We start from the raw sequence: 71,027 nt of genomic DNA on the forward strand, positions 1-71,027 counted from the left end.
TGAGAGGGTCTACCGTACCGCACCGCACCGCACCAGACTGTTCCTTCTTCTGTTTCCATTTTCGGTTTCCATTGCAGACCCCTGAATCCGTTTCAGGATTATCCTTCGCATCATCCGATTTCGGGATTTCATCCTCTAACGTTGCAGGAACATTCAATTCAGTCACTCGAAAAAACCAGCAAGCTCAAATGCTGGCGACAAATTACGGCTTTAATATTTTTATACAGTTTTATTACTATTTTATACTTTAAAATTTAAATCTGCCAAGTCCGAAGATAAAATTTGACAAACGCTGAAACTATTTATTTTCAAAGACAAAATAATAATTTGATGGTAAAAATATAAAAATATTTTATTCTGGGAACTGAGGATTGGATAATATTGCGAGTGCGCTCTTGTATTGTGAGCTTGTAATATTTTTGTTTTTTTTTTCATGCATCATCTTATTAAACCGTTCTCATTTATTTAACTCACAAATAATAAAAATTTACCACTAATTTAAAAAGTTTTTCTGGCCAATCACTAATTTAAAAAGTTATCCTCATGCTTGGGAAGATATCTTATCTTTTTAAATTTATTATTTAACAAACAAGATAGGGAAAAAGACAGAAAAATGCACCTCCAACTCTAAAAGCCCAGAAACGTCCGCCCAATTCCACAAATCCCATTTTGGTACCATGAGACCAAATTGGGATTATTATGTGAAAGGAAAAGACCACATTGCCCTTCATTTTAAATATTATTTTTAAAATATCACAGCCCCTACTGGCTGACCGGTCACCGGACCTCCGGCAGCGGCGGTCACCGAAGCTCCAGCGGTCGGAATTTTTTTTTTTGAAAATTTTTACAACTTCAATATAACGGTTAACAACTTTTGTAATGCTATTAACAACTTCAGTATAGCAATTAACAACAGCTTTTCTGGAAAATTCAACAAACTCCGACGACCGAAAACAATTATTTTGAAAATTTTTACAACTTTATATAACCGTTAACAACTTTTGTAATGTCATTCACAACTTCAATATAGCAATTAACAACAGCTTTTCTGAGAAATTCAACAAACTCCGGCGACCGGAAACAATTTTTTTGAAAATTTTTACAACTTCAGTACAGCGGTTAACAACTTTTGTAACCCTATTAACAACTTCAGTATAGCGGTTAACAACAACAAACTCAAGCGACCGGAAACAATTTTTTTGAAAATTTTTACAACTTCAATATAACGGTTAACAACTTTTGTAAGCCTATTAACAACTTCAGTATAGTGGTTAACAACAGGTTTTTGAGTTTGTTAAAGGCATTACTGAAGTTATAAAAAAGCCACTTTTTGAATTTTTCGAAAAAATTGTTGTTAACTGCTATATCAAAATTGTTAACCGTTATATTGGAGTTGTAAAAATTTTCAAAAAAACGTAATTGTTAACGTTATACTGAAGTTGAAAATTTTTACAACTCCAATATAACGGTTAACAATTTTATAATGCTATTAACAACTTCAATATAGCAATTAACAACAAGTTTTCTAGGAATTCAACAAACTCCAACGACCGGAAATAATTTTTTTAAAAATTTTTACAACTTCAATATAGCGGTTAACAACTTTTGTAAGCCTATTAACAACTTCAGTATAGCGGTTAACAACAGGTTTTTGAGTTTGTTAAAGGCATTACTGAAGTTATAAAAATGTCACTTTTTGAATTTAAAAACTTGTTGTTAACTGCTATATCAAAGTTGTTAACCGTTATATTGGAGTTGTAAAAATTTTCAAAAAAACATAATTGTTAACGTTATACTGAAGTTGAAAATTTTTACAACTCCAATATAACGGTTAAAAACTTTTATAATGCCATTCACAACTTCAATATAGCAATTAACAACAGCTTTTCTGGGAAATTCAACAAACTCCAGCGACCGGAAACAATTTTTTTGAAAATTTTTACAACTTCAATATAGCGGTTAACAACTTTTGTAAGCCTATTAACAACTTCAGTATAGCGGTTAACAACAGGTTTTTGAGTTTGTTAAAGGCATTACTGAAGTTATAAAAATGTCACGTTTTGAATTTAAAAACTTGTTGTTAACTGCTATATCAAAGTTGTTAACCGTTATATTGGAGTTGTAAAAATTTTCAAAAAAAACGTAATTGTGAACGTTATACTGAAGTTGAAAATTTTTACAACTCCAATATAACCGTTAACAACTTTATAATGCCATTCACAACTTCAATATAGCAATTAACAACAGCTTTTATGGGAAATTCAACAAACTCCGGTGACCGGAAACAATTTTTTTGAAAATTTTTACAACTTCAGTATAACGGTTAACAACTTTTGTAACCCTATCAACAACTTCAGTATAGCGGTTAACAACTTCAGTATAGCGGTTGAAAAAACCTGTTGTTAACCGCTATACTGAAGTTGTAAAAATTTTCAAAAAATTGTTTCCGGTCACCGGAGTTTGTTGAATTTCCCAGAAAAGCTGTTGTTAATTGCTATATTGAAGTTGTGAATGGCATTACAAAAGTTGTTAACGGTTATATTGGAGTTGTAAAAATTTTCAAAATAATTGTTTCCAGTCGCCGGAGTTTGTTGAATTTCCCAGAAAAGCTGTTGTTAATTGCTATACTAAAGTTGTTAATAGCATTACAAAAGTTGTTAACCGTTATATTGAAGTTGTAAAAATTTTCAAAAAAAAATTTCCGACCGCCGGAGCTCCGGTGACCAATTGTCGGCTGGTCGCCGGAGCTCCGGTGACCGCCGCTGCCGGAGCTCCGGTGACCGGCCGGCCAGTTGGGGCTGTGATATTTTAAAAATAATATTTAAAATGAAGGGCAATGTGGTCTTTTTCTTTCACATAATAATCCCAATTTGGTCTCATGGTACCAAAATGGGATTTGTGGAATTGGGCGGACGTTTCTGGGCTTTTGGAGTTGGAGGTGCATTTTTCTGTCTTTTTCCCAACAAGATAATGTACTACTACTATAATATACACATTTATAAAGGAAATCGCCTTCCTAATCCAACCTAAGATCCTAGCCTAAAATTGCATTCAAAAGCTATCAAAGTCAAATATGTGTGGGGACGGCCATACTCGCTTCTTAAATACTACCTCCGGTCCTAATTATAAGACCCAGTTGACTAATTTGAGAAGATTAAGGAAGTAAGTTAAGTTAGTTATTTGTAATAAATAAGTGTTGTTATTTCTAAAATATCCTTACTAATTAAATATATTGGTTATAACTATCATTATTAGAAGGATTATCTTGAAAAAAAATGTACAAATATGATAGATAAAATGGATTGGGGTCTTATAATTAGGACCAAACTAAAAGTCAAACGGGATCTTATATTAAAGATCGGAGGTAGTAGAATAGTACTACTAATATAATGATGATTTGTAATTATTTTTTGAAAGAATTACAATAAGATCCCAAACAAGAAAAACAATTAAAAAACAAGTCCCAGAGGTTGTCATTCTCACTATAAAACTTGTCATTATAAGCTGTTAAGGTTGTTATTAAAACTTTTTAGTAATTATTTATCTTTTATAGGACTTGATTGTAATTCTCTCTTGTTTTTCTCTCTCTTAGTTTTACATCTCACATATAATTTCTTGATTAAAAAATTTGTATTTATCAATAGAAAGATAAAAAGATATACGGACCGCTACACCAATACAAACAAGCTCGAATAGGAAAACCGTCGCAGCAGCGGGCTTCTCTTTCGCGCCACACAGGCTCAGGTTTCCCTCTCTCTTCAACCTCTCGCTCTCTCCTTTCATCCTTTTCCCTAGATTTTCCACTCTTTCAGTTAACACCTATTTCAGCTTTTTTGTTTGTTTGTTTGGTCTTCTCTTTTGAACTTCTATCTTATTTCCATTCATCTTTCTTCCCGCACATTTTTCTGCTTCGGCAATCCAGACATGTTTGTTTACTTTATTCGGGTTCCTTATATGAACATATGTAGCTGGATTTTCGGGCGTTTTCTGCTCGTTAATTGCTCAAATCTTTTTCTGGATTTCACTCACTTTGTATGCGTTACACTTTATTCCCCCCCAGCTGCAATCCTTGGTTGCAATATGTAGTCGTGGCAGTACCCGTACAAAATTCCATTTGGTTGCAATATGTAGTCATAGCCAGCAATTCAACAATTTTGGTCTCTGATTTGTTCTAACCATTTGGATTGTTTAATGGGGCTACCTTGTGATGATAGTTGTTTTTATTATTATTACTGTACCTTTTTATTTCCATTTATTTTGATGGGAGAGAAATTTCCCTTTAACTAATTTCGAAACCGGAAATTTATTTCGCAAACGGATGATAGGCTAAATGCAGTTTAGGGCTTTGCTGCAGCCACTGAAAAGAGGATTTTAGGTTGCCCATTGTTGCTGGTATTTTCATGAGCTTAGCTTGGGTCACTAACGTTCACCTTGAATTTTATAATCCATTATGAATAGACCATAGAGGAATTGGAGCTGGAGAGAGAATATGGTTCGCATTAAGTAACATGTAAAACGAAGATAGTTTCATTTTATGAAGCAAGGGCAAACAAAAGCACATTTACTTGTAAGAGTGTTTGACACTTGTATGAATCACGACACAACACATAAACAGTACTTAACACCTTACAGTTTGTTGTGTCTCTTGCGTTAATGCCAATACTACCTAGCGCTTTTCTTTTACTATTTCTAGCTGCATTTAAGGACGGAACATTTTGCCACACTTCAAGAAAACTAAAATTCATGCTCCGTGCCAATTATTAATCTGATTTTTTTTGACCTGTGAAATCTATCAGTCATAATAATGTAGTGAGAAATAATCCTAACAAGGGTGAATTAGGCCCGTTAATTGATGAACCTAAAAAAAAAAAAAATTATTATTATTTTGCCTGAGGGACAATGCATGGAAAGTGAAGTAGCTTTGGTTTTTGGACTTAGAAGCATCCGTATTTCTTCCTAGCACAATTAAATTATTGGTCCATATGAGCTGACCCAGTTCTTTATCTCGTTCTATAGACATTACTATTAGATTCAACAAGCGGTTGACAATTTAGGCGGCTGCTAAGTTCATATGCTACTTGAGTTTGATGGAGACTGAAGAATCCAACAGATGTGCTACCCCCTGCCAAACTTTGATAACTCAAGATGTCTGTAAACACGCTAAGAACCATGCCAACTAAATTCTCCTATTTGCAGTCTGCTCATATTTACTATATTTTGTCGTTGCCATCTTGTTTGCTGACAGGAAGCTTTGGATAAATCTTTTCCACCACATTGGTCTACTCCCATACAGGTCTAACCAGTATACTAGTTGAATCAAGATATATTAGTATTATTGATTATTGATACTTTATTTCTTATGTATACCGAAAGAGCTAAAGCTCTGAAGTCTTAATCACTTTTAAATAGGAATACCACAATTCCGGGTCTACTGCAACACCTTTTGTGAATTCATATACAGCCGAATTCTCCCTTCATCCTAGCATTTGGACAAATCAGGTAGTATATATGTATATTCGCACTTCTTAGAGCATGTTGCTTGCTCTTCCTAGTAGATTGGAAACTCACGTCCTTTATTTTTGTTTGGTTTTGTTGTCTTTTCTTACAGAAATACGGCATAGCACTTCAATATGAAACTCAGCATAATAACAGGAGTCTCTCCAGTCGTCTTGTTGCATCTAATGTAATCATGAAAACGTTCACTGTACTCCAATTGTTTTCTAAGCATTTATTGGCACTTCCTTTTCTCCTATGGGGTGGGGTAGTATTAGGAATTATAATGGACTCAGTCTACATTCTTTCTGATTGTTACCCCCCCCCCCCAAAAAAAAAAAAAAGAGAGCGAGTGTATTTGTCCATTATCATGTATTCATTTATTCATGCATATCAAATGCCTTTGCATTTTCATCAGGGTGCGGTCTTGACAGTTTCAGAAAGAGAACAATGTATTTCCAATGAGAAGGAAATTGATTCAAGGACATTATGCGATGAGAGCTTACAGCTTGGAAGTATCATTCCTAGGAAATCAAGGGAAAGTGGTAATGGGTCTTCAATGCCCGACAGTGCAAGAGATAGACCGTCGTGTGTGTCGTCAGATGAAGGCCATGGCATTGATGACACTAACAGCAATGTGTGAAGATCTCCACTGAGTTTCTATTCTTGTTGAAATTGACTAATTCTTTGCTTGTATAGTTTGACATTGTTAGTATCTTCTCATGAGATGGTCCAATTCAGTCCCTTCTACTGCAGGAATATTTTATTAAGAAGCAGCGAAGCAATTCGATGCTTGCTAATGGTATGTTTGGAGTTCATATATTTCTATTTGTCAGAGAGATAGAATATCCATAGTCTGATGGTTCATTTCTTGAGTAGGTGATGCTGCTGAGAAGGAGGCTACTGATACTGAAAACTGGAATCCTGATCATGTGAATAGAGATTCTGCATTGGAGGCTGTTGCCGTTAATTCTGCTGAACTGAAGGCCAACTTGCGAAGCAATGTAACTGAGGCTAAGCCCCAACTTTCTAAGCTGGTACTATAAACTTTTCTTTTTGTCCATATCACTCCTTAGTGGCTTTTATAACTACCCTTTCCAGGGTAGACCGTATTTGGTGGATTTACTCAAACGCAGAGAAAATCAAATGAGAAGCCTGGCCAACTGTCACTTTCAACTGCCTACTGCACCAGTACTCACTATTTGAGTACAAACTGAGATGATTTGTTTACGGATTGTCATCTCACTTCCAATCACAAGGCTTGTATACAAGGATTAGCTGCATGTTTAGTGTTAAACATAGAGAGAGAACATAGTTAAGAATACTGAATCTGAACTCCTGTATCAGATGCGTATGATGCTGCACAGAGTAAGGATTGAGAATTGAGATTAATTCATTATTTTTTTCCTCTAGGAAAAAAAATTATCTTCACTTCTGTGAAGGAAAATCTGAAGTAAATATTTAGTCAGGGCATCTATAGTTTATAGTGTAATTAATTCAACTATTTGAATAATATCCTTGATGGGGATGCATCTGCATTCTGCAGCGTTAACTGCCCTGTTATGTTTTTCTGCTTACGGTGCAAATGATCTTCAAAGTAGTTATTTTGGTTCACCTTCTCTAATTTTTCATGTGTTATTTTGATATGGATCTCTCTCGGTGTGCTTCATTCCTCGTTATTTATGAGCATTGGTATGTTATTATCATTGTAAAATTAGTGTTCTGGCTATTGAGACTGCACTGATAATTACTCATGATTAAATTCTTGAGATCCCGTTTGGTACGAAGCATTGAAAATGAGGGATAGGGCTGGGATTGCAATTGAAAAAAACCATTAAAAAAGTCTTTAGAATGAGTAATTATTTGTTATATGGGATTAGGCAAACCCATGGAAGTAAGATTGGGAAATACACCTTTCTCCCGTAGTATTTCTCAACCCACATACATGGGTTTGTCTAATCCCATATAATAAGTAATGTCTCATGCTAAACACTATTTTTTCAATCTCAATTCCAATCCTTATCCCTTATTTTCAATGCTTCGTACCAAACGGTACCCAAGGTTCCTCCGGTCAGTTCCTCTTTGCACTGTTGCTGTTTCCTACTAGGCTGCATCTCTTTCTGTAGGAAGAGGACGAAATAAGAAGAGAAAGAAAAAGACAGTTAAACAGGGAATCAGCGCGAAGATCAAGAATACGCAAGCAGGTATGCATATATTTGATGTATGTGAAATATTGCTCGAAGTGGTTTTATTTTCTCCCCATAGCCCAACATTTACAATATTTGTATTATGGTAGTCCTGCTTGTCTTCCACACATAAACTGGTTCTGCCAATTTTTATAGCATTCACAAGTGATCAAAAGGCATGTTATTTTAGTTTCCTTTATTGATGATCGAACTTCTAGCCATAGTAATGAAAAATTATGAGCACTCAACAAGGCTGCAGAAGCCTTCCCCCCCCCCCCCCCCCCAAGCAAGAGGGAGCTAATAATGTATTAAAACATTTATGTAATTGAACTCCATGCATGTGTTTAGAACTGCCGGCACCGTTTTTCTTTTTCAAGCAAGAGGGAGCTAATAATGTATTAAAACAGCTAAGGACATCTATTGTGGCCACTGTAGAATTATTGTTGTTGTTATATAAGTAGCAGTTTTTACAAAAAGCATTGTATTTTTTTAATGTTGGTCCATCGTTTGATGCTTTACTTATTTGTTTTTTCTCAAAAACTTGCAGCAAGAACTTGAAGAACTACAAAATACTGTGGACAATCTTATCCGCGAAAATTCCGCACTGAAGCGAAAGCTAATGAGACTTTCCGAGGATTGTATGGAGCTCTCTGGTTCAAACGACTCCATTGAGGTTTGTCATTTAAACTCTAGCTGTCATTTACCATTTTCAAATTATTAAAGTAGTTTATAGTCATGTCAAATAACCAAGGTTCACTTCTCTCTGCATCACTTTCTTCTTGTAAAACAAATCTAATCTTGAATGCAATTTGAAATTACGATTATCTCTAGATAAATTGAGATTCTCACTTGAGAAGTCATTTGGCTGTTTCATCTCTTTGTTTTTGTTTTTTTTTTTTCGGTGGGGGGTATATTGCCCTGTATAAAAGTATTGCAATATTAAAATCCTCGTATTTGGTGTAACAACTTGAAGTTACTATAGAAAAGACACACTGATATTTTGCAGACCCGGATAAAGGTAAAGGTACTGGGGGTGTAAAATCCTCTTCACTTTTGGATGATGTCAAATACTGTTGAAAATGTTGTCGTCTTATTGCTTATGGTGCTTTCGTATCAGTGTTCCATACACATGTTTCGATCAACATGACGGACGATAAATGCTTCCGAATTTTTTATTACTAACGTGATAGTTTCAATGTATTTAAGACCAAAAAGCTTATAGATTTACTGTTACATTCTCTAAACTTAACTGTTGTCTTTTTAATAATTAAATAACTCGTTCTTGTAACCCAAAAGAAAGAAAACAACTCAATCTAAAGGAGTAAACAAGAGCAAGCTTAGAATTTTAACTCGAACAGCATCTTTTCCAAAAACGACCAGAGTAAGCTCCCCCCCCCCCCCAAAAAACCCCTTTCTAAGATTACTGCTGCTAATTCCATTTTCAAAATTTCGTTTTTGGGGTGATTGGTGGTTGGACAGAGAGGTCTCATTGAGGAGTATGGACCAGAAATGATTGCCGATCTTGTGGCCACCAAGCCAGGTAGAATCACTTCTGAAGTAAGCCCAAAGATAGTGAAGGAAGCAGCCGATCAAAATCCATCAATTGAAGTTACCGGCCAGTGTTAACTCTAGTTACTGGATAGGGCCATATATTTTTTGCCTTTTATTAATATAATTTTTTGTTCTTTAAGTTTATTCTTATTTTAGTTTTGATTTCTCAAGTTTCAAACTTAATTTTTTGTCCCTCAAGTTTTTTTTTCCATTTAAAATATTAGTTCCTATAATTTAATAAAAACCTAGACCATTTTGTTCATTAAGGGGATCAAAATCTATGATTTGAAACTTGATGAACTAAAACCAAAATTGATACAGACTTGATGAATCAAAAATTATATTAATCTTTTTATTTAACGACAGAAGAATGTTGTAAGTATATTATTTTATTAATTATTCATTCTCATAGACTAGATGTGATGGTTTGCGGCTTAGATTGTAAAATCTCCAAAGTAGAAAGTAAAAAATAGAAACCATTTTGACATTCTCGCTTCTCTAAATCTAATTTCCACAAAACGTATTTATTTAATTTTGTAGTTGTTCATCTGCTTTTATTTTCATCTGTTTAAACACAATCCCCTTGATTTTGCTCCAAAAAAAAAAACACAATCCCCTTGAAATTCTTTATTGGGTTTGCTTTATGAGATGTGGATTTTTTTTTCTTGTGCTCAAATAAGGCATGAGGGACCCTGCAGTGACATACAAGATTTAGGTGCATAACCTTCACAACTGAAAGACCTGGTTCCTTTGACAAATCGCCAATGATGACACTTTCTTTCAGTTGTTTTGCAAAACATAGAGCTTTTTGTATATCAACGGCTCAATATAGCTCATACGAATTTGCCCTTTCAAAATTAATTTGAAGTTGACGAGATAGAAGGAAGAGAAATCAAGAGAAGGCTTAAAAAGAAAATCTTGACCATAAAAACTAAAAAGTCAATTGATGGGGTTTGTATGTCATACCAATAAATTGCAACTAATCCCAATTTGAAGAAGGGTTGAAATAAAACGAAGAAAAGAAAGAAAGCAGGAAAAAGCACAAACATATTTGAAGGGGGCAACAGACTTCACCCAGCCGTGCCATCAGGGAAAGGTTGGAGAGCATCTTGCTTCCCATTCACGTAGTACTCAACAATGGCCTTCATTCGCGGAAGCTTATCTGGGTGGTAGTTTACGTGAATAATTACCGGTCTAAATTTTCTGAGATTAGCATCCTTCCTCACAGTCTTGAATAGAATGTTGCTGTTCATGAAGAGGTAGATATCCATTGTTCTTTTGGAAGCATGAAGCCCGATGTAGCCAGGATGTGAGGGATAAAAGAGTTCTTCTATTGAAAACAGCCTGGTCCCAAGCCCTCTGCATGGAAAGTCGGGTGGCCACACGATCGAGAAGTTCGATTGAAGGGATTGTGGGTCTGATATAGAAGAAACCAGAGTTATAAACCCATATCCTCACAGTATGAACATAACGAGACCAACCCATTGTAGCGTCATCAAAGATGTCATTATACATATAAGCAGTCATATTATTATGACCATCACTCATGGACTCTATATCTGAATCCCGGATCAGATGATCAAAAGGATTTTGCAGATAGATAATGTCAACATCTGATAGAAGAACACCATATCCGAGCTGCAGAAATTCTCTAAGCACACGAAATTTAAGCCCAGAAACCGCATGATTGTCTCCATTTCTTCCAATGGAATCAATACCTTCATCTGGATCTCTCTTGTACACTGGAACCTGTCTTGACTCGCAAAATTTTGAGATTTCTTCATCTAAAGCAACCACCAGATAATTGGTTATACCAACTCTCTTTATGCCGGTGAACCAAATTTCCAGCATCTCCTTCACGTTGGCATTTGCAAGGGCAACTATAAGCTCTCTTTGAATTGCTACTTTCTCTAATATCTTTGCTAATCTTGGGTTCACAGATTCATCAGGAACAACAGTAGGGTTAGTTCTTAATCCCTTAACAGTACCAAAAGGTCCAGCTTTAGGCCGTTGAGCCAATGCAAGAGACTGATTTTGAGCCTGATCACTCTCTTGCTTTGCTAGCTGAAGCCTTTCAGTCAACTCCCTGACCTGTTTTTTGAGCTGAGTGTTTTCCTCTGATATTGCCGCAAACTCTGATTTCAACATGTTGACTTGATTTGATGATTCGCATTCAGTTGAATTTGCCTGCCATAAGAAGGCGTTGTGAAAAAGAAGCATATAAAGCAAGGCATGAGGGGACCTTTTTAATAAGTTTTTGATCTTTTATTTATTTGGATTAATTTATATCCAGTACTAAGCCTGTTTATAGCACGGAACAGAACTGGGACAAGTGTGTCCCCATCCCATCCCTGTGAACATAGAAATGATAGAAAATCTGTCTTGTGTCTCGTCCCATCTCATCCTGGTGTTGTTTCGATCCTGATCAAGACAAGACAGGACAGGGATGTCCCGTTTTGCTTTTAAAAAAAAAAAAAAAATTACCTTGTGGTTAGACTATTGTAATGAATTTTTATTTCTTTTCCTTTGAAGTTTTAATTTTTTGGGCTTAGCCTTTTTAAAAGCATCTTTTTCTTTTTTTCCTTTAATTATTTTTTTGGCTTAGCCATCTTAAATAAAAGCCCCAATAAATAATAATAAGTAACATAGTAACTCTAAAATTCATTTTCTTCGTTCCAAAAATCATAAGCAATTATAGAAACTCTAAATAAATTATAAACATTCAATTACATATACACTAAAAGCTACAAATATAAACATTTTGTATTGCATATGTTTTAAACATTTTGTGTTTTTAACATTTAATAATTATAAAAAATATTACTACCAGGATGGGATTGGGATGGGACGATACCTCATCCCATCCCATCCCGATTCTATTTTTTGTCTCGTCCCAGTTTGTCACGGGTCCGTCTCATCCCAATATAATCGGAGTCGGGACGAACTATTTTGAACACCCCTATCTAGTACTTGGAATTTTTTTAGCAACACTATCATCTTAAATTAATTAATTTTTAGTATATCGAACACTTTAAAATATTTTCCCAATAGCACAGTATTTTAAATTTATTAATTTTTAACACGTTCAGTAATATTTTTTTCAATAACATTAAATATCATAAATTCATTTATTTTTATTGCATTCAATATCCCAAGTATTTTTTTCAATAGCACCCATATCCTAAATTTAATTTATTTTTAGTGTATCTAACATCCTGAAGTATTTTTACGATAACACACAGTATCCTAAGTTAATTAATTTTTCATATGACAGCATACTAAAATATTTTTTAAGCAATACTCACTAACTGGGAAAAAAAAATCTGGATGTGCTAAAAATTAATTAATTAATAAAACTGAATGTTATCAAAAAAAATATTTTAGAATTATGAATACAACAAACAAATATAAAATAAAATAAATAAAATTTTCTTTTCAAAAAAGAAAGATAGGTGTATGATCCCCAAACGCTGCCGTGCGTTCTGGGGGATGAGCATTCTGCTTTGGCCCCTCCCTTGAGCCTTGGAAATAGAAAGCATACGAAGTGCTATTTTAGCCCCAGCAGACCTATGTGAATTCACCTATACACAGACATTGCATATGAAAGCAACTTATCTAACCTCTCAACTATTTCATCATATGTTAAAAGTTCAGATCCATCCATTCATTAGATTCATCAGACAAAGAAACTACCAGTTAGACAAAAGATCTGGATACCAGAGTGACATGATCTCTAAGCAGAAAACCTGGGATCATGTACCAGTTGCATTAGAATGCTAGCATAAAAAGTAAGGAGAAATTCTTGCCACGTCATCTATGCTCTCTCTAATAAAAATGCTCCAGTTGTCTTTTTTACGAGTCCCATATATTTCTATCCATGATAATGGGTCATGAAGAGAAATTTGTGGGCTGTGAGAAACGTAAAAAGAACACCTAGAAGATTTTCATTGGAGAAAGTATGAATGAAGTGACAGTTCCCGAGCATGCAAGGGTTTTCTCTGCATTGGAAATAATGCCAATTCAATGAAGTCTCTATGCAGAAATAAAGACGGAAAGAGCCAGAACGATGAAACATAGCAGAACCTGAATGTTGGATTCCAGGAGATTGTTATTGCCAAAGGGGATTGCATTAGAAGTGAAGAAGCCACTGGGAAACATAAAAGCAAAGACATATCCAGCCAAAAACCCGATGGCCATAGTTGCAAGGACCCTGGATATGTGTAAAGAATGGACATTGTTCCCCATCACGGCCTCTCTCCTCTTCCACCTCAACCTTTAGGTGTCTTTTATAGGGTTTTGGGAAATTAATGGCATCGAATTTTGACGTTGAGGAGGGCTGATCTGGACTGCCCATATTGACATTTCTACATCTTCTTCTGACCTGGGAAGCAGCTTTCATGCTCATTACATTGATGAGCGTGAAACGTGCTCCCCAGGTAAGAAGATGTTAGGTAAAAATGTCAATATAGTGCTCATCTTTAATTTATTTAAATTATTCAGATTGGTTTTAGATGGTCCACCTATTTAGTTTTATTTTTTTTACATACTGTGATTAATTTTTTATTTTAATAGACACAGAATTTAAAATAAAGAAGATTTTATTGCTAACACTTTTTAAAAAATTATATTTATCATTGACAAAAATTACATATTAAAAACTTTCAAATAAAAATATTCATGTCCGATTACAATTGATAATATGGGGTACTAGCAAACTTTAAACATGGAAAAGGCTACAGCATAGTATGCCCAATTATAATTGATAATACGTATAAGGCTAAAACTAAAATATTATTAAAATAAAATATTTTAAATACTCCTCCGGTCCTTTATATAACACCTATTTAACTAATTTGATTAGATTAATTAAGAAAGTTAGGTAAGTTAGTTAATTATAAGAAATATGGCACGTTTTTCCTAAAATACCATAATCATTTTTCTAAATACCCCTTTTCTTCTTCTACTTGATTATGGTTGAGGGAGTATCCATAGGGCAATTTAGAGAAAATTGATAAATATGATAAATGAGTCTTATATTTAAGATAAAAACCAACTCAACAATTGGGTCCTATATTAAGGACCGGAGGAGTACTTGCCTGATTCTTTCATTCACAATTCTGCATTAAAAAGAAATCGGTCAATTTATCCCAAGCTAAACTAGGTTGGATTTTAACCTAAATTTTTTTTGGCAAGTGTTTTAATGCCTTTTTAAGTATACCAAACTCTCCCTAAGTTAGGCTTCCATATTAAGATTATTAAATGCTCCGCACACATGGATTACTTCAAGCACAGTGCGTATGTTGTAATGCACAGTTACAGAGCATGTCCCAAACATCTAAAAAAGAAGGGTTATTTTATCATACCAAAGGAAAAAAAAACTATCAAAGAAAATCTTACTTGACCATAAAAACTAAAAAGTCAATTGATGGGGTTTGTTTGACTCATACCAATGAATTGCAACTCATTCCAACTTGACTAAGGGTTAAAATAAACGACAAAAAGAAAGAAAGAAGAAAAAACCACAAACGTATTGGAAGGGAGTAACAGGCATCAATTAGGCATGCCATCAGGGAAAGGTTGGAGAGCATCTTGCTTCCCATTCACATAGTACTCAACAATGGCCTTCATTCGTAGAAGCTCATACCAATGAATTGCAACTCATTCCAACTTGACTAAGGGTTAAAATAAACGACAAAAAGAAAGAAAGAAGAAAAAACCACAAACGTATTGGAAGGGAGTAACAGGCATCAATTAGGCATGCCATCAGGGAAAGGTTGGAGAGCATCTTGCTTCCCATTCACATAGTACTCAACAATGGCCTTCATTCGTAGAAGCTCATACCAATGAATTGCAACTCATTCCAACTTGACTAAGGGTTAAAATAAACGACAAAAAGAAAGAAAGAAGAAAAAACCACAAACGTATTGGAAGGGAGTAACAGGCATCAATTAGGCATGCCATCAGGGAAAGGTTGGAGAGCATCTTGCTTCCCATTCACATAGTACTCAACAATGGCCTTCATTCGTAGAAGCTTATCCGGGTGGTAGTTCACGTGAATAATTACCGGTCTAAGTTTTCTAAGGCTAGCATCCTTCCTCACAGTCTTGAACAGAACCTTGCTGTTCATAAAGAGGTAGATATCCATTGTTCTTTTGGAAGCATGAAGCCCAATGTAGCCAGGATGCGAGGGATAAAAGAGTTCTTCATTGAAAACAGCCTTGTCCCAAGCTTTCTGCCTGGAGAGTCTCGTGGCAACACGATCCAGAAGTTCAATGGAAGGGATTGTGGGTCTAATATAGAAGAAACCAGAGTTGAAAACCCATATCCTCACAGTATGAACATATCGAGACCAACCCATTCACTACTAGAAAAAACACTTTTAACGTCGCAAACTAACGGCGGTTCAGCAGAAAAACGAAGTGGAAAAAACCGCGGTGGCATTTTTGTAAATAAGTGGAAGAGAGTATGACTTTCCATGGCGGTTTTTAAGAAAACCGCCGTGGAAAGTGTGTCTTCTAACCCCCCGCGGCACTCGACTCTCTCACTTTCTTTCCCATTTCTTCAGTGCGCCGTGGTCCCCCTCTGCCCCACCACCGTAAAATTGCCATTCCCGCCACTATCCCACCGTTTAAACTCCTCCATTGAGCTCTTGAAGCCTTGCCGCCGTGCGCCGTAGTCCGTTCTTGCTCAGCCGTGGTTGACCGCCTCCCATTTCTGTCCGTTCTTGCTCAGCCGTGGTCCACCACCGAAAACCGGCCGGTCCTACCCCCCACTATCTAACCGAAAACCGGTGCGTTGCCATCGTCCGCCACCGCCTCACTTCGCGTTTGAAGCTTCTCTGCTCTGTGAGTATCCTCTTCTTTCATTCTTTTCAATTTTTCTTGGTTTGTTGAATGTTTTAGCCATGAAAATCTGTTATATATAAAATGGGGTTGTTAGTTTTACATTGTGGTTGGCTTGTATTGTTCATTTTGCATTTTTTATGTGGTTGAACCGTTGATTGGTGTTAATTGGTAGGCATTAGATGTGAGAAAACCTTAATTCCTTTTTATATACTGTATTAGAAATATGTTTAAATGTTTGGAGTTGATTAGTTGTGAAGTTTTTAAATTTTTTTATAATTTTTTGATATTTATTTCGAATTTTTGATAATTTTTTTGTAATAAATATAAGAATTTAGTGATAAATAATCTGTTAGTTATTTTGTGTTTTTTTTTCCTTCGTTATGAATTTTGATTGATAGTAAAGTATTGTTTAAATAATCTGTAGAACAATGGATCGTAGTTGGATGAAAGCTAAGAGAATTAGCAAGGAATATGAGGATGGGGTTGAAAAGTTTCTTGAGTTTGCTCAGAGAAATGCCCCTAGTAAAGGAGATGGATTGTACTATTGTCCTTGTGTCAAATGTTTAAACAATAGTCGACGGAGTATTTCTGAGATAAAAGAGCATCTTATCTGTGATGGGATAAATTTGAGGTATACAAATTGGATATGGCATGGAGAAATTAGAAAGACTACACTGTCTGCAAATGAGAAGGTTGTGAATGAAGACTTTGGTGATAGAATTTCGGATATGTTTCGTGATATAAGGTCTGAATCCTCTACACAGTTTTCTTCCACCTTTGAAACTTTGTGTAGTGATGCAGAGACACCTTTATACCCGGGGTGCAAAGATGATTACACAAGATTGACAACCGTATTGAAATTGATGACTTTGAAGGCAAGAAATGGTTGGACCGATGCTAGTTTTACGGAATTGCTTGAATTGCTGAGTGATATTCTTTCCAAAGGGAATTCACTTCCGAAACGAATGTTTGTGGCCAAAGAGACTTATTACAAAGCCAATAGTGAAGAAGGCGGCAGCAAAGAAGGCCACAACGAGCGCATCATCTGATCCTGTACTCTTGCCTCTTCCTAGTGATGTTACGCTTATGTATTTCAGTTTGGAGGTTCTTCATTTCATGGTGCCAAACATGGATAAGCCTGTGACTTTCAAGATGCCGTTGGGGGTTGTGGGTTCAGATATAACATACGACTTCACCATTGACAAGAGGGACCTCATTCAGTTCCTCAACTTTGAGGAGCTTGATATAGCCTTCATGCAGCTTGCTATTTTGTAAGTTACAATATCATTTTCTTATTACATATTATACTTCATGCATGTCCTAATGTTTTTTACTTGAACAACAGGCATTTTAATCAAATCTGTCGAAACGGAGGACTTGAAAGAATATATGGCTTTATGTGTCCTCAAAGGGTGCAGAAAGAATTTAATACTGTGGAAGCAAGGTCAATCTACATTATGACCGCAATGAGTCAGACCAAAAAGCTAATATATTTTGCACCTTACGTGGAAGGGTAAGTGTATTATTGTATTTGAGATATACAAGTTGTATGTGTCGGGTTATAATTAACATGGTTTGCCTTTTGCAGTTATCATTGGACTCTAATTGTTTGTGCCCCTTTTGACAACAAAGTTTACTGGTTCGATTCACTCTGTGGAAGTCCATCCGAAGAAACCAAAGATGTCATCGACACGTTATTTTTTATTTATATATTTATTACTTGTGAAGTTTATACAAGCATGCTCTAATACCATTTTCTCTTATAATATTGATAGGGCTTTTCATTCTTTTAATGTCGTGGCGATTAAACAAACTAGACAAGCACCAACATGGATTCTTCCACAGGTATATGTTGTTTTAAACTAACTTTTAAACATTTTTTGATGAATTAAAGTTAATGTTTATAATCAATAATGTCTAATATTCAATTTTATATCTTATTTTTTTAGTACCGTTGTCAACAAGGACATGTTGAGTGTGGATATTATGTCATCCGCTACATGAATGACATAATTGAGACAGCAACGATAGAGAAATTAGACGAGGTAAAGATGAGTTACGTTGCATGACGTTCTTCAATTTATTTCACATTTTTGACTAAGTTTACTATGTTATTTTTGATTAACAGATATTTCAAAATACTGCGCCATATCTCATGGATGACATCAACTTGATGAGGGACACTTTGTCAACAACATTGGTAGAAAAAATTGAAATTTAGCTTTCAAATAGATAGGTTGTTTCTCAAAAAATTCATTGTTAGATGCTTTCTCTCGGTTCCCTCTTATATTGTTCATGATTTCCATTGTACAAAGAAGTAGTTACTTCTATTTCAGAATTGTTGGACCTAGCCAATACGTGTTCCTTGGTAACCACTTAGTTATATTATATTGGCCGGTTTCCCTATTTTCGAATTGTGTAAAAAAAATTTCATTGCTGTATATATTAACTAGCTAATTGATCTTGTTCTGCGTGATCTGCACTGCCTACATTTGTTTGGAACTGTAAACTGCAGGGTGGTCAACACGAAAATAAAGCAGAATTAAAAAAAAACATTTTTAACGGCGGTTATACATATAACCGCCGTTAAAATCCTTTTCCACGGAGTTTTATTTATAAACCACCGTGAAAAGTGGATTTTCCATGGTGGTTTTACATTTAACCGCCGTGGAAAGTCCACTTTTCACAGCGGTTAAAAACCGCTGTGTTTTCCTTACCTTTCAACGTCGCCTTTAACAACTTCGCCTTCAAAACCGCCGTTAAAAGCCACTTTTAACCACCGTTAAAAGCCTTTTTTCTGGTAGTGATTGTAGGGTCATCAAAGATGTCATTATACATATAAGCAGTCATATTGTTATGACCATCACTCATGGACTCTATATCTGAATCCCGGATCAGATGATCAAAAGGATTTTGCAGATACACAATGTCAACATCTGATAGAAGAACACCATATCCTAGCTGCAGAAATTCTCTAAGCACACGAAATTTAAGCCCAGAAACCGCATGATTGTCTCCATTTCTTCCAATGGAATCAATACCTTCAGCTGGATCTCCCTTGTACACTGGAACATGTTTTGACTCACAAAATTTTGAGATTTCTTCATCCAAAGCAACCACCAGATAATTGGTTATACCAACTCTCTTTATGCTGGTAAACCAAATTTCTAGCATTTCCTTCACTTTGGCATTTGCAAGGACAACTATAAGCTCTCTTTGAATTGCTATTTTGTCTAATATCTTTGCCAATCTTGGGTTCACAGATTCATCACGAATAACAATAGGGTTAGTTCTTAATCCCTTAACAGTGCCAAAAGGCCCAGCTTTAGGCTGTTCAGCCAATGCGGGAGACTGATCTTGCGCCTGATCACTCCCTTTCTTTGCCAGCTGAAGCCATTCAGTCAACCCCTTGACTTGTTTTTTCAACTTAGCATTTTTCTTTGATACTGCTGCAAACTCTGATCTTAGCATGTTGACTTGATCTGATGATTTGCATTCAGTTGAATTTGCCTGCCATAAGAAAATGTTGTGAAAACGAAGCACAAAAAGTAGGGCATGAGATCGGAGGGACCCTTTTTTTATAAGTTTTTAATCTTTTATTTATTTAGGTTAAGCTATATCTAGTACTTGAAATATTTTTTAGCAGCACCCTCATTTTAAATTAATTAACTTTTAGCATACCCAACACTTTAAAATATTTTTTTTCAATAACTTAGTGTTCTAAGTTTATTAATTTTTAATACATTTAGTAATTATTTTTTTTAGTAACACTGAATATCATAAATTCATTTATTTTTATTGCATTCAACATCGTAAGTATTTTCTTAGTAGCACCAATATCCTAAATTTAATTTATATTTAGTGCATCTAATATTTTAAAGTATTTTTACTATAACACCCAGTATCCTAAATTAATTGATTTTTAATACGCTCGGCATACTAAAATATTTTTAAAGTGATACTCACTCACTAAGAAAAGACTCGGGTGCGCTAAAAATTAATTAATTTATAAAACTGAATACTATTGAGAAAATATTGTAGTGTCCTGAATACAACAAACAAACAATAAAATAAATAAAGTTTTCTTTTCTTTTGTTTTTTGTTTTAAAAGAAATATGTCTTTCTATTCTAGATGTAGCTTTCTATTCAAGGAGCAAGCCTCGAATGAAAGGAAAGACGCAAAGGACAGCTTCTTCAGAGCATGCTTAGATCATGATCTTAGCAAGTTGCGTAATATCTACAAGCTTGTACCTAATGATCGAGGAAACAAAGTACAGGTCGATGAATCCTTTGTCAAATTAGAGACGGATGGCTCTGTGCTGCGAGATGGAAACAGTAGTTGCGGCGGTGCCATTAGAGATCACTGGGATCCCTGGATCAGTGGTTTTTGTTCCAAACTTGCTAACGTACCGCCGGCTATAGCAGAAATTATGGGTATGCTACATGGTTTGAACCTCTGTTGGAGTAAAGGTTTTAGGAAGATTTGCTTATACTCGGACTGCATTGAGGCGATAAATCTGGCCACGAGAGGTTGCGAGGATGATTACCCCTTCAAAGACTTAATTGATGATATTAGGATAATTATTCATAGAGACTGGCAGGTTGTTTTTTGTCATGTGGATAGGGAGTTAATCCCGTTGGCTGATTTCTTAGCTAAACTATCTCATAGGATGGATCGTAAATTTTGTATCCTTGACCACCCTCCTCCTCTTAGCTCTGAGTTGGATGGTGATGAAGGAGAGTAGGGAGTATCACTACTTGTTGCCCTTGTACTGGGTTGGTTGTTGAACTAGCAGATCAGCTTTCATTCAAAAAAAAAAAAAGACAAAAAAGAAAAGACATCTCATCCCCAAACGCTGCCGTGCGTTTTGGGGATGAGCATTCTGCTTCTGCCCCTTCTTTGAGCTTTGGAAATAGAAATTATACAAAGTGCTATTTTAGCCCCACCAAACCCATGTGGATTCATATGAAAGCAACCTATTTGACCTCTCAACTATCATTCATCATGTGTTAAAAGTTCAGCTTCATCCATTCATTAGATTCATTAGACAAATTAAAGAAACTGCCCGTTTGACAGAAAGATCTGGAAACCTGAGTAATTTGATCTCTAAGCAGAAAACCCTTTTTTTTTTGGGGGGGGGGGGGTTGGTTTTCAGTTTTTTAAGGTCAAAATATCGAGTGGGAACCGATCATGTACCAATCGCATTAGAATGCTAGCATAAAAGGTAGGGAGAAATTCTTGCCACGTCATCTATGCTCTCTCTAATAAAAACGTTCCAGTTGTCTTTTTTTTGTGAGTCCCACATATTTCTATCCATGATAACGTACGGGTCATGAAGAGAAATTTGTGGGCTGTGAAGAAACATAAAAGAACACCTAGAAGGTTTTTATTGGAGAAAGTATGAATGATGTGAGACTTCCCGAGCATGCAAGAATTTCTCTGCATTCGAAATAATGCCAATTCAATGAAGTCTCTACGCAGAAATAAATGCGGAAAGAGCCAGAACGATCAAATATAGCAGAACCTGAATGTTGGATCCCAGGAGACTCTCATTGCTAAAAGAGATTGCATCAGAAGTGAAGAAGCCGCTGGGAGACATAAAAGCAAAGATATATCCAACCAAAAACCCGATGGCCGTAGTTGCAAGGACCCTGGATATGTGTAAAGAATGGACTTTGTTCCTCATCATGGCGTCACTGCTCTTCAACCTTAACCTTCAGATGCCTTTTATAGGGTTTTGGGACATGAATGGCATCGAATTTTAAGGTTGAGCAGGGCTGATCTTCAACGAAAGGGACTGCCCATATTGATATTTCTACATCTCCTTCTGACCTGGGAACGAGGTTTCATGCTCATTACATCGATAAGCATGAAACGTGCTTCCAAGGTAAGAAGATGTTAGGTAGAAATGTTAATATGGTACTCATCTTTATTTAAATTGCTCAGATTAGTTTTAGATGATCCACATTTAATTTGTTTTTTTACAATGCTGTAATTAATTTTTTATTTTAATAGATACAGAATTTAAAATAAAGATAATTTTATTGCTAACACTTTTTTAAAAAAATAATTTTATCATCGAAAAAAAATTACATATTAAAACTTTCAAATAAAAATATTCACGTCGGCTTGCAACTGATAATATGGGACCAGCAAACTTTAAACACTGAAAAGGTTACAGCATATTACGCCCAATTATAATTGATAATACGTACAAGGCTAAAAGTAAAATATTATCAAAATAAAATATTTTAAATAGTTACCTGATTCTTTCATTCACAGTTCTGCATTAAAAACAAACCGGACAATTTATCCAACCCACGCGGCTAGCCAGATTTCCCAAGCTAAACTAGGTTGGATTTTCACCTGAAAAAAAAAAAACAGGTGTTTTAAGTTAGGCTTTCACATTAAGATTGTTAAATACTACACAAACATGGATTACTTCAAGCGCAGCGCGTATATTGTAATGCACAGTTACGGAGCATTCCCCAAACATCTCAAAAAGAAGGGTTATTTTATCATTAAAAAAAACTATAAGAGAAAATTTCAGATAGCCCCCACAGAAAAAATATAATTTCCAATGGCGTTTTTTTTTTTTTAAAGTTGGTCTATCATTTGATGTTTATTTATTTATTTATTTTTTCCTCAAAAACTTGCTGCAAGAACTCAGAGAACTACAAAAAACCGTGGACTTATCCATGAAATTCCACCCTAAAGAAAAGTTAATGAGTAAAAAAGAACTTAATTGAATTATTGGAGGATGCATAACTCCACAATAACGTGCTCTCTCTCTCTCTCTCTCTGGGGAGAATTATAATAAGATCCTACAAAATAATGTGCTCATGGGCCTGGACCATTTTTAAATTAAAAAAAATAGATAAACTAATATAGAAAAGAAAAGAGATAAAATATTGTGGCGGAATTTATAAGTAATTTATTTATGAGAATAAAAGGAAAAAAAGAAAGCAAAAGGGATTTATGCGCAACGCAAGTTCGCTCACACGTCCCCCTTCAGCTTTTTTTTCATACGCTTTTTTTTTTTTTTAATGAGCTGAAACATTCACGAATGTGTTAGGCCTATATATATGATATTTCTTCAAAGCTCGATAGAATAAGCTCATAAAAAGCCCCAAAAACCTATATTCAAGGCTCGATAAGCTTTTGAAAAGACACCGGAGACACCATGGATTCTATTATACGTACATACAGATATATATATATACACACGAGTATATATATATTTATATAACAGGCCATGGATTCTATAGCTTACGTTTACGGTAAGATTCGGTTCTTGTTTGTCATAATTTCAGTTTAAATTTCTCCCCTTGAAATTTTAGCATTCCGATACCCCCATTTTAATCTGATTCGATCTGTCGATGGAAATCTATGGAGTGTTAGTTTGCCTTTACAAAGAATGCTTGGATAAACTTGGGGGGAAAAACTCAGTTCTAAAAAAACTCAATAATTTAACCGCTCGCTGATTTAGTAAGATGGTAAGAGATGTTCTATGATAAAGATAAAAAAATAATAATAATAATTCGTCATGATCCACTGGGCAACAAATATAATATTTTGGCTGTCATGACCAACGAATATATCAATTTAAAACCTTGAGTTTGAGGAGTGTGAATTATTGCAATGGATTTTAGCATAGAATACAACAACATGGGACCTTCCCTTTCAGTTCGTTCTGCCTTCCCTTGCGATCTGATATGCTTTTTATACTGATGTTTTTGAGATTTCATAGTTTTCGAATCTGCAGTATCAGCAGGTCATTGCCACTAAGGCAGTCTCAACTATTTTGTCCTCACATGATGGTAGCTCTGTTTTCCTTTTGCGGGTGACAGAAGCAACTTCACTAAGCTTGCTTTCCTGAATGTCCACTTATCTTCTATGAATCACTCAAATTTGTGTTAACATAACTTCGGATTTTAGGAAATTGTTTCTATTTCTCAAAGGTTTAGGCATGCAAGATATCACTGATATTTGACTCAATTTTAATAACTGTTTTTGATTTTTTAAGTCTTCTATTTCACTTTTAAATCAGGGCTACTTACTCCCTTTCAAGTCATTTTCTTGGTGGCCTCTTTCATTGGAATTTCTTCGTTTATAGCCACCTTTGATTGTACACAACATAAGAGTGACCTTTGGTAGTCAATCCAATCTCGAATTGATGTGCTACCTCTAGTCCGAAATACAAGATATAGTTTGTATTGCAAATTATACAATAAACTAGATTTTATATTTAAAATCGAAGGTAGTATTTGTTTTATGTGTGTCAGCTTTCTAATTTTTCGTTCATACGAAGGTCAATGATGTCTTTGAGTTTTGTCATGTACTATCTGTTTGAAAGGTAGAAAATCTTCCTTTTCCCGTCTGTCTTTCTCTCCCTTTTGTTGCTGCAAAAAGATTAAAATTCTAATAATTTGCTTGTAAAGCCCCGCAATTCCAGTAGGATATGAAATTCCTTAAAAAAAAAAAAAAGTTCATATCTATTAAGCAGTGAATCTTTCAAACTACTTCTCTGATCTTAAATATAAGACTTATTTTATAGTGTAAGTGCAAATAGGTCTTATATTTAGAACCGGAGGAGTAGTAAATAACAACAACTCTTAAACAAAAGAAGTTAAACAAAATAGTTTGAAATAAACCCGTTCATCTTATTCTTGATCTTGCTAATGTTCTCCTGGGCTAGGCGATCAATGTCATCAAGATCCATGATCATATTGTCATCCATACCCTCTTCCTTTCGGCACAATGGAATACAGCTTAGCTTTGTCACCTTCTCGCAATACTCTTCACGCTGCTTCTTGAGCTGTGCATTAATTTTGGCAACCTTTGCCTTGCGAAACTCTCCTGGTTCAAATTTCTTCTTTCATCCAGCACAAATGCATTTTGGAACCTTGCGATTACCTATTGAGCTCCTCTTGAATTTGGCCAAGCTTTTGAATTAGATTCATAGGGGCTGAAAACAACGGCACATGCTTCAATCTCACAATGAGTGGCTAGTTCACTCATTTTTTTCGCAAGACCCTTCATCCTTTCGTTATATGTTGTCTTCCTTGCAGCATCGCTCTAGAGATATGCAAGAGGCACTCTATTTCTGGTCATGGCGTATTGACTACGAATAGAGGTACGAGTAACCTGGATTTTTTTCTTGTATTATAGCCATAGGCAGGCTCTGCTTTATATAGTTCTACTTAACCCATTCACATTAAATGTGCACTAGTTCAAGCCTGATCACTATTTTCCCACAACTTTGTGTGATACAGTGTTAGGTTTAAGTGAGGTTTCATTTCTTAATGATGTTGACTCTAGGCTCTAGGTCCCAAATGTATATACTCCTCCGGTCCTTAATATAAGATCCATTTAATTAATTTGATTAGATTAAGAAAGTTAGGTAAGTTAGTTAATTATAAAAAATATGACACATTTTTCCTAAAACACCATAATCATCTTTCTTAATACCCCATTTTCCTCTTCTGCTTGATTATGGTTGAGGGAGTATTCATAGAAGTAATTTAGAAAAAACTGATAAACATGATAAATGGATCTTATATTTAGGACTAAAACCAACTCAACAATTGGGTCCTATATTAAGGATTGGAAGAGTATTTTATGATTTGCATGAAGGAATTGATGTGCAAACGTATCTCACTCTAGGAAGTAATTTGGTTGTTTCATCTTTCTTTTTTTTCTTTCTTTGGGTGGGGGGTTATGTTGCCATGTGTCGATGTGCAATCGCAATATCAAAATTCTCATATTTAGTAATATAACAACTTGAAGTTAATATAGAAAGGACATACTGATATTTTGCAAACCCGGATAAAAGGTAAAGGTAAGGATGTAAAATCCTCTTCACTTTTGGATGATGTCAAATATTGTTGAAAATGATGTTGTCTTATTGCTTATGGTGCCCTCATATCGGTGTTCCATACATATGTTTTGATCAACATGATGGATGGTAAATGCGCCCGATTTTTTCATTACTAACATAATAATTTCAATGTATTCAAGGCCAAAAAGCTTCTAGATTTACTGTTACATTCTCTAAACTTATATTTAACTGTTGTCTTTTTAATAATTGAATAATTCAGTCTTGTAAGCCCAAAAAAACTCAATCTAAAGGAGTAAACCAAGGAAGCTTAGAATTTTACACGAACAGCGTCTTTTCCAAAAACAAACCAGAGTAAGCCCTCTTTCCATTTTTAAAATTTCATTTTTGGTGCGATTGGCGGTTGGACAGAGAGGTCTCACTGACGAGTATGGACCAGAAATAATTGCCGATCTTGTGGCCACCCAAGATAGTCTTGACTCTAGTTACTGGATAGGGCCATATACCTTTTGTTTTTTTATTAATATAATTTTTTGTGCTGCTTCAAGTTTATCCTTATTGTAATTTTGGTCCTTCAAATTTCAAACTTAGTTTTTCTCTCTTAAGTTTCTTTCTATTTATAATATTAGTCTTATAATTTAACAAAAACCTGAATTATTTTGCCTATTAAGGAATCAAAATTTATAGTTTGAAACTCCAACTAAAACCAAAATTCGTACAAACTTGATGGATTAAAATTTTATTTAACGACAGAACAATGCTGTAAGTATATTATTTTATTAATTATTCATCCTCAGAGACTGGATGTAATGCTTTACGGCTTAAGTTGTAAAACCTCCAAAGTATTAAGTAAATAGTAGAAACGATTTTGACATTCTCGCTTCTATAAATCTAATTCCTGCAAAAAGTATTTATTTAATTTTGTAGTTGTTCATCTGCTTTTATTTTTATCTGTTTAAACACAATCACCTTGAAATTTTTTATTGGACCTGCTTTATGAGATATGGATTGTTTTCTTGTGATCAAATTTATAAGGCATGATGGAGTCTGCAGTGACATTCAAGATTTAGGTGCATAACCTTCACGACTAAAGGACTTGAATCGCCAATGATGACACTTTCTCTCAATTGTTTTGCAAAACATAGGGCTTTCTATATATCAACGGCTCAATATATCTCATGTGAATTTTGCCTTTCAAAATTAATTTGAAGTTGACGAGAGATAGAAGGAAGAGAAATCAAAAGAAGGCTTCAAAAGAAAATCTTACTTGACCATAAAAATTAAAAAGTCAATTGATGGGGCTTGTTTGATGTCATACCAGTAAATTGCAACTCATTCCAATTTAAATACAGGTTGAAATAAAACGACGAAATGAAAGAAAGAAGAAAAAAGCACAAACATATTTGAAGGTGGCAACAAGCTTTCACCTAGGTCCTAGGTGTGCCAATAGGGAAAGGTTGGAGAGCATCCTGCTTCCCATTCACGTAGTAGTCAACAACGGCCTTCATTCGTGGAAGCTTATCTGGGTGGTAGTTTATGTGAATAATTACCGGTTTAAGTTTTTTGAGTTTAGCATCATTCCTCACAGTCTTAAATAGAACCTTACTGTTCATGAAGAGGTAGATATCCATTGTTCTTTTGGAAGCATAAAGCCCAACGTAACCAGGATGCGAGGGATAAAAGAGTTCTTCATTGAAAACATCTTGGTCCCAAGCCCTTTGCCTCGAAAGCCGAGCGGCCACACGATCCAGAAGTTCAATTGCAGGGATTGTGGGTCTGATATAGAAGAAACCAGAATTGAAAACCCACATCCTTATAGTATGAATAAATCGAGACCAACGCATTGTAGGGTCATCAAAGACGTCCTTATACATATATGCAGTCCTGTTGTTATGACCATCACTCATGGACTCTACGTCTGAATCGCGGATCAGATGATCAAAAGGATTTTGCAGAAATACAACGTCAACATCTGATAGAAGAACACTATATCCCAGCTGCAGAAATTCTCTAAGAAAGCGAAATTTAAGCGCAGAAATCTGATCACCGCGTCCCTTTCTTCCAATGGAATCAATAGCTTCATCTGGATCTCTCCTGTACACTGGAACCTGATTTGACTGACAAAATTTTGAGGTTTCTTCATCTAAAGCATACACCAGATAATTGGTTATACCAACTCTCTTAATGCTGGTGAACCAAATTTCCAACATCTCCTTCACTTTGGCATTTGCAAGGACAACTATAAGCTCGTTTTGAACTGCTATTTTCTCTAATATCTTTGCCAATCTTGGGTTCACAGATTCATCAGGAACAACAGTAGGGTTAGTTCTTAATCCCTTAACAGTACCAAAAGGCCCAGCTTTAGGCTGTTCAGCCAACGCAAGAGACTGCTTTTGAGCCCGATCACTCTCTTGCTTTGCTAGTTGAAACCTTTCAGTCAACTCCTGGACCTGTTTTTTCAGCTGAGCGTTTTTCTCTGATACTGCTGCAAACTCTGATTTTAACAGATCGACCTGATCTGATGATTCACATTGAGTTGAATTTGCCTGCCATAAGAAGACGTTATAAAAAAAAGAAGCATATCATGCATGCCATGCTCAACGACGCTCATGAGAAGGGCGTGCTCATCGCCCAAACTGCAGCATTTAGGAATGAGGCAAGAGGGAACTTTAAAAAAAAAATTATTTTTTATTTATTTGGGTTAAGTTATACTTAGTACACTCAAATATTTTTTTTAGTAGCATCCTAATATTAAATTGATGAATTTTTAGTAAGTCCAACATTGTGAAGTATTCTTTTACGAGTACTCAATATCCTAAATTCATTAATTTTTAAAATATTCAGCATCTTAAAATATTTTTCTAACAGTACTGACTAATTAAAAAAAATACTCTAAGTGCACTGAAAATTAATTAATTTACAATACAAAGTGTGAATATTCTATAACTTAATCTAAATAGATTAAAAAATAAAATTAATAATTTTTTTATTATTAAAAAAAGGAAAGATGGGTGTCTCATCCCCAAGCACTACGATTTGGGGATGTGTTCTACAATGACCTAAAGCTAGTAATATAAGTTCAACTTGCCAAAAATGGGAGGTTGATGTGTCAGGGTTGGCTGCACGCAAACAAAACTTTTCAACTCACAACGCTAAACCTATGACTTGGTGGTGGGCCAATCTACATTTTTGTAATTATTATAATTATATTATTATATTTTGTATCTTATCTAAAAAATAAAAAAAAATTCCTACATTATTTATTTGGTGTTTTTAATCAATTATTTGTAGGAAAAACAAAAATTTTATTATATTTTATTTATATTATGTGATAAAAAATATTTTAAAAAAATAATAGTTGACAAGTTGAGGAGCTAACCTACTAACCCACCATAATAGATTAGGATTAGCTAAAAACTAGCCAGAGACATGGGAATTGAAAGTCAACAGTTTCATATGTCATCCAAATGATCCAGAGGGCAAAAAAAACAAGGTCCAAAAATAAATTGATAAATAGAGAACGATCAAAGATAGTAGAACCTGAATGTTAGATCCCAGCAGACTGTTACTGCAAAAAGTGATTGCATTAGAAGGGAGGAAGACATTGGGAAACATAAAAGCGAAGACACATCCAGCCAAAAACCCAAGGGCTATATTGACAAGGACTCCTGCTTTGGGTGGGGAATGGCTATTGTTCCTCATCCTGGCGTCTGTGCTCTTCAACCTTAACCTTCAGATGCCTCTTATATGGTTTTGGGAAATGAATGGCATCGAATTTTGACGTTAAGCAGGACTGATCTTCAACCAAATGGACTGCCCATATTGACATTTCTACATCTTCTTCTGACTTGGGGAGCAGCTTTCATGCTCTTTACAGTGATGAGCATGAAATGTGCTCCCTAAGTAAGAAGATGTTAGGTAAAAATGCCAATAAAATACTCATGTTTATTTGAATTATTCACATTAGTTTTGGACGGTCCACATATAATTTGATTTTTTTTACATATTGTCATTAATTTTTATATTTTAATAGATACAGAATTTAAAATAAAAACAATTTTCTTACTAAAACTTTTTTAACAAATAATTTTATCATTGGAAAAAAAATTACAGATTAAAACTTTCAAATAAAAATATTCATGTCGGATTATAATTGATAATATGGTACCAGCAAACTCTAAACATGGACAAGGTTACAGCATATTACGCCCAATTATACTTGATAATACGTACAAGGATAAAAGTAAAATATTATTAAAATAAAATATTTTAAATACTTACCTGATGCTTTCATTCACAAGTCTGGATTAAACGAACCGGTCAATCTATCCAACCCACCCAGCCAGCCAGATTTCCCAAGCTAAATTAGGTTGGATTTTGACCCAAAAAATTAGGTTGGATTGAAACCGGATTGGTTGCTTCACCTCGTGTTCTTAAATAATCACATTTTTAAGGAAGTATTTGGATTAGTGTTTTAGAAGTAATTTTATAGAATACAATAAGTACATAAAATGAGTTTTTACCTTGCTTGTGTAAAAATATTTTTTTTTGCAAGATTTTTTAAGGGTTGAAGAAACAAATTTACTTATTATAATATTAAAAAAGAATAATAAGGATCATAATAAAATATTGGGTACAAATACCCGCAAACTTTTCAAAATAGAGTAAAAATATCAAATCCGTTAAATCAAACAAGCATCCATTACTTTTTTGTGTTAGTGGAGCCCACCTTTCCACAATGATTTCTCACCATAGTCAACTATCTCATCTTCCTTCTCTTTTTCTTTTCTTTCTCTTTTTAACCCTTGATTCTTCTTCTTCTTCTTTTAAATTTTTTTACCTTTTAAAAAATTATTTACTTAAAAAATATTTAAATAAAATAATAATTTTTATAATTAATTTTTTTAAAAAATTTAATGTGAAAGGTAATAAAAATACATTATTTTCTATTTACAAGTTTAAAATCTCAATTTTAAATAAAACTTAAGTGTTTTACATAATTCATTCACTATTTAAAATATGCAAACAAGAAAATCACTTGGTAATCCTATCAAAAAAAAAATTATAATATACTAAAAGGTTACGTTTACCGAAAGAATCTATTATTAACACCCACAAGTCATAAGATGGGAAGAGTTATTTTTTTAATAAAAAATTTATCATCACCAAATTTATAACATGGGTTACATTCATAAAATTTAAAATCCTAAAATGTTAATTTATAATATAAATAAAGGATTTTGTTTCATGGGAATGGATTTTTTTTTAATGACTTGTAAATGTCAAAGATAGAATTTTGGTAATTATAAATTCCGATAACGATAATTTTTTTCATAAAAAATCTATTCCCCTTAAAAAAAATCTATTTTCATCTTACGACTTGTAGATATTATTGATAGATACTCCCTCCGTTCCTTTTTATAAGATATAATTAACTAAATCACATTATTCAAAAAATTAGTTAAAATTAGTTAGGTGCAATAAATATATAAAGAGTGTAACATTTTTGCCAACAATACCCTCATTTATGTGAAAGAGAGATAATGTGTGGAGAGAGAACGAATGGGAATTAAATACAATTATATGAGTAATATGAATAATTAAATAGGAGTAAAATAGGAAATCAACACACAAAATTTGAGAAAACCTATAAGTGTCTCTTATAATAAGGAACATGATATACTTTGCAATTGTCTCTTATAATAAGGAACAGAGGGTTATTTTAAGTAGTGAATAAATTAAGTCAAAAAGACTAAATTTTTTATTTGAAGTTGATCGTTCAAACTTTATAAATAGAAAAGAATGTATTTTTATTTTTATTACCTTTCATATTAAATATTAAAAATTTAATTATAAAAATTATTATTTTATTCAAACATTTTTAAATGAGTAAAAAATTAAGAAGAAGAAGAAGAAACGAAGGGTAACATAGGGAAGAGAGAAGAGAAAAAGGGAGGATGAGAGGGTCGCAGTGAGGAGAGATCAGAAGTTGACAAATGGCAAAGTGGACCCATCACAGAAAAAGTAACGGATGTTTGTTAGATTTAATACCAAACTCTTCCTAAATTAGGCCTCCATATTAGGATTATTAAATACTCCACACACACGGAATACTCCAAGCACAATGCGTATATTGTAACGCACGGCTACAGAGCATTTCCCAGACACCTCAAAAAGAAGGGTTATCTTATCACCAAAAAAAAAAAAAATCATAATTTCCAATGGAGTTTTTTTTTTTTTTTTTTAAGTTGCTCTATCATTTGATGTTTTATTTATTTATTTATTTTCTTAAAAACTTGCAGCAAGAACTCAGAACTATAAAATACCGTAGACAATCTTATCTGCGAGAATTCTGCCCTAAAGAAAGAGCTAATGAGACTTTCCAAGGATTCCATAGAGCTCTCTGATTTGAATGAATCCATTGAGATGTGTCATTTAAACCGTAATTTAGCTGTCATTTACCATTTTCAAATAATTAAAGCAACATGCCAAACAGTCAAGGTTCACTTTTCGCTGCATCACTTTCTTTTTGTAAAACAAGTCCAATCTTCAACACGATTTGAAATTACGATTATCTCACTCTAGGAAGTCATTTGGACGTTTCATCTTTTTTCCCCCAAATGGAGGAGCCACAGATGAGGGACACATGCAGTGCACAGAAGCCAAACATCCTTCCTTGCCAACAACTACAGTGACATTCAAGTTTTAAGGAGTATCTGAGTGGAAACCAAATCATGATTTTAAAAGTAATTTTACAGTATACAAAACAACTCAATTTGCGTAAATTAAAAGTGCTTTTAGGGTAAACCAAAAGCAAATTACTTTCACAACTACAGGCAATCATATTCTTAAAAAATGTGATGCCAGGTTAAAGGACTTGGTTTCTTCATATATGACCAATGACGGGACTTTCTTTCAATTGTTTTACAAAATATGGAGCTTTCTGTATATCAACAGCTCATTATATCTCATTCGAATTTAGATCATCGGCCTTTTGCCTTTCAAAATTAATTTGAAGTTGGTGAAAGAAAAGAGCAAGAGAAATCAAGCGAAAGCTTCTAAAGAAAATCTTTCCTGACCGTAAAATGTCGCAGGGGTTTGTTTGATGTCATGCCAACAAATTGCAAATCATTCCCAATTTGAATAGGGTTGAAATAAAACAATAAAAGCTTTCTATAGCTAACAACAAACATTACAGAAAACGTGTGGAACCCCCGCCTAAAGAAAAGAAATAAAGAAGGAAAAAGCACAACCATCTTTGAAGGGGGCAACAGGCCTTACTAAATTGTCCATATATAATGAGATATTTCTAGGACATGTGTGTCTTATATGACCTACGGTAACAAGAAGCCAAACAAATACCTCGGCAGCAGAAGGTCACCAATCTGAGCCATCAGGGAAAGGTTGGAGAGCATCCTGCTTTCCATTCACGTAGTACTCAACAATTGCTTTCATTCGTGGGAGCTTATCTGGATGGTAGTTTACGTGAATAATTACCGGTTTAAGTTTTTTGAGGCTAGCATCCTTCCTCACGGTCTTAAACAGAACCTTGCTGTTCATGAAGAGGTACATATCCATTGTTCTTCTGGCAGCATGTAGCCCAATGTAGCCAGGATGCGAGGGATAAAAGAGTTCTTCATTGAAAACAGCCTGGTCCCAAGCCTTCTCCCGGGAAAGTCGGGTGGCCACACGATCCAGAAGTTCAATTGAAGGGATTGTGGGTCTGATATAGAAGAAACCAGAGTTGTAAACCCATATCCTCATAGTATGAGCATATCGAGCCCAACCCATTGCAGGTTCATCAAAGACATCATTATACCCATAAGCAGTCATATTGTTATGACCATCACTCATGGACTCTACGTCTGAATCCCGGATCAGATGATCAAAAGGGTTTTGCAAATACACAATGTCGACATCTGATAGAAGAACACTATATCCCAACTGCAGAAATTCTCTAAGAATGCGAAATTTAAGCCCAGAAACTGCGTGATTGCCTCCAATTCTTCCAATGGAATCAATACCTACATCTGGATCTCTCTTGTACACTGGAACTTGTTTTGACTCGCAAAATTTTGAAATTTCTTCATCTAAAGCAACCACCAGATAATTGGTTATACCAACTCTCTTGATGCTGGTGAACCAAACTTCCAGCATCTCCTTCACGTTGGCATTTGCAAGGGCAACTATAAGCTCCCTTCGAACTGCTACTTTCTCTAATATCTGTGCCAATCTTGGGTTCACAGATTCATCAGGAACAACAGTAGGGTTAGTTCTTAATCCCTTAACAGTACCAAAAGGCCCAGCTTTAGGCTGTTTACCCAAAGCAAGAAACTGCTTTTGAGCCTGATCACTCCCTTGCTTTGCCAGTTGAAGCCTCTCAGTCAACTCCCTGACCTGTTTTTTCAGCTGAGCGTTTTTCTCTGATACTGCCACAAACTTTGATTTCAACATGTTGACCTGATCTGATGATTCGCATTCAGCTGAATTTGCCTGCCAAAAGAAGACATTGTAAGAAAGAAGCATATTATCCTATGGCCCCTTCTCTGCCGCTTGGAAATAGAAATTATACAAAGTGCTATTTTAAGCCCCAGAAAACCATGTGGATTCACCTACACACAGACATTGCGCATATGAGCAAGCTATTTAACCGCTCAACTATTCATCATGTGTTAAAAGTTCAGCCCCATCCATTCACTAAATTAATCAAACTACCTACCAGTTTGGCACAAAGATCTGGAAACCAGACTGATGTGATCTCTAAGCAGAAAAATGGACCCAAAAAATACCAGTTTTCTTCAGGTCAAAATATCGAACGGTGGAACAGATCATATACCAATCACATTAGAATCCTAGCATGAAAGTGGATCCCAAGATGGAAGTAGGCAATTAATCAACACTTCTGAAGATAGAACCGGCAAGTCAAAATGCAACGTCACAACAAGTCAATAATATACCAAAAACAACTAGTCGAAACATATGAATCGAAAGTCAACGGCTTCATTTGTTATCCAAATGATCCCAGTGCATTGGTAATACTGCTAATTCAATGAATTCTCTATCCAAACAAGATTCAGAGGGGGAAAAAGTGAAAAAAAAATAGATACAGAAAGAGCCAGAACGATCAAATATAGAACCTGAATCTTGGATCCCACGAGATTGTTATTGCGGCGAGGGATTGCGTTAGAACCGAAGAACCCACTGGGAAACATAAAAGCGCAGACACATCCAACGAAAACCCCGATGGCTACAGCGACAAGGACCCTCGATTTGTGTAGAGAATGGGTATTGTTCCTCATCAAGGGACCTTCTCTGCGGCCAATCATGGCGTCTCTCCTCTTCCACCTCAACCTTCAGATGATGTGGTGGTACCCTCCGACTCTTCTATAGGGCTTTGGGAGGGGCGAAGAAAGGACGAACCAAGATTGAAATGAATGGCATTGAATTTTGACGTTGGAGAGGACTGATCTTGAACAAGCGTGTTCCTCAGAGCTTTCGTACACACAAAAAGAGGAGTCAGGCTTCACGCCGATCGAAGATCTGAGGAGGAAGGCGCGCTTGACCGAGCTCAGCTTCAACAAAAGGGACTGCCGATCTTAACACTGCGAGCTCTCTGTTTTTTTTTTTTTGGGTTGTTTCCAACGACACTGCTGGCTGCATCTCTCCTAAACCGGTTAAGACGTATCAACACCCCCAAATATTTTATCAGGTACATTCAGTGGCTTAAAGTAATTTATGGTGCAATTTTACCCTCAAAGTAATTAAAATGGTGCATCGGTATCCCATGCTAACAGATCTGTTACTTTGACCTTGACCGTTAATTGATGAGTCAGCACAAGTTTGACCAAAATAATCTAACGTGGCATGTCTAATAAGTAGGTGATGTGGAATTTTTTCGGGGTTAAGGTGCATCCAGCACCCCCAAGTATTTTTCCAGGTGCACCCAGTGACTTAAAGTAATTTATGGTGCAATTTTGCTCTCAAAGTAATTAAAATGGTGCACCGGTATCCTATGCTAACAGATCTGTTACTTTGACTGTGAAATTGATGAGTCAGCACAAGTTTGATCAAAATAATCTGACCTGACATGTCTAATAAGCAGTTGACATGGGTTTTCTTGTTAATTCCATTTTTTTTGTCTAAATATTACTCCTCTGGTCCTATTTATAAGGCACTTCCAGCATGTTTTACACAGAACAAGAAAAACCTTAAATTTCATTAACTCTCATTTAAATTTTAATAACTTTTCAACTTTATTTCTACTTAATATACATTATACCTCATATAAACAAAGTCAATACAATAATAAATGAGAGGTAAATTTGTACATTCGTACAAAAAATTTCTCTCAGTGCCTTATAAATAGGACCAAAAAATATATTCTCTCTTTACACTATAAATAGGACCAGAGGAGTATCTTTGAAAAAATTTCTTACTCTGAAAAAAATTCCAAGAGCCGAAGAGAGTATTTACTGAACAGAGAAAACAAAGCAGTGGCAGACGAAAAAAATTTCACATCACCTGCTTATTAGACATGCCAGGTCAGATTATTTTGGTCAAACTTGTGCTGACTCATCAATTTCACAGTCAAAGTAACAGATCTGTTAGCATAGGATACCAGTGCACCATTTTAATTACTTTGAGGGAAAAATTGCACCATAAATTACTTTAGGTCACTGGGTGCACCTGGAAAAATATTTAGAGGTGCTGGATGCACCTTAACCCCGAAAAAATTTCACATCACCTGCTTATTAGACATGCCACGTCAGATTATTTGGTCAAACTTATGCTGACTCATCAATTAAATCAAACTCTACATCCGGTTTTAAAACGTAATTTGATTTTTATTTTGATTTTAAATATAAAATTTTAATATATTTTATCTCTTATATTTATATATATATATATTTTTTAAAATAGTCTTCCTAATAATAATAGTTTTAACCAATAAACTTGATCAGTAAAAATATTTTAGAAAAAACAACATTTATTTATTATAAATAACTATTTTAACTTATTTTTTTAATTTTCTCAAATTAGTTAACAAGTTCTTATAATTAAGATATGAGATAGTAATATATTAGTTCTGATTTTTAATATAAAAACTAATTGACTATTTAATATAAGAATTAGTTTAGTAATTTAAATAAATTAAAAAAATTTATTGAGTTAGTTAGTTATAATAATTAGGTGATATCTTTCTTAAAATACCCTTATTAACTATATGCTTCAGAGGTGTGGGTCTTATATTTAAGACCGGAGGAGTATTAGCTAAAATTACTATTTGATTAAACCTTTAACTTGTGTAATTATTACAAGAATTGATTTTAAAAAATAAATAAACATGAGAAATAAAATGAATTGGAACCTTATATTTAAAACCGAATTGAAAATGAAACTAATATTTATATTAAGAATAGGAGCTTGTATTAACTAATATTAATATAAATTTACTCGTTATTCACGTTACAATTGACAATGCGGTACCAGCAGACTTTAACATGGAAAAGGTTAGATTTTTATGCCCAATTATATTTGATAATACTTATAAGGCTAAAAGTAAAATATATTAAAATAAAATGGCAAAGAATTGTTAAAATAAAATATTTTAGATACTTACCTGATTGTTTCATTCACAATTTTGCATTATAATCATGTAGCCTAGCAAGTATTCATGTCCTTGTGAACGGCTATATATTTTCCATCCCAATGGTTAGATTTAAAGAATCTCCACTATTGCACATTTAAATTAACATGGAAAATTGGTTTTATGGTTTTGCAAGATAAACATGTTAAAAAAAATTATTTTATAAAGAATAAAATTACTTTCTTTTTTAAGTTCGATATGTTACAAACAGTGTATTGAAGACTGGGTTTAAGGGTTAATGATCTAAAATCAATCATGATTAAAATAATATTACTTAATTAAAATAAATAAAATATTTATATATGACCGTTAAAAAAGTCATATTTAAATAAAAAAATATTAATTCCCTAGTAAATAGATAGTTACTAAGGCAGAAATAAGCAAACTAAAATATAAAACAGATATTAAGGCACAAAAGTAAATAGATTTTAAAAGTAATATTTAAATAAAAAATTAATTCTCCAGTAAATAGATAGTTACTAAGGCAGAAATAAAGCAAACGCAAATATAAAACAGAGTTCAATTCTTAAAATAATCAAACTCAACAATACATTATCACACCTATAGAAAAGGTATTATCTTTTTTAAAAATAAAAAATAAAAGAACATCATTTTGGGCTTAGAAGGCACAGAGAGAGAGAGAGAGAACAACCCGGTCAATTCAACCAACCCACAGGGCCAGCCAGATTTCTAAACCTAAATTAGGCAGGACTGGAACGGGATTGATTACTTCGCCGGACTGGACCAATAATGTCAATCACACCAGCAGATCTGTCTTCATGTGGTTACAAGATTCCAAGTTGGCGCATTACTTAATGGTCTGGAAAATACTTGTGTTCCTAATAATAACCTGTTGAAGTCAGGCTTCCGCATCAAGATTATTAAATACTCCACCCACACGGAAAATAGATCTTCATGCTTATTAATTGCGTATATTTAGTGCACAGAGCATTTCTCAGGCATGTAAAAAAGAAGGATTATCTTATCACAACAAAAAAATATAAAGAATATGTAATCATGCATCAGATGCATGTTCCTACACATGGAAGGGAAAATAAGAATGCAAGTGGGACAAAGAAGTGGTCATGGAGCACTGTTATAATAACAATATGTCATCCACATAAAACTCGCTTCAGCTCTTGTCTATAGCCACCACCAAGTCACTAACTCCAACATGTGATCACCCATAATTGAATGTATGAGTTAACATAAAATATGCCGATGGCCATGTATCAATAAGAACAGGGGAAGTATCCGCCAAGAATGTTCTACAGGATGCAAGATGATATTAGCTTTAAGATATACCCTTCAAGATGTCAATCCCCCATGCCCAGGGGAATGGAAATCAAGAGACTGTTAAGTATGACAGGTTACCGAGTTCAGAAGTAAGATTGAAATCTCAGAACAGCATAGAAAACTGCAGAAGAGATTCTTTTTTCTTTGTTTTTGGTACATGATCTCTAACTCACCTGAATCAAATCTTGCTCTTTGGGCTTTCAATCTCGCAGTTTGCTTTTGCGCCAACTGGCTTACAAATTCTGGATTGCTGTAGTATATTATGATCTCTAACCTTACGTGAAAGTTCTTTGGACCCAAAATGTGGACAAGGCAAATACTCGCTATGCCTTGAAGTTAAACAGTTTAGATTAAGAAGAGGCGACAAGGAATGAACTCCAGTTAACATGTCACTAAGGTTTTGGATTATGTGATCCTTGGCTCTATCCTGTTCTGTTGTGGTTTCAGGAACAGAACATCCAATCATATTCCCAGTGGTCCAACAATAACATTGGCAACCAGTATCACCTGTTTTCTTCCAACATTTGTCTCTGCATACCTCGGGCATCGAATTCTGACGACGTGATCGCCACAAAACAGACTTCTCCTTTAATGTGCCAAAGAATCACATTCAATGGCACTGGCTAATTGACGCTTTATGTCCTCAAAAGAATTCCCCTGAATCTTCATAAAGCTGTTCCAGTTCTGCGGATGAAAAATACATCATATCTTTCAAACAGACCAAAGCAGAATATATTTCATCTGATGTTGAATGAGAACTATCGCCTGAAGTAAATACGTGAATGCCATTTTCCACGTACATCCAACTACACCCAGCAAGTTTCCTTGCCTCTTTTCCCCTCATTTTGTTCCTTATTTTTCCCATCTCATCCCAATTCCCCTCCGAAGCATATACATTAGCCAATTGCACATAACGAGACCCATTATCTGCCTCCACTTTCAATAGTTTCTCCGCTGCTTCTTTAGCAAGCTCTATATTACCATTTAAACGACAAGCGTGAAAAAATGCTCCCCAGATATTGACGTCCATTTGTACAGGAATCTTTCTCATGAATTCTATTGCCTTCTCTAGTTTATTAGCCCTTCCATACATATCAACCATACACGCATAATGTTCAGCACCTGGCAAAATGTTGTGATCTACTTCCATGGAACAAAAAATCTGCTCTCCTAGATTGACTAGTCCACGATGTACACAGGCTGATAGAAGTGCAACAAAGGTCACCGCGTCTGGCTTGATATGTTTCTTCAACATCTCCTGAAAAAGCTTAAACGCTTCATTCACAAGTCCATGGTGAGCAAAACCAGCTATCATAATGTTATAAAAGACTGTATCTCTATCACTACCAGCAACTAGATGGAAAATTTTCTCAGCATATTCTATATTCCCGCATTTTGAATACATATCAACTAAAGCACTAGGTAATTTTTCATTCATTTCAATTCCCATTCTCAAGACATGAGCATGAATCTGCTTTCCCAAAGTAAGCGTGGCTTCTATAGCACAAGCACCAAGCACACTGATAATGACCAACCCGTCAGGAACTAATGCTTCATTGGTCATGTACTCTCTAAAAAGTTTGAAGACTACGTCACATCGCTTTGCTTTGACATAACCAGAAATTAGAGCCGTCCAGACGACGGAGTTTTTTTCTGTTAGTGAATCAAAAAGTCTTTGGGATTCTCTCATGTTGCCTTGAGATGAATAGCCTGAAATAAATGAAGCAACTGCAAAGAGGTTACTAGTCTTGGTTCCTGCATTAACGGATTCTGCATATTTGAGATTCCCGCACTTGCAGTAGAGATCAACAATGGCATTGCTAATAAATTGATTAGAAAATGAGGTGTTTTTCAACACCCAAGCATGGACAGACTTCCCAAGTGCTAAGCATTGTAGGCCAGAGCAAGCACCCAAAACACTCACTAAAGTGCGTTCATCCCAGCTAACGCCATCTCGAACCATTTGAACAAACAAGGCAAGTGATTTCTCGAAATTACTATTCTGGGCATACCCGGCAATCAATGTATTCCAGGATATAATGTCGTTCAATTCGGGACTTTCCCAAAATATATTCAAAGCCATGCCCATCTTTCCTTCCCTGAAACAAGCAGCAAGCATTGCATTCTTTGAAATCAAATCCACCTCCCCATTGCAACCACTGAAGACGTTACAAGCTTCACCAAATAACCCACATTTCGAGTACATGTCAATAAGAGAACTCACTGCATATGCACTTCCATCATTTGCAGTTTTCACCATGTATGAATGTATTTGCCTTCCAAAAAGAGCAACACGAAGCTTTGTAGCCAAGTTAATCATTGTCGTCAGAGTGATCTCATCAATTCCAGTTGTCTCATGTATGGATTGCATTGTAGTAAACAAATTAAGCGCCTCAGTTTCATATCCATCAGCACTAACATAACCAGATAACATGGAGTTATAAGAAACCGAATCTTTATGAGGGGCAGAATCAAAAAGAGCTCGTGCCTGAGCCAGGTTCCGAGCTTTGATATGAGCCGATATGACGGTATTCCAAGAGAATACATTTCGCTGAGGCATTTCATCAAACAACTTCTGGGCAACATGCGGGAGTCCATGATTAGCGTAAAGACGAACGACTTCATTCAAAGCAAAAATGTTTGAGGTAGAAGCAGCTTTTATAACCTGAGCATGGTGGAGCATAACATCCCTCAGAGATTTCATTCAGCTGTCCACCAATATGAACCCATGCACACAGCACGTGGTCCCAACTCGCAATGCCAAATTCCTCGCTTAGATTCTGGCTTTATAGCTCCTTTTGTTTTCGGCCCATTGGCAATTTCACTGAAAAATTGGCCCCACTCCTGAATTTCAGCCCAAAAATTGAGCCCAAATCAACACAGACTTGCTTGGCAAAAATAGAGTTCTAAACCGACCTGTGACCCCAGTTAAAGTAGGATTAAGGGACCGTTTGTGTAAGTTTTTTACATTAAAAAAATCACTTTTATGAAATTTCACTGTGTTTACTTAAACTTTTGAAGATAATCAAAATTAAAAAAAGTATTTATAATTTTAATAAGCTTCTCTGGTTAATGTCTGTAAATAATCTAGAAGAGCAAGAATATCACAAAGATATGGAGACATGCTGATATATTATAAAATTTGAAAATAATTAAATAAAATAAAGGAGGTGGGCCTCACTCACCTGGACAAGCTTAGCGGGTTAGGCTGATTGCTTTACCGGCCCAAAATATTTAAATTGGATTCCAAATTAGTTGAAATGACATGATATGGCCCATATATGGAGGTGGCAGAAGAAAAGGCCCATATATGGCACGCTAGCCCAAAAATAAATTCCAAGGAGGACAAATCAGTGGATGGGGGTTATCAATAATATAGACCAGTTGTAACCAAAAATATATATATATATAGACCAGTTCTAGATTCTGAAAAAAAATGTAAAAAATGAACTATATCCTTCATAATTTATAAATAACTGGCGAATTTTTTTATATTTTATATATAATTATCAGTTGAATTAGGCATAAGGAGCATAAGGAACAAATAGAAACTTCAAGAGGATAAGGGGATTCGTTTGTAATATGTTTATGAATAAATACAACTAACTTAACAGTTATTAATTGAATAAAGTTCGATTATTTGTTGATTTAAAACAGAGGTATATATTTGAGACAGGCACCCACTGGCACTACCCATCACTGTATTATTCAGTCATTATCATCAGACAGCCAACCAAAATAGCTCTTGGTCTCTCTGTAACTAAAATTTTGAAAATAGATAATTAATCGATAATTAATTGATGAATATTAAAAAAATAAGTTAAATTAATTATTTGTAACAAATTAATGTGTTGATTTTGCTAAAATTCCCTATTTGACCCTTGATGGGAACTTATTACCATATGCAATTAATAGAAATATTTTTTAAAAAAATTATAAATTTGATAAACACAATGGACTGAGATTTTATATATAGGATCAAAGTAAGCCCTCTTATCTAGTTTTTAGATTTAGGACCATAGGGAGTATCAACAAAGAACAATAATAAAACAATATTTGAATGATAAAATCATATAAAACAAAGGAAAAAATCACTGTGTGGTCTCAATAAAGAATGTAATCCAGTGCAAGAAATGACAAACAAGATTCATATTGTTCAATTAAGATTTTCTTTTTGTGATTATATTCTTTTTCTAAGATCTCATGATAATTTTTCATAACACCAATTATGACTGAGTTGAGTGGAAGGCATTCAATTCATCTCAAACCAGAAGAATTAAGAACTCTTAACATCAGAAATATCAAAAAAAAAAAAAAAAAGCATCCCGTGAGATAACATTGAATATGAAAAAGTAACATGAAAAAAAAATAATATTGAAAGTATGGGAAATATTTTGGGAATTGTGATGTTAGAAAAAGCAGGAGTTTATAGAGAGAGTAATGATATGGAAGTGGGGAAAAAAAGAATGGAATGATTGGTACCATATGAAATAATGAAAGGCGATACAATGAACAAAGAACCACAAAGTGGAAAGAGCAAATTCTGGAGGGTCGGCCGAAGCATGCTGTGATGGGACTCCCAAATCCATCCGATGTGGGCCTGTTCATTTGTCTGTTGACACATCGCATGTCACTGCAAAACAAACAGTACCATAAATTTAATGTTATTTCAATTAATTCCAATCCCTGAAATCGAAAGGCCTTCAATTTTTCATCTCGCTTTATCAAAAGTGTCTCATTCATTGATCCATATACACTCAAAAGACATATACATCCATCTGTATTATTGTCCATAGATCTGGTTCTTTATGTGACAGGTTTGCATATCCGCCATTTTTTGTCCCTCGATCACTTTCACTATCTCTTATATAGTGGAAAAGGAATGTTAGCTACGATCTGGGACACTGAACTACCCCCCTCATTTAAATACTAAGGTGTTTCAACGTGTTGGGACTTGGGATTAGACCCATAAAAATGACTCTCATGTTAGTTAAACATGATTAGATTCAGAATAGTAATTCATCAAATGAGAAGACGAGATAGATTTAGTGCCCTAGGATGAGTAGAAGTAAATCGAGTAACGTGATGATTAATGCAAGTCCAACAATGTGATGGCCATGAATTTGAATATTATGTATCTAAATTGCAAAGTTTGGATTATTATTCTGAATTTAAACTTTCGGATTGCTTATGCTCCAATTATATCAAACATATATGTTATTCATACATAGTTCAGTTGAATCTAAAATATTAAACAAAAGGCTCTCTAGGATATTGAAGCTTATCACGAGAGCTTATGTGATACTATAATATTTCATAGTTGAGCTGCAAATCTCCGCTTAATTTATTTTAAAGCTTGGTAGGCTATTAACAGGACCACATGTAATTTAAACTGTTAGGCCCCAAAAAAAAAAAGTTCCAGAAAGGGAGAGTTATAAGTTGAGCCGGTAACCAGAGGAAAATATATGTGAAAAGCTCAACCTTACATCTTAACCAGAAACTTAATCACAGCTCATGAGTCTTTTCACTTATATAAATCTTATTTAACTCATCTTCATTCAATGTGGGACACCTTCGTCAAATTAAATGGACTCATATTTGACATCTCGATACAAATTATGAATTATTATTATTAATTAACAAGATATTGACTGGCCTTTTCAGTTTTGGGGTGTCTGGATTTGCTTAAAAGTGCTTTTCAAAAGTACTTTTTCGTAAATCGAGACAAATTCTTCTGTATATTTATTTCGTATACCATAAAATTACTTTTGAAATCATAGGTTTGGTTTCCATCCAAACACCCTTTTATTAATTAGTAGACAGAGCTGAACCTGTGATATCTGCCTTTATCGATCATGTGTGGTGTGAATTCAACAAGTATGTATAATTGATGAATCTATGATGGTGAAGAAATAGGTAGGAGAGGAACTACACACAAACTCAAACACCAAAAGGCGATACCGTGATGATATCAGATGAACAGAGCCCTTTTCCATAAGGCTGCATCATATATAATATATGTAATAATGGTCCACCCAACCAAACGAAAGGCCTTCTTCACCACTCTCAGTGCTTGTACGTTACGTGCCACATGCCCTAACCCTAATGGAACTCAAACCAGCACATGAGATTCTTACAATCTCCGATTCTTTCTGTACTAAGATAGCGCCAAATACACAAGGCAGATGTCTCTGCATGAAGAAATAAAGCTATAAGAATGTGAAGTAGGTTGAATCCAAAGTGTTTCCTCTCTCCCACATTTAGAGGGCCTCATGTTTGATTGATATGTATGTGCTTTTTTGGTCCCCTCCCATGAAAGGTCTCGGAGAATCCCAAGTGTTCGATTCTCATTCAAAAGAGTAGCAAACCAAGATTATAATTCTGAACTAATTATATTGCCATGTTTGTCCTTGACAAAAGTCGGACGATCTTACTCAGTTTGTGACGATGTGATTATCATCTATGCTACGAAACTTTAATTTTACTTTTGTTTCATGTGGTGTGATTTGTGCTAAAAGGCATAATTACCTCAAATCTCTATACCTTTGTAACAAATAGTTTCGTCATTGTACGTCTTGTTTATTATGTTAAATAATTCCAACTTTGATCGATGATTTTTTCCGACTGGTTTCGGTGGTTTTGTCGTGGTTTGGTTGTTTTTAATGACAACACAATAGATATGTGGCTTGACAAAATTTAAGGAGAAAATAAACTTACATGAGTGATTTCATCAAAGAAAAAACTTGTGAATTTCTTGTGGTTGTTGTTTCACGCTGCGCTTGTACAATATATTTTTTTTGGCCAGGCCCTCGTACAATATTAATGACAAAGTATATATATACTGAGCCCTTTTTGTCGAATTAATAGTAAATAACTAATTTTATCCAAGTTAAGATTTTGAGTTCTTTTTTTTAGCTTAAAAAGAAGCACTGGAAAATTTTTCTAGATTTTGTTTCTTAAACTATTTTGCAGCGTATGACTCTAAAAAGAAATCAATAATATAATTGATCGAACGAACTAATATAAGTAACTAGTTCGTGGTGGAACCAAAATGGTTAAATGTTTAAGCCACAAATCACGCAATTGAACTCAAAATAGTTACGTTGAACTTAAAATACAAACACAAGTAGCAATTATTATTATTATTATTATTATTATTATTATTATTATTATTATTATTATGGATAATGATTCTGTAGGAAAAATTTAAAAAATAACAAATTATGGAGTCAAAATTTCAAAATGTCAATTAAAGGCTGTAGTCCTTTATTAACATTATAAAATAATTGAGAAATTTTGTTTACATGCGATTCCTGGAAAGACGTGTATGTTATAAATCCGGAGAGCTAAATTGGAAATGAGGAGAACCTTTATTAGAATTATTTCAATTAAGCAATAACTTTTTTAATATTAATTCACCAAACACCTCTAACTTGTATTCTATCTGTGTTCGTTTTCCAATTTAACTTCTCAATTTCTTAAGCCAAAGAATAAATTGGATTTCAAAAATGCCTCATTTAAAACATTTCTAATTGAGACTTGCTAGATTTCTAACTTAGCTTTCGAATAACGACACTTTTGTCAGCTTGTTTTTCTGAAGATGTCAATAAGAAGAAGGTTTAGAGTCTCTGATTAACATTTTCATAAAGTGTAATTTATCCTTATTAACATTATATTTTTAAGCTCACTTAATTAATAATTGGTCCTATCATAGAGTGATGAATTGCTGGTGATGTGTCTTTTACAACGCTTTTTTCATATACGATAAACAAATATAACTTTTTACGATGCTTTTCGATCCAAAATATATTTAAAGAAGACAAATAAATGTCCTTTTTCTTGATTAATAAAAGGATCAAAATCTTAGTTTTCTATCCGAGAGATCAAAACTATTAAGAAGCACCGTATTTACTTGTTCAAAAATCAGAGAGAAAATAAACGGCCCCATGCATCTAAGCTAAACTGCTTTGTTTTTTCTGTTCCCCCCCCCCCCCAATTATGCCTTTTTTTAAGGGAAAAAGATTCAACCTATTGTATGTGCAGGAGACTAACCCCATTTTTTTGTGGTAAGTGATAACTTAGGCGTCGGTTATAGTATTTATAAAGGATTCTGACTTGAAACCTTATATTTAAAAAAGCCTTAAATGATATGTTTAGTGTCATTTGAGTTATAAAACCTTGACAAACTAACCCCTTATTTGAATAGAATGAAAATATAGGAGAAAAAACAACTTTCTTTTCATTTAGATGAGGAGGGAAAGGAAACTTAAGGAGGAAAAAACAGAGAGATAAGACCCACCACATTTTAACGAACGATCCATAAAACTCCATGAATTCAAACTCATCATATTGTTGGTTTTGGGTGGTGGGGTATAAGCAATTATTAAAATAGAAGACTGGGTGTTGCTTAACAAGTAATAAATAATATTATTTATTATCGATGCAACATATATATCTAAATTCAAAAGTTTATTAAAAAAAACCTCTAAATTCAAAAGCACGTGACATATCGACTCCTAACATAATCTACATATTAGTTGGGTTTGCGCCTGACTATTCCCCACAATGCAAATTGCCCCAATCTTATCACATAATAATGCGTTGAAAGGACGCTTTATTGTTAGGATTTGAGGAGCAGCCTCTAATTTATTTTGGTCAGATATTATATATATCCTAAATTTTAATTTTCACGACAACACTTGATCTTTGCCGTCTCTCTCTCTATATATAACTATATATATATATATATATTAAATGCACCAGCTACGATCGCAAATTAAACAAGTTGGGATAAACACTTATATATGAGACCAGTCGATCATTTGCTGATTCTGCTAATTGATTGAATATTTTGATTTGAGTTAATAATTTGCTCTTTTAATAATTGGTGTTCACACACGGACTCAATAAAAAGTTTTGACAAGTTGTATCCTTTACACGTTATTAACTATTTGATCCATTTATTAAAATCTGGTTATATACTAAGAGAGTCCCATGTACAAGGGATGAAATTTAAAAGTGAGTCATACTATTTGTTGTTTAAAGCTAGCATGTCTAATTAGAGTTTTTATATTGCTCTCTTCCCGATTCTAAATATATATAGAAGCTAGATAATTGATAGACGGAGATTAATAATATTAATTAAGTTAATTATTTGTGTATGCATATACATGAGTTTTCAAAAATATATATTAGTTTTGTTAAAATATCTTGTTAATTATTTATGTTAAAAACTACCCACATTAATAAAAATCTCTTTTTAATAAAATGCAATAATACAACTGGCTTAATTATGAAGAGAATTATAATTTGAAATATAAAATGAATTGAAATCATACATTAATTAGAATTAAGCCTCTCGAGTAAATCATAAACTGGGATTAAACGGACTGTGTGTTATATATAATACTACCTTCTCTCTGTGATATAAAACCTAATCAGGTAATTTAAGAAGATTAAAAAAGTTATTGAATTACTTTAAAATATTTATACTTATTATTTTTCTCCAAACTAATTTGATTTATTTATAAAGTGATATATAATTTAATGACAGACATAAGTATTCTAGAAAGATAATGTAATATATATTATAATCAAATAATTTACTAACTTTTTTTTTAAATTAGTTAATTGAATCTTATATTAAGTAATAAAAATGATATTATGGAAGAAATAGAGGTATGAGAATGTGCATGTAAGCCTACCGCAATGATATTGAAGTATGTGGGGAAGTGGCCAATAATGGGAAAGACGACTAAGTAGAATTTAAAGGCGAAGTTATCACTTTTTGTGGGGTTCATAGCATGTGAAAAGGAGATAGTGGGGCTTCAGTACTATCCTAAAAGACTACTGTTTAGAATTAGATATTTTTCCCCAACTCACAATAATGCCTACATATACCTTCCTCTATGTATATATGTATCTTTGTGCTTTCATATGAATTACTAGGGGACCAAAAGGGTAGGTATTATTTTCTTACTAATTTTGATTCATTTACCAAATTGTTCCTAATTAAAACACATATATTCCCTTATTATGCTTCATTAATGCCGTTGCGTCGTCTCTTACCTGGATGCCAACATCATTTCATAATCCTATTGTTCACATCGGATTGATGTCAACTTGAGTCATCCACCACCACCCATATATATAACCAATGAATTAACTGAAGCAACTTAACTGTTGTTAATTAATTAATTAACTGAATTGATGGCAATGTTTTCTTCAAAATATAATTAATGGAGATCTCTTCGAGTGTTGTACTAATTTGCTCACACAGAACTTTAACCCTTTGTTTGGATAAAAATCAGTTTGAAATGTTGGTTTTAACTAGTAATTTTTCAGATACTGCGTGTGAATTGGATTAGATGTGATGTTTGTGAGTTAAGGCGGTGTTTGAACTAGTAGTTTTTAAAAAAATAATTTTACAAAATCCGAGAGATCATGAATATAGAAAAAGTTTTATCTCATTTTATGTAAAAATATTTGTTTTAAGTAGTTTTAATAGTTTTAAAAAATGCAGTCACCACCCTGAAATATTTTTCGTCAGACCGAGGCGTCACGAGGGGAACAACTAGCCATTTAACAACGTTGATAATATTAATATAATCCATCCCACATGCATGGACGTCTCCACCTCCAACTTCAATACAGCCTTAGTGGACTGTCTCATTTTCATTTATCTCTCTCAATTATTTTGTGCCTGCATTAATTAATACTCCTCTTGTCTTAAATATATACAAGACCTATTTTGTAATGTAATTTACACTACAAAATGGGTCTTATATTTAGGAAAGGAGAAAATATTACTGTATATCACTGCTGGTTTTTAATATAAAAACTAAATAATTAATTTAAATATATTAAAAAAAATAGTTAAGTTAGTTATAAGTGACGAATATGTAATGATTTTTCTAATCTACTTGTTTTAATTATGTGTATATTGAAGAATACCTTTCTGTTGAAAATTATTTACAATTAATTAATACGTATGTTTTAAGAGAAAAATCTAATCCCCTGTAGCAAATCTAATCCGAACTCTAATCCCGTGAATCAAATCTAATCCCAACTAGTTCTATGTATCAATATCTGCCGTCTATGCCAACAAGCGCACATCACTAAACTTTGGATTCAGTGAGTAAAGATGATTTCTTGAAGATTTCTAGAAAACATCAAATGAAAACATTAATACTATCTCCCATTGTTAATATAAAATCTATTTAATTAATCTGAGTGAATTAAAAAAATTAGTTCTATTATTTATTCATAAAAAATGTGTTAGTTTTTTTAAAATATTCTTTTAACTCATTTATATTGAAACTACTAATTGATGAAAACTTTTTTAACATGTGAAATTAAAAAGAATATTGGACAACAATAAGAGAAAAAATAGATTAAAATCTTATATTTAATATCTAACTTAGCTCCTAACTGATTCTCATATTAGGAAGCCATAGTAATGTGTTATAAATAAATTTTGTTCTGTATGCGTAGAAAGGTCAACACAGGCCTATATATAATAGTCTAAATTTCAGGAATTTCATAGGTGATTCTCACTTTAGGATCAATAATATTATATTGTTGCTCCGATTCCCCCATCCTTTTCATTTGGCCACAACATTAATTTTATATTAATATTGCTTCCAACCAGACAGCAGTAAAGAGTGTGGCCTAAGCACTCCCATTATCGCTTCACTTTATTTGTTTATGCACAAATTATATAGATTTATCATTGTTTGTGAAATATCAAACACACACACACTCTTTATTGGTTTAATAGTTTGGTTTTTGACAGGATTATTTATTTCAAATTATGCTCATACCAATGGAGCCAAGACCGTATTTTTTTTAAAAGAAGAAGAAAAGGGAGACCATTTAATTAAAGAATGGTTTTACGATCGAGATCCGTGATCCGTGCATGGACAATATTTACACAAATTTACTAAATTATACAGACTATGTATAATTTATCTTTATTAGTCCCAAATAAAAATTGATTAAAAAAGAAATTGGCGGTGTTGAAATATTGAATAGTGCGCTAATTTGGTGGTTGTATATCTGGTTAAAGTTGAAACTTGAAAGCGGACGACGAAGATGTTTAATTAAGATTGGAGAATGGCTCTTTATGATCGACGATGAATATAATAGCAGTACTATATCATTTAGTGGGTTTATTCTCAATAGCTGGCGCGCTTTAATTTCTACATGTAGCTGTTCCTTTTTATTTTTAAATTTATTACACGTATTTGTTTTTCTTGTATATAATTAATTAAATAAGTGTTTCTTTGAGCATCAACTTGTTTCTATCAACCCAATTTCACAAGTCGCAAAGTTGATTGAATGTGTCAAGTATCTTACATAAAATTAACGTTATTTATGACTAATAAAGTGTTGTAGGTTCATTTCCACTTCCATGCACTGATATACCCCCCCAAACTCTTCTTTCCTTCTTCCAAGCAGATTATATCTAGCATTACTGATTAATTCAAATTTTTCAAATCAGTTTAGGCCCCACTTTAAAGGGGGTAAAACTCTCCCAACTTAATTTTTTTTATCCACGAAAATCAACCTAAAAAAAAAATTTTTAGTGACAGTACTGAGTACTTTGTTATGAGTCCCACGTTAGGAAACTTTACAATAGGTGTTATGAGGTTTATGAATTCAAAAAACTCTTCCTCCTAACAGAGTAATCTTTTGGGATTAAACTCTTTTTTTTGTGCTTGTATTCATCACATACTCTCTCTTGCTACTCAATCCAACTTTTTTTTGGTAATATTTCTCAAAATTTTCCCTCACAACAAGAGATATAATTATCAATTTATAACTCATAACAAATAAATAAAACAGTAATAAAAGCACTATTCACATAACAGGCTATAAGGCATCTCTAGATGATATGTTGACAACAGAAAATCCTACCAACTCTAAACACAAGTTAGCGAAAATTTAAGATTTGTTAATTTATCAATAGTATGTGTATACTAAAACAATATAAATGGTTTGACAAATAGATTGAAGTTTTCGGAAAAACATTTGTGTTCATGTACTTGTTTTTTTGATCGAATATAACTGGACTGTCCCTTCTTGAAAACAACATTAGGATTAATAAATCAAGATCGATATTGCATTGTAAGTTCGTCACAAAACAAAGTTCTGGCGAAGAATTTTCAGCCATAAATGAAATAATTTAAATTAATTAATATGTGTAAATACTTGATTATATTTTTACCAGAGATCGATGGGTAAGGGAATAATGTGTTCAGCTGAATTTTTAAAAAAAATATTATGCCAATATTAAGAAACGTATGACAAATAAAACTATTGCTGAATATCACTGGAGAAAACATATAATCGATCGAACTTCATAAATCAAATGAATATTTTCATGCGAGTAATAATTTCAAAGTTGTCGATTAACTTGTGATCACTGATCAATCATCCAAAACGTTATTACATATGTGTGGTTCATCTTGATTGGTATGTACGATTATAGAACTTAATTAAATCCATAAGCAAATAATGAGACATTGTACGTTGTTCTAAAATAAATAAATAAAAGTTTGAATTCATAATCACTCTCAAGAATCAAGATGATGTATATAATTAGACGGCACAAGACGTGTTTAATTTCTGACCAGACACGTTCCACGGTTCTCGACTCATTAAACCAACACATAATTTAGCCTGGAGGATGATATTGTGAGAGTTGAAAATATGGGTCAGTTACGTACTTATATATATATATATATATATATATGGGGTGTTATTTCACTAATTATTCTTTCGCATATGTAATTGACTCGGGAGATGAAATATATATACAAGTAATGTCGTCTTGATCCTAAGTTTGAATTAAGTAATGGAATCTCAAATCAAATAATGACCAAGGAAAATGTGAACATCGTTGTTCAACGTCTGATGTGATTCTAATTTTATCCGTTTTTTTTTCTCTTGTTATATGCATTGTTTGTTGAATTTGATGAAAAAAATAAAAAATTAACAAGACAAAAATAATGAAAGAAAAAGACAAAAATGGGCAAGCTAAATTAAATGTATTGAGTCAGAATATATAGCAGTTAGTTACGAGTCACGGCTCTGTACAACGTAACTTTCTTAAATTTTTAAGGAAAATTTATGAGCAGAGGTTATTATTGTAATAATGTTTGTTTATTAGAATTATGTATATCTTCAAATTCTCCTTAAATCCATTCATGGCTAGAGTGACTTTTGTTCTTTTGGATTGGATAAGGGTCCCAATAATCGTTTTTCTTTCACATCTCACATTCAATACTCGTGTGTCGTGTCTCTTTCGCAAAACAACAACAGTAAAATTTTCCCAGTTCTCTTAAAAATATTCAAGCAAGAATTATAATTAAATTCTAAACAAGAGAAATAATTACTAAAAATTCTAATAACAATTTGAGTAGTTTGTAATGATAAGTTTTACACTAAAAAATAATAACATTTAAAAAAAATTTGTAATTTTTTTTTTTTAGGATCTCGTTATAATTCTCCCAATATTCAATAACTACCTAGGAAGCAATAGTAGAGAGTGGGAAAAAACAGAAAAAGAAAAAGACAGAAAGGGGTCCCACGCTGGGACTGCAACACGCTTGAAAATGCCTATTCATTGATTACGTGGCTGAGACAAGCCCACAAATTTTGACCCAAATCGGCCTTCCATTTACTTATCTAGCCCATGCAATTTGCAATATTACCACTTCACTCCCTCTCCCTTGTCACTGCTCTTGCGCTTAATTGTAGTCAGTGTCGCCATTTCTGTTCCTGCGTATATACTTCTATAACGATTACCTTCAAAAGTAGATTTAAACCTAAAAGCAGCACTGCTGGTCCAAAAAAAAAAAACCTAAAAGCAGCCCCCCAAAAAAAAATTTGTTAGCTATTTGGATTAATAGCATGCCTTGTGCACAATTTATGACTATAAAACCTAGTTAATTCATTTAGAAAGATTAACAAAGTTACTAAATTATTTTAAAGTATTTATATTTATCGTTTTTCTCTCAACTAATTTATCTCAATTATAAATTGGTATATAGTCCAATAATATACAGAAGTATTTTAAAAAGATTATATAATATATGCTATAATTAAATAATTTAATAAATTTTTTGATCTATTAAAATTAGTTAACAACTAAATCTTATATTTAGAGAGGCAGTTTTAAACTTAATGTGGTGGTTTTGTTCAGACGTTTCACGCCAAAGAGGGAACGCAATTGATAACATTTGCATGACCTGGTGGCGCACTATCCTCGTATCGTCGCCACTAAGTTGTCCCATTTTATCCTTAAAACTGATAACTTATGCTTATTTATCATCAAGTCCCCAGAGACCATCAGAAAATATATAAACCAGTTAATTAAAAGGATAAAAAAAAGTATCCAACTGTGAAAAGGAACTTGTATGTGTTGAAGCTCATCAAAAGAATGTCATATTCAGGAATATCGAGCCGTTACAGAATTTTGTTTAATTTAGGCAGGTTAGGAAGGAGCTCTCAAAGGGGTCCGGTTCCGCAGTAGTACCAATTGGGAAGGCTGGACGGTCCACAACAAACCGGCCATATCCGCATAATTTAAAGCTGGCGTTAAATTAAAACGTGACAGTACTTTTCTTCATTTTGCCATTTGGGACCCCCACGCTTCTCCCAATTTGCATTTTCTGTTACGCGTCTCTGCCTATAAAACGAATAACCACTCACTTTATTCAACCAACAGTGAATCCCCGACGCGTTTTATCCATCTCCTTTATATGCTCCCACATCATGTTTTCAATTATTATTTATTATTGCCAAAAAAAATAATTGATTATTTCATGCCCAAAAAAATGATTTTTGGAGCTCATAATTCAGCTATGATATATATGGAGTACCCTTTCATATTATTGCTCTGGTAATGACAAATTTTGAGGTAGTTTTATTTTTTTTAAAAAAATTAGTTTTGCCTATTACATGTCCGCATTTTAATTTCAAACCCTCACTCCGCTTACAAAAAAATTCATAACATTATCAAATTCACTATGCAATTTGATTTGATCATCGAAACATCGTTGACGAGTTCATTAGTTAGTCTCAGTCCTACCAAAATCTGCCATGCCACTTGAATATAAAGGTTAATGAATGCTTTATGCATACGATACACTATTTTTTTTTAAGGTAACTCCATAACATCAAACTCGAGAATTGAGTAGAGGATGATTTTTTTTTTTTTACCTCTCCAGTCCTAATTATAAGACTTTATTTTTAATCTACAAACGAGGTCTTATAATTAGGATAGGAGGTAGTATATAATTAACTTAACTATGGATGTAATAAATCATAATATTTGACCATGTGAAGAAAAAATAATTTAAAACTACTTAAATTAAAAGGTTATAGTTTTATCTGAAAAATTAAACATTCAATATTTCTTGTAGGCAGGAAAAAAAATTCAATATTTCTTAATATAAGAAATTATATGTCAATATGTTATTAATTAACTATGCATTTATTCTTTTTTATGCGAATGTTAAGGATATAGCTGGGGTCAAGTGGCGCTGTATGGTGGAAGGTAAGATAAGGAGAAAAAACTCTATATAAGCACTCGCCCCCTCAAGCTCTCACTCACACCATTCCATACAAACACCCTCCTTCACCACTTATTCTTATGGTCCCCAACTCTTCAACTTCTACTCTTGCTTAGCTTTCTGATCTTCTTCCTCCTCCCTCCCTCCCTCTGTTTCTTTCTCTGTCACGTTGCTTGAGCAATCTTATTAGCTCATCAACATGGCAGCTGAATTTGACACTGCCCAGAAAAGTAGAACTACCATAGCAGATTTTGATCCTCAAAAGAAACCTACCAGGAACAAGTATGCCTTCGCCTGTGCTATTTTGGCCTCCATGACTTCCATCTTGCTTGGTTACGGTCTGTCTCTTTCTTTTTACTTTCTATATTTCTCTTTCTTTTTCCTTTCTTTCTCTTATTGACCAGCTTTCTTGTCCAGTCTTTATCATAGTTATATATTATTTGATGTTCATTTATTACAATTACGACAGATATTGGAGTGATGAGCGGAGCTATTATTTACATTAAGAGAGACCTAAAAATCACGGACGTTCAAGTGGAAATCCTGGTGGGGATCATCAACCTGTACTCCCTCATAGGATCATGCCTCGCCGGAAGAACCTCCGACTGGATTGGCCGCCGTTACACCATCGTCCTCGCCGGATCTATCTTCTTCATCGGTGCCCTTCTCATGGGCTTCTCCATGAACTACGCCTTCCTCATGTTCGGCCGTTTCATCGCCGGCATTGGCATCGGCTACGCCCTCATGATCGCCCCCGTCTACACTGCCGAAGTCTCCCCAGCTTCCTCTCGTGGCTTCCTTACTTCCTTCCCTGAGGTCCCCCACCATAACTTCCTCTCTTTTTTACCTTTTAATTAAACAACGTCAATATACACCATTCAAGTACAACACCAGAATCTGAATCAGTGCCATTTTCGTCATGCTCTCTATATTTCAGGTTTTCATCAACGCTGGGATTTTGTTTGGATACATTTCTAACTACGCATTCTCGAAGCTATCGCTTCGGCTAGGATGGCGGCTCATGCTGGGAATCGGCGCCATTCCTTCCGTGTTGCTCGCACTGGGAGTGTTAGCCATGCCGGAGTCGCCTCGATGGCTAGTGATGAGGGGTCGGCTTGGCGAGGCACGTCGAGTCCTTGAGAGAACTTCAGATTCAGTGGAAGAGGCTCAGCTAAGGCTAGCCGACATCAAGGAAGCGGCGGGGATCCCCGAGAGTTGCAACGACGACGTCGTTCACGTGAACAGGCAAAACAAAGCCGGGGGAGGGGTATGGAAAGAGATGTTTATTTATCCTACACCCGCGGTCCGTCACATTGTTATCGCTGCCCTCGGCATACACTTCTTTCAACAAGCGTCTGGCATAGACGCCGTCGTTTTATACAGCCCCACAATCTTCCGAAAGGCCGGGATCAAATCGGATACCGAAGAGCTTCTGGCTACGGTAGCCGTTGGATTTACCAAGACGGTTTCCATATTGGTCGCCACGTTCTTGTTGGATCGGGTCGGGCGCCGCCCGTTGTTATTGAGCAGTGTTGCGGGTATGGTGCTCTCACTCGTTACTCTCGGGGCGTGCCTCACGGTCATTGATCATTCGGACACCAGAGTAATGTGGGCCATTGGATTAAGCATAGCCATGGTGATATCGTATGTGGCAACGTTCTCGATCGGAGCTGGTCCAATCACGTGGGTTTATAGCTCGGAGATCTTTCCGCTGAGGCTACGCGCTCAGGGTGCGTCCATGGGAGTCGTTGTTAATAGAGTGACAAGTGGCGTAATCTCAATGACTTTTCTCTCCTTATCCAACGGCATAACCATTGGTGGAGCCTTCTTATTGTTCGGAGGTATTGCGTTCGCTGGATGGATCTTCTTCTATACCTTGCTCCCGGAAACGCAGGGCAAAACCCTTGAAGAGATGGAAGGGTCTTTCGGTAAATTCAGCGCAAGGTCCACCGTGGCCAAAGGACCTAACGGTGGCAAAGATGGTAACGGCCACATCCAATTACAAAACAATAATCTCAATTAGACGTACGAAGGCGTGAAGTGTTTATTAAACTTACTAGAGATGCAATATTGCATTTTAGTACGTCTTCCCTCTTAATTTAGAGTAGATTTCCTATGTAGTAATAAATTCTGTAATGGGAAAACTCAAATATTTTCCTATTAATAATTTAAAAAGAAATATATAACTCAGCTCAAACTCCCTCCCATACATGAAATCGTGTGCTTCATTAAAATTAAAATTAACTCAAAATATGTACAAGAGAATATATAATATTTTTGTAATAGAATGCTCAAATATTTTCCTATTAGTAATTAAAAAAGAAATATATAATTCAGCTCAAACTCCCTCCAATACATGAAATCGTGTGCTTAATCAAAATTAAAATTAACTCAAAATATATATGTAAGAGAATATAATATTTTTATTATACGCACACTAGATAACTCTGGATATTTTGAATAAAAAGAAAAGATCACCCCTCTGTGGCCAATTATTGACGAAGATGAAATAGGTGATGGCTATTATATTGCTTTCCTTGGTTGTAATTTTTCCTTCACCCTCTTTATTATGACAAGAAATAATGTGTGGCTAAAAAGGAAATGGCCCACGCACGCATGGCCAAAATTAATTTGATTTTCCAGCAAGCAGGTTAAATGAAAATTGACCTTACATTCATCTTTCTCTTTCTTTAACATCAATTATTGTCTTTGCCTTCTTTAATATTCCATTATTCCCCTGAAAATCATACACAGTGCTGTGTAATGTGAGAACACAAGCCATGGCTAAAAATAATCCAACCCTGTCAAACTTTTATAAATAGTCAAGTTAATAACCCAAAGAAAAAAAAAGACAGGTAATAATTACAACTATTTGTCATTCGTATTCCAGCACGACAAAGTTTCTTCTATCGTTTATGTTTGTCCAACGGGAAAAAAAACATTATCTTATAAATCCAAAAGCATTTTTCGTGGACGTAAAACAATCCGATCAACTAGAACTTGAGGGAGAGCTTTCAAAATTATTATTATTCAACAAAATATATTGCTTTGATATTATTAATTATCAGTAGCATAAAAATTCTCAAATTAAAGATTAATGAGACCAGGACGATAAACATATGACCATTCAGCAGGACCGTAGCTGGCACATCTATACAATTTGAATCATCGTTGATTGTTATGAATTCTTCTTCTTCTCCCCCCCCCTCTCAAGTTTTTCCCCATGGAAATTTGCAGGACACTGATTTGATTTGTTGAAACACGAATCTCGCTGTGTGTCTGATGTATAGATGTTTATAGTAGCCTTCTAACATATTGTTGGCCAAATAAAAAAATTAATTAAACAGTGTTGTGTCATCTACGCACGTTTTGGACAATTAGTTAAATAGTAAAATTATATTATTAAAACAATAGTTTTGATTCAATATAATTCAAAATTAATTACATAGCCAGTATGGCATGATTTTTAAAGTGCGACTCACCAACTCACTTAGCATTATAGAACTTGTCTTCACCTTATGATGCTTTCAGACCATCAGAACGAGGCCATCCACGACTATTCTGAGACTGAAAAATAAGAGTTGCATAAGCTTTTAACGTAAGGGATTAACTAGGAAAATTAAAATAGAATTGGATTTGATATCAAGTTTGCTTTGCATTTGGGAATGTTTTGGGAATAACTCTGTGAGTCTATATATATATATCGTCCATGCTTTTGTATTATATGCTATATATGTTCTTAGTTTGAATGCATAACTCACAAAATTAAATTTCTGCCTCGAGCGGTTTTAATTAAACTAATGTTCTTTATTCTCAGATTTTCTTTCCATCATTTCCAGGTGGGCGAATTGTATGTAATCCACGAGGAGAATTCTCTGCAGTTCATCATATGTGTGAGTATTATTTACACAAAATTTAAATACTCTCTCGATTCGTAATATAAAATCTAATTAACTAATTTTAGTAGATCAAGAATATTAATTTGATTAGTTGATAACTTAATATGATATATTTTCTAAAACTATCCTAAATATTTTCCTTAATTTTCTTTTTTCTACTCCCACTTGATTGTTATATATTAAGAAAATATCAATATGATTAATTTGAAAAATATTGATAAACATGTGAAATACTCCTCTGGTCCTATTTATAAGACACTTCTAACATGTTTCACACAAATTAAGAAAAAACTTAAACTTCATTAACTCTCATTTAAAATCCAATGACTTTACAAATTTATCCATATTTAATATACATTATAACTTATATAAACCAAGTCAATATAACAATAAATGAAGGGTAAAATTATACATCCATGAACAAAATTTCTCTCGGTGCCCTATAAATAGAACCAAAAAAATACATTCTCTCTCTGCCCTATAAATAGGACTAGAGGAGTATATCTTATATATAGAACTAATATTAATTTTTTAATTAGATGGAGCGAAGGAGTATTAACAAATCTTTTTTAAAACAAAAAACAAAAAGAAAAGCAAAAAGTTAATGCCAGAGTGAGCCACTGGGGCGAAGAGAGAGGAACAAACTGAACGCAAAACTGTGTGAATATGGATGGGTTTTCAATGAGAGAAGCCCAAACACCTTTCATTTCAGGGGAGAGAGCCGACACGTCAAACTTGTGGACCAAATCGAATAAAAGGGGATCCAAATTCAAAATGCGTGATTTGTGTCTTGTTAGTATATTTTCGCTTTCATGTAACGCTTGTTCCTTTTTTTTTTTTTCCTTTCACACATATAACACATATAATTTTACTATAAGCTATATTAATATTTTTTTATTTCTTTGGCTAGAATATAAATCTTCTCATTTAACTTTATATAAAATTTCGGTTTGATATCTTAATTTTAAAAAGTATAATTTTAGTCTTTTAGTCTTAAAATCATTAACCTTAAATGACAAGTTTTTTTATAACAAATATAATTGCTTTGAAAATTAAACTTAACATGTTAGTATTTAAAATTTTTTTTATCAATATTTAAGATCTCAATATTAATATTTTTATTAACGGTTTTTGGGTTAAAAAAATAAAAATATATTTTTTTAAAGTTAAAAAACGCAATTAAAATCTTGTATAAAGTTAAAAAACTAAAAATATATTTTAACCGATGTTTTTCTAGACTTGCTGGTGTTACTGTATTAGTGGCATCTAAAGGTGGAAATAGGGCAAGATGATATTTTCATAATTATGATTTAAGACCTATATAGTTCCTAAAGTTTTCTCATAAATTCAGTAGTTCAACAATCCATTAAATTACTACCCACATGTATTGTCTTTCTCAAGTAAATCTTATCATGTGTGTTCATATGAAGCAGGTAAAAGACAGTGTCTTGGAAGTCAGAGAAGTGAGTGATAATTAAAGAGCTAAAATTCAAGAGTGGTGACGCGAACATTAAACATGCGTGGAAGCAAAAACCCCCGTGGCGGAAAAGTCTTCCAATATTGGTTCTGCGTTGTTCTGTTTTCATGGTGCGAAAGAAAGGGCTAGTCAATGTTACAATCTTAGACATGATAGGTGCAGTTTGTTTTGTATATGGTAGCGTAAACATGAGACTATTGAAATGAATTGATTAGTTAATTGCATTTAATTTTCAAAGATTTTTATTCAACGAATCTTTCAACATCCTTACATCACTCAACATTATATTGCCTTTTTACTACTAGCTCTGGTATTTAATATAATAATTATTTACGTTATATATTTGATCCTAAATTTTTTTTTTTTTTATTAGATCGTGGCTGAAGAAGTTTGGGATAGGTTTTTTAACAGTAAGCAGTCATAATTTGTTGGCTATATACGTGTATCAAAAAAAAAAATTTGTTGGCTATATACTGCACATGAACTACTCCCTCCCGGCTAAATACAAGAGATAATAAAGTATTTTGTTTTAGTCTTTTTGTTAATAAAAAGGTCAATTTTATAAAATAAAAAGAGACATACAACTAATTCCAGCGTTGAAGAAGTTGGGGGATGAGGAACTAATAAAACATCAGTTTTGTAAAAAGAGTAACTAAAAAAAGATTGAAACAACATGTTGATATCCTTTTTCAATATATCATTGAGATCAAAGTGGCTGAGTAGACCATTGAGCAAATTCTTCTTTTAAGAGACGACATTAATGTTATTCAAAGATGCCAAAAAAAAAGCCGGTGCAACTTTAGTAATCTAACGCAACATAAGGCTTAGGTGGGAGATGCCAAAAAAAAAAAACGAAGAAAAAGAAAATCAAAAGATTGTCATTTTACCGGCTTGAAGGTTTAAGTTTCGTCATAACCAAGGAAAATAATAGCAACACAAGAGGTATGCCTTTGAATTTTAACCTTTTTTAAGAAGATCGTCCAATCCTATGCAAAGTTAAGAAAGTTGCGAATATCGCAACAGGGCAAAGTGGAAGTTGGAGTTAGATTTGAAATATTAGTAATGCATAAAAAGCTCTGTCAGCTAAAAACTCCCGTGAGGTAGTTAAAAGAGCCTCGAAAATCTTGAATGATTTTTTCTCTTGATTACCGATGAAACCTATGTGAAGTGCAATATTCCGTTTAGTTCAGCTGAGATTTAGTAACACAATAACTCCCTCAGCATTATCATGTTGCCCTCAGAAAAAAGATGATGCAACTTTCTAGAAAGCCAAATAGAGAAATCTTAACTGGAAATATCTGGAGACCAAAGAAATAAAACACCAAACCAGATGGCTTGCATGTATAGACAAGAGCAGAAAAGATGGTATATTGTTTCATCAGCTTTGCAACTCAATACACAGCTAGTTTGAACATTTAAATGATGTTTTCTCAAAACCGCTCCAAAAGGTATGGCAGAATGTTGTAAAATTTAAATAAAAAGGAGTTGTTTATAAGGTAACTGAAGTTTTCATAGAAATTCCCCAAGTTTCAAAGGAATAACCCTTCTGGCTGTAACGCCTTACGAAGACAAAGCATAGTGCTATAAGATTTTAATATATTTTGTCTGTATAAATTTATAATTTCTTTTAAAATTATATATTTTTATTGGTTGTGTATATACATTAAAAAAATGTTTTCAACAATGGAAATAATCTTAACGGAAAATCACTTTGCAGGTATCTATATATTCTTCCTCACTTTTTACTTGGACACATGTATTTTTTTTTAATTAAGTGCTTTAATTATGTTTTGCATGAACAGGACAAAGTTACCGGGGCCAATAATACTAAGCGCTAAGAGAACAAAATTAAAATATTTAATTAAGAGTAAAAAAGGGATATTACCTAGTTAAAAATTAAAGGGATAATTAATCTCCAGGTCCTTATAGTTTCATCTGATTTTTAATTGGGTCCTTATAAAATTTTTTCTTTTTATCAGATCCTTTTACTTTCGTGTGTTTTTAATTAGGTCCTTCTATTTTTTTTTCTTTTTATCAGGTCCTTATAGTTTCACTTATTTTTTAATTAGGTGCTTTGTAGTTTTTGAAAAATTATTTATTAACTTTATTCTTTAAAATTAATTTCATTTTAAATTAATAATTATATAATTGGACAAACTAATTAATATAATCATTTAGTAATTAATTAATAATCAGAATAATAATTATACTTAAGTATAAATTATTTATAATCATATTTTAATTTTAGAAAAATTTATTATTATAATTTGAATTTTATAATTATAAAAATTCGAATTGAAAATAAATAATATATTTGTTTAACTAAAAATTTAAAAGAATATTAACATAAGATTGTTACAATAATTTATTATTTTTAAAATGTTATTATTTGTAAAATAAAGAATAAAAACTACAAGGACCTAATTAAAAACAAAGTAAAACAATAAGGACCTGATAAAAAAAAAATTATAAGGACTTGATTAAAAATATATGAAAGTATAAGGACCTGATAAAAAGAAAAAAAATTATAGGGACTTGATTAAAAACCAGTTGAAACTATAAGGACTTATATATTAATTATCCCAAAATTAAAAAACATATAGTTACAGGCAACATGGTTTTTTTCTAATTTTAATGTAAATAATTGAAGAGATATCATAGGATAATCAGCACAAATTTAATTCAAATAACTAAACGGACTTGTTTTTTTAATATTTATAAATAATTATTTAACTCCTATATTAGAGGCCAACACGAGTAATATTTTATTATGTTTTTACAAATATATAAGGTTCGACTTTGATATCACTGTTAAAAAAAAAAAAAAAAAAACCAAACTTCGTTTCAGAAGTTACTTATGTTACTGCCCCCGTGCACCTTCTTGTCCGATCGGATCGGTCCTTATCATTTTCTATGTTATAACTTATAACTGTATAACTACAATATTTTATTTCATAATATCATGGTATTTAATTTATTACCAAAAAAGAAAAATCAAACTTGTTGAACAAAGTGATTCTAACTGCGACATAAACAGTGTTTTGATAAGGAAAAAATTTCAAAAATATGGTGGTCATACTGTTGACTTGTGATCCCTCATCAGTCAAATGTTCACATGTTTGTTTCATATTGATTGGTATGACTACACATAAGACCAGCAAATAATGATAAGACATCCATTATTTACCACTTCCAGTCCTTAATATAAGATCCCGTTTGACTTTTTGTTTGGTCATAATTATAAGAACCCAATCCTTTTTTCTTTCATATTTATGCATTTTTTTCCAAGATAGTCCTTCTAATAATGATAGTTCTAGCCAATATACTTAATTAGCAAAGATATTTTAGGAATGACAACACTTATTTATTACAAATAACTAACTTAACATGCTTCCTTAATCTCCTCAAATAAGTCAATTGGGTCTTATAATTAGGACCGGAGGTAGTAATTTGTTCTAAATACCTGTAACTTTGCATAACTGCATCCATGATCGCTATCAATTACAATATAATGAGACAAATTAAGGCATATCACTGACCAGATACATTCTCCGGTTCATGATTAATTAAGCCAACAGACACATAATTAAGCCAAGAAGATGATGCTACGAGTGTTGAAAATTAGGATCATCCTTGTCAAGCTGTACGTACACTGTTTCATTATTTGATTGAATATAATTAATGAATAAAGAAAAAATTGATTGGTTCTTGTAAATTTGTGATTTGATTTTACTAATATTTCTTTTGCAATACTTGACCCTGGTGATGAAATTAATTAGATGCAAACGATTCTAAGAGTAATCAAATAATGGATAGTTATTTAATATTACTTTGATTCTTAATATAAGACTTAGATAAATAATTTATAAATATTAAAAAAATTAGTCCAGTTAGTTATTTGCAAGAAATAGCTACTATCTTAAAAAAAAAAACACTTATTAATCATGTACATTTGAAATAAGAATCCTTTAATATATGTAATTATTATAAGACAATTTAAGAAAAATAAATAAATATAAAAATGAAGCAAATTACAAGGATCAAATTAAATTTTTAATTAATTCTTATGCTCAAGATGCGGTAGTATTTCAATTAATAACCACGAGAAGAGATCATCTGTCGTTAGTCTTACGTATAGTCGTATAGTGACATGAAATATGGGATGTTGAATATTCTTAGCCTTCGAAGGCTAGTCCAACGTAGTTTTATTCAAATAAGAAGCCTTGCAATTTAAGCTCAGATCACTTAATTTGTTCCAAGTTTCGTGGCTCAGTACTTTTTTTCAAAGGAAAAATTGTCACAATATCTTGATCTTTTTTTATTTATTTAAAAAGACCACATTTGTTTCACCCTTTTCTCACATGTATTTTCAGTATTTGTGTATTTTTTACGATTTAAAAAACTCATAAATCATCAAAAACACTAATTACCTTATACTACCCCCAGTATTTAATACTACCTCTGGTCCTAATTATAAGACCCAGTTGACTAATTTGAGGAGATTAAGGAAGTAAGTTAAGTTAGTTATTTGTAACAAATAAGTGTTGTCATTCCTAAAATATCCTTGCTAATTAAGTGTGTTAGTTAGAACTATCATTATTAAAAGGACTATCTTGAGAAAAAATGCATAAATATGAGATACAAAATGGATTGGGGTCTTATAATTAGGATCAAACTAAAAGTCAAACGGGGTCTTATATTAAGGATCGGAGGTAGTATAACAGTTAGTTGATTAATTTGAACAGGTTAAAAAAAATCAAATTAATTATTTATAATAAATAGGTGATATCTTTTCTAAAATATTTTTACTAATCAAATTTATTATTTAAAACTATCATTTGATGAAATATTTAACATTTGTAATTACGATAAGGATTATTTTAAAAAATAAATAAATATGAAAAAATATATTAAAATTTTATATTTATAATCAAATTAAAAATTAAACAGCGCTTATATTATGGATTGGAGTTAGTATTGAATTATAATACTATTGAAAATTTTCTCACTTCAGTCAAAATGTCAAACCCGAGTGTGTAATGTGGATTATAAATAATATCATCCCTTGGCTCAGGGAATCAGCTTTTTGGGTCAACAAATCTTTCTTTTACGTGTTCTCAAATCATTAGCGATAGGAAATGCATATCTTATTTATTAGATTTTTAACGCCTCCAACTAAAGCAAAGGCACTGCAAATGTATCATCCTCTAGACAAAAATATGAATGCATGAAGAAAATAACAATAATATAGTAACAAATTGCAGAAAATTTTAAGTTCAAAAGAAATTTCACTACCTATAAATTATGAATGTCATAACTACTTTTTTTTTTAATATTTCAGAAGATGTGTAGATTTCTGTTAGAGTCTAATAAAAAACATCAATGAATTATTCACAGTATAAATCCAAGCAAGATTGTTTCTTTGCCATCTTAACTCTTAAGCAAGATCAATGTAAGTACTTTTTTTTTTTTTGACAAAGAACAGAAAAGAAATGGAAAAAACAGCTGGAGGACAATAATTGAAGAAAGAAGTGAGAGGCTAAGAGGGATTATTTATGTCTTTTGGGCCTAACAAACAAAGTAAAATAACAACAAAGATCCCCCAACGCAAAACTTTTGGGGGACAAAAATAATAAAGTGGGCCCACTAATTGATGACTTGGGAGTCAGGAGCCCCTCGTTTTTGACTCCCAAAAATTTATGTTGACTTGCTCGACTCAAAATAAATGCTGACAAAAATTAGTGATACCTCCTTTTTTTTTTTTGACTTGCTGACTCACAAAATTTATAGTCGCGTCTACTTTTAGCCTCATTTATTTTTCAGAAAGTAAAATTTAATTGATTTAGATTTTGACAATTCATCGTGAACAGGGCAAATATCCACCATTCAAATAACATTTCCGCAGTCGCCAACAAAAAGTAGCATAACCCATATTTTTGTCATATACTCCTCCGGTCCTAAATATAAAACTCTTATATTTAGGCTCGGGGAAGTACTACAAGTGAAGTTGTCATTTACTGAATGAAAGCAAATTTTTTTAACAACATTTATCCCCCACATGATTACTTTTGTAATCCCCCCTTTCCCACCTAAGAACTCCCCCAAGACATATATTTTCCACCTTTTTTTTAATTTAGACCAACCATATGAATTCTCATTACAAAAACCAAAATTATTTCCGGATGCCTGTATTTATATATATATATATATATATTTCCAAATGTTTGTTTCTATAAGGATTCATGAATTACCACGAGTGCTTTTTTTTTGGGGGGGGGGGGTTTAAAAATTCATGTTATCCATGAAACTGATAATTTGTGGTTACTTATGAAGTCCAACTAAGGCGTGCGACCAGAAATGCTACGCCAAAGAAACTGCACTAAAAGCAAATTACGTGTCCAATGATGAGAAGGAAGTCGGACTTTTCCAGTTCAAATCATATATAATATATCTTTCATATATTGTCGTGTTCAGGAATTAATTAATTGTGCGTTTTAAATCAGAACACGTTAATTAGCACTTCAGGGGGAAAATATAAGTGTTTGACTCTCGATTAAGCCCCATTTGTAAGTCTGGAAAGTGATCCATTTTGGAGTAATTAGATTTTACTTCTAAATTGTGCTATACCCCAAAAAAAAAAAATCAATTTCTATGTTATTCATGGTAAAATAAAAATAAATATATGATTGTCAATATGAAAAGGAATTCTCTTGTAATCCAAAACAAACTTTTATTGCTATTTATCTGTATTTATTATTAGAAAGGAATAGGCCAGTTATTTCCGAGTTTCAAAAAAAGAAAAAAGAAAAGGATGATAGAAAAGTTCAGAATCATAACTAATGTTTAAGCTCATCATGTCAAAAATAATTTTGAAAAAGTGGGATTTGGATAACACATACCGTCAAGGCGCAAAAGTTTCCAGGAAAGACGAGCACAATGTAGAGAGTCATAAGTACAATTATTATTTAAAATATTAAATTTTAATCAGAGTCTGGTAAATCGTAAAAGATAACAGAAAATAAAAAATAAAATTTAGAATAATTCTAAATAAATAAGATACGACACTTTGTAATAGATAATATTTACATCAAATTTTTTATATCAATCATGTCAAGTTTTTTAATCACATGACCATCTGTCATGTTTTTAAAATATTAGCATTTGTATTTAATTAAAAATCTTCATGAAATAAAAAAGAGCACATGAACATATATGATTGAAGAACTTGACATAATAAATATAATCAATTTTACATAAGTTTTCTCATTTTTAATAATTTAAAGTATATTTATTTAAAGATAATATAAATGTTTAGAATTTAAAATAAAGATATACTCCTCATGTTCTTAATATAAGATCTATTTAATTAATTTGGTTAGATTAAGGAAGTTAGATAAGTTAGTTAATTATAAGAAATATGACATATTTTTTTTAAAACACCATAATCATCTTTTTTAATATCCTCTCTTCCTCCTTTACTTGATTATAGTTGAGAAAATATCTATAAGAGTAATTTAAAAAAACTTGATAAATATAATAAATAAATCCTATATTTAAAATTAAAATTAAATCAATAATTAGTTTTTATATTAAACATAACATGACTATAACACAGCTTCTCATCACATGGGTAACATTTGCCACTGACACATGGATGCTCCAAGGCGTGGAGTCCCACTTATCTATATAAGACCCCGCGGTCCTCGACGTTCTTCTCACCACTTCCTCTATAAATTCTCAGTCTCCCAGCCACTGATACATGAACTGATTAAGATAAGATGGCACCAGTTGAGCTGCCAGCAGCCCAGAAAATGACAAGTTTAGCGGATTTTGATCCTCCCAAGAAGCACAAAAGGAACAAGTTTGCTCTCGCTTGTGCTGCTTTGGCCTCCATGACTTCCATCTTGCTTGGCTATGGTCAGTTACTGTACCAAATCTCTAGTTATTTGCAGAAACACCTACAAGTTTTTAATTGTTTCAATGAATCAATCTGACCACAGTTCTCTGAAATTTCAGATATTGGTGTCATGAGCGGAGCTATTCTCTACATAAAGAAAGACCTACACATCTCGGACGAGAAAGAGGAAATCCTCATGGGGATAATCAACCTCTACTCTCTCATAGGCTCCTACCTCGCCGGAAGAACCTCCGACTGGATCGGCCGTCGTTACACCATCATCCTCGCCGCTGCAATCTTCTTCGTCGGTGCTCTTCTCATGGGCTTCTCCCCGAACTACGCCTTCCTCATGTTCGGCCGTTTCGTTGCCGGCATAGGCATCGGCTACGCCCTCATGATCGCCCCCGTCTACACCGCCGAACTCTCCCCCACCTCCTATCGTGGCTTCCTCACTTCCTTCCCGGAGGTAACCCCCCTCGGCCTCTCCTTTCTCCTCACACCGGCGCACATACAGCAAAGTAGTGAATTAACGCCATTTGTGCTTTCAGGTTTTCATCAACACCGGGCTTCTGTTTGGATATATCTCCAACTTTGCATTCTCCAAGCTGCCACTTTGGCTAGGCTGGCGGCTCATGCTCGGAGTCGGCGTCGTTCCTTCGATCTTGATCGCACTAGGAGTGTTAGCCATGCCGGAGTCGCCTCGATGGCTGGTGATGAAGGGTCGGCTCGGCGAAGCACGCCGAGTCCTTGAGCGAACTGCGGATTCTGAAGAAGAGGCTCGGCTGAGGCTAGCCGACATCAAGTCAGCGGCTGGGATCCCCGAGAGCTGCAACGACGACGTCGTTCAGGTCAGCAAGCAGAGCACACGCAAAGGCGTGTGGAAGGAGATGTTCATTACGGCTACACCCGCCGTTCGACACATCGTCCTCGCCGTCGTCGGCATACACTTCTTTCAACAAGCCATTGGCTTAGACTCCGTCGTTTTGTACAGCCCCACAATCTTTGAGAAGGCTGGCATCACATCCGATAGCCAAAAGCTTCTCGGAACCGTAGCCGTGGGATTCACCAAGACGATCTTCATCTTGGTGGCCACGTTCTTGTTGGACCGGGTCGGGCGACGGCCGTTGTTGCTCAGTAGTTTTGGCGGTATCATCCTCTCACTTTTTACTCTCGGCACGTGCCTCACGGTCATCCAGCACTCGGATACCAAAGTGAAGTGGGCCGTTGGATTGAGTATCGCCACAGTGTTATCCTCCGTGGGGACGTTCTCGATCGGGGCCGGCCCGATCGCGTGGGTGTATAGCACGGAGATCCTTCCGTTGAGGCTACGCGCTCAGGGTGCGGCTATGGGAGTCGTGGTGAATAGAACGATGAGTGGCGTGATCTCAATGACCTTTTTGTCCTTATCGAAGGCCATGACAATTGGTGGGGCCTTCTTTCTGTATGGATCCATTGCGGTCATTGGATGGATCTTCTTCTATACTTTCTTCCCGGAAACACAGGGCAAAACCCTCGAGGAAATGGAGGGGTCTTTCGGTAAATTCAGGGCAAAGCCAAGAAACGTGCCTAGAGCACCGAACTCCGACAAAGATCGGGACAAACCCATCCAATTACAAAACATGGATCGAGTTTAAGCGCTTTTTTTTTTGTCTGTCAAATGTAAGTTTTTTTTTCTCTGTTTAATATGATTACGAGATATGATAAGCCTTGTGTGGCTGAAAAGAAAGTGGTCCGATCGAGTGGCTAAAATTTGATAATCATACATGGGGGTGTGTAATGGGCATTAAAACCATGCCTTAAAAATAATTAAAAGTCATCTAATTACGTTTATCAATCACGTTAATAACGAAAAGGGTTAAAGCAGATCACTCCAATTATTTGCCATTTATATTTTGGATTATTATACAGATTCTGCAGTCGCAAATAATTATCGTTAATGTTATACATATACTAAGGAAACGGAAACCACAACGCAACCATTGGGACAAAGACGTCCCAGCAGTTAAGATTATATAAGTTGTCTCCATTAGTCTTCAAGCATTATTTGTTTTTTTTTTTTGGGGAATTTTTTTCAACGGAAAAAAAAAGACAAGATGCTGTTTTCCCTTTATTGACAAATAGGAAATATTATTAAAAACTTAATAGTTTATCCTGATTCGATTGTAGTAATTCAAATTTATTATGCCAAACATGAATAAAAAAAAAGTTTACCTATTTTCTAACACTGCATGTTTAATTTCAAACATGCTCATAAATAATCATAATTTAAAACAGATTTGTCTTTGGCTAAATCTTATGATATAATGTTTTTAGTAAT

The 71,027-nt window shown here is 33.8% G+C and overlaps 7 protein-coding genes and 1 pseudogene across 10 annotated transcripts; 3 read left to right on the plus strand and 5 right to left on the minus strand.

The window, feature by feature from the left end:
- The first annotated feature begins 3,695 nt into the window (after window positions 1–3,695).
- Window positions 3,696–9,374, plus strand: LOC114732915 (G-box-binding factor 1). Of its 3 annotated transcripts, none has more exons than XM_028920301.1 (11): window positions 3,696–3,744; window positions 5,017–5,147; window positions 5,246–5,293; window positions 5,410–5,499; window positions 5,609–5,683; window positions 5,912–6,130; window positions 6,235–6,295; window positions 6,373–6,530; window positions 7,620–7,697; window positions 8,227–8,352; window positions 9,159–9,374. In XM_028920301.1, exons 2-11 carry the CDS (start codon window positions 5,088–5,090, stop codon window positions 9,303–9,305), a joined length of 1,062 nt encoding a protein of 353 aa, XP_028776134.1. In that variant the 5' UTR covers window positions 3,696–3,744; window positions 5,017–5,087; the 3' UTR covers window positions 9,306–9,374. The 3 variants fall into 3 exon arrangements, with proteins under 3 accessions (XP_028776134.1, XP_028776126.1, XP_028776144.1); XM_028920293.1 differs by lacking the exon at window positions 3,696–3,744 and adding an exon at window positions 4,317–4,392; XM_028920311.1 differs by lacking the exon at window positions 3,696–3,744 and adding an exon at window positions 4,317–4,392 and having other exon boundaries at window positions 6,250–6,295.
- Window positions 9,375–10,300: 926 nt separating this feature from the next.
- LOC114732928 (arabinosyltransferase RRA2-like) lies at window positions 10,301–13,475 on the minus strand (annotated as a pseudogene).
- Window positions 13,476–15,174: 1,699 nt separating this feature from the next.
- LOC114732964 (arabinosyltransferase RRA3-like) lies at window positions 15,175–21,765 on the minus strand. Its single transcript, XM_028920376.1, has 3 exons — window positions 21,601–21,765; window positions 18,885–19,585; window positions 15,175–15,589 (listed from the first exon to the last, which is right to left on the minus strand). The coding sequence occupies exons 1-3, from the start codon at window positions 21,763–21,765 to the stop codon at window positions 15,175–15,177; spliced, it is 1,281 nt and encodes a 426-aa protein (XP_028776209.1).
- A 5,576-nt stretch (window positions 21,766–27,341) lies between these two features.
- LOC114732971 (arabinosyltransferase RRA2-like) lies at window positions 27,342–29,616 on the minus strand. Its single transcript, XM_028920387.1, has 2 exons — window positions 29,455–29,616; window positions 27,342–28,460 (listed from the first exon to the last, which is right to left on the minus strand). The coding sequence occupies exons 1-2, from the start codon at window positions 29,614–29,616 to the stop codon at window positions 27,342–27,344; spliced, it is 1,281 nt and encodes a 426-aa protein (XP_028776220.1).
- A 3,349-nt stretch (window positions 29,617–32,965) lies between these two features.
- LOC114732959 (arabinosyltransferase RRA3-like) lies at window positions 32,966–35,549 on the minus strand. Its single transcript, XM_028920363.1, has 2 exons — window positions 35,052–35,549; window positions 32,966–34,407 (listed from the first exon to the last, which is right to left on the minus strand). Exons 1-2 carry the CDS (start codon window positions 35,238–35,240, stop codon window positions 33,292–33,294), a joined length of 1,305 nt encoding a protein of 434 aa, XP_028776196.1. The 5' UTR covers window positions 35,241–35,549; the 3' UTR covers window positions 32,966–33,291.
- Window positions 35,550–38,215: 2,666 nt separating this feature from the next.
- On the minus strand, window positions 38,216–41,588 carry LOC114732936 (putative pentatricopeptide repeat-containing protein At3g18840). 2 transcript variants are annotated; one of them, XM_028920344.1, is made up of 2 exons: window positions 39,031–41,588; window positions 38,216–38,400 (listed from the first exon to the last, which is right to left on the minus strand). In XM_028920344.1, exon 1 carries the CDS (start codon window positions 41,559–41,561, stop codon window positions 39,501–39,503), a length of 2,061 nt encoding a protein of 686 aa, XP_028776177.1. In that variant the 5' UTR covers window positions 41,562–41,588; the 3' UTR covers window positions 38,216–38,400; window positions 39,031–39,500. The 2 variants fall into 2 exon arrangements, with proteins under 2 accessions (XP_028776177.1, XP_028776168.1); XM_028920335.1 differs by having other exon boundaries at window positions 38,216–38,411.
- A 13,894-nt stretch (window positions 41,589–55,482) lies between these two features.
- LOC114732949 (polyol transporter 5-like) lies at window positions 55,483–57,646 on the plus strand. Its single transcript, XM_028920356.1, has 3 exons — window positions 55,483–55,775; window positions 55,907–56,253; window positions 56,375–57,646. Exons 1-3 carry the CDS (start codon window positions 55,637–55,639, stop codon window positions 57,458–57,460), a joined length of 1,572 nt encoding a protein of 523 aa, XP_028776189.1. The 5' UTR covers window positions 55,483–55,636; the 3' UTR covers window positions 57,461–57,646.
- A 10,873-nt stretch (window positions 57,647–68,519) lies between these two features.
- On the plus strand, window positions 68,520–70,470 carry LOC114732892 (polyol transporter 5). Its single transcript, XM_028920274.1, has 3 exons — window positions 68,520–68,730; window positions 68,830–69,176; window positions 69,259–70,470. Exons 1-3 carry the CDS (start codon window positions 68,592–68,594, stop codon window positions 70,342–70,344), a joined length of 1,572 nt encoding a protein of 523 aa, XP_028776107.1. The 5' UTR covers window positions 68,520–68,591; the 3' UTR covers window positions 70,345–70,470.
- Window positions 70,471–71,027: the final 557 nt, after the last annotated feature.

The sequence above is a fragment of the Neltuma alba genome, unplaced genomic scaffold (assembly GCF_004799145.2).
Source record: "Neltuma alba isolate B1F8T4 unplaced genomic scaffold, ASM479914v2 tig00002576_pilon, whole genome shotgun sequence".
Lineage (NCBI taxonomy): Eukaryota > Viridiplantae > Streptophyta > Magnoliopsida > Fabales > Fabaceae > Neltuma > Neltuma alba.

What these genes read in the sequence shown, in the direction of transcription:
- LOC114732915 (XM_028920301.1), top strand. Translation starts at nt 5,088, where the DNA reads ATGGAGACTGAAGAATCCAACAGATGTGCTACCCCCTGCCAAACTTTG. An exon ending in GTCGTCTTGTTGCATCTAAT is followed by an intron (nt 5,684 to 5,911) that starts GTAATCATGAAA and finishes CATTTTCATCAG; the next exon opens with GGTGCGGTCTTGACAGTTTC. An exon ending in AGCCCCAACTTTCTAAGCTG is followed by an intron (nt 6,531 to 7,619) that starts GTACTATAAACT and finishes CTCTTTCTGTAG; the next exon opens with GAAGAGGACGAAATAAGAAG.
- LOC114732964 (XM_028920376.1), bottom strand. Translation starts at nt 21,765, where the DNA reads ATGATGAGGAACAAAGTCCATTCTTTACACATATCCAGGGTCCTTGCA. An exon ending in TCCTGGGATCCAACATTCAG is followed by an intron (nt 19,586 to 21,600) that starts GTTCTGCTATAT and finishes TTCTTATGGCAG; the next exon opens with GCAAATTCAACTGAATGCAA. An exon ending in GACATCTTTGATGACCCTAC is followed by an intron (nt 15,590 to 18,884) that starts AATCACTACCAG and finishes TTTCTAGTAGTG; the next exon opens with AATGGGTTGGTCTCGATATG.
- LOC114732971 (XM_028920387.1), bottom strand. Translation starts at nt 29,616, where the DNA reads ATGAGGAACAATAGCCATTCCCCACCCAAAGCAGGAGTCCTTGTCAAT. An exon ending in TGCTGGGATCTAACATTCAG is followed by an intron (nt 28,461 to 29,454) that starts GTTCTACTATCT and finishes TTCTTATGGCAG; the next exon opens with GCAAATTCAACTCAATGTGA.
- LOC114732959 (XM_028920363.1), bottom strand. Translation starts at nt 35,240, where the DNA reads ATGATTGGCCGCAGAGAAGGTCCCTTGATGAGGAACAATACCCATTCT. An exon ending in TCGTGGGATCCAAGATTCAG is followed by an intron (nt 34,408 to 35,051) that starts GTTCTATATTTG and finishes TTCTTTTGGCAG; the next exon opens with GCAAATTCAGCTGAATGCGA.
- LOC114732936 (XM_028920344.1), bottom strand. Translation starts at nt 41,561, where the DNA reads ATGAAATCTCTGAGGGATGTTATGCTCCACCATGCTCAGGTTATAAAA.
- LOC114732949 (XM_028920356.1), top strand. Translation starts at nt 55,637, where the DNA reads ATGGCAGCTGAATTTGACACTGCCCAGAAAAGTAGAACTACCATAGCA. An exon ending in TTCCATCTTGCTTGGTTACG is followed by an intron (nt 55,776 to 55,906) that starts GTCTGTCTCTTT and finishes CAATTACGACAG; the next exon opens with ATATTGGAGTGATGAGCGGA. An exon ending in TCCTTACTTCCTTCCCTGAG is followed by an intron (nt 56,254 to 56,374) that starts GTCCCCCACCAT and finishes TCTATATTTCAG; the next exon opens with GTTTTCATCAACGCTGGGAT.
- LOC114732892 (XM_028920274.1), top strand. Translation starts at nt 68,592, where the DNA reads ATGGCACCAGTTGAGCTGCCAGCAGCCCAGAAAATGACAAGTTTAGCG. An exon ending in TTCCATCTTGCTTGGCTATG is followed by an intron (nt 68,731 to 68,829) that starts GTCAGTTACTGT and finishes CTGAAATTTCAG; the next exon opens with ATATTGGTGTCATGAGCGGA. An exon ending in TCCTCACTTCCTTCCCGGAG is followed by an intron (nt 69,177 to 69,258) that starts GTAACCCCCCTC and finishes TTGTGCTTTCAG; the next exon opens with GTTTTCATCAACACCGGGCT.